Raw genomic sequence first — 72,089 nt, forward strand, 5'->3', positions numbered from 1 at the left:
GGTTGTATAACCCACTCCTGAAAAGTCTTGCATGTAATCAAACTGGTGTCCTCAATGTAAAATTCTTCCTTGAGTGTCTTCTTGAAGGCTACGTAGTAAGCATCCTGCAGGTATAATTTAGTAATCCGTGTTTTCAATTCATGAACAGTAACACGTACAAAATACTGGCTCCATGCAGATTGAGCCACTCCAAAGAATTCCATCTTCTGAGCATAGGTATGTACATATGCAGATACATTCCTGCCATTGAATAACTTCACCTCACGCTCAACTGCTTGCAAAGCATTCATCACAACACTTTCTGTTTGAGCTGAAGCTTGCATCACCTGTTGTTGTTGTTGTACCTGCATAAGCATATTCATATTTTGCACCAACTGTTGCAAAACATCACTGGAGATTGTATTCAAAGGTTCTCCCATATTATCTTTCCTTGTGATGACCTTTCACATCAGGTTCACCAATGTCAGAGGGGTTTTTGTCGAAAGGTCGAATCCACCGGGGATTAGAAGTAGAAGGAAGTAGAGATAGGAGATGGAAGAGAAGATAGAGAATACCCAAGTGGTAAACACTACAAAAACAAATCACAATGAATTGAATCAATATGTATTGAAAGAACCTAGAATCTTCGCACTACTTAGAAGCAATCTCCAGGCATTAATTCTCCTGGAGCTCCTTCGTAGACCAAAAACGTGAATAAGAAAAATTAGCTCTTTCTCTACTGCCCGGAACCCAAATCTGATGGCTCTGTTGGCTCCAAAAGGGGGGTAAAACCCCAAGACACCTGATCACAAATCTCCTAGATTACTCCTTCTTCTCCTTTCAATTCAATCTGCAGTATTCAGCCTGTTTACAACGATCGCGATGCACACGATTTTGTCCATCTGTCTTTTTTATGAAAAATCTCCTAATTGGCTAAAAAAGCAACTAGCTTTTTGCATGCCATCCTAATCTAGAAGCTTTTTCTAACTTTTTCGAATTTTTACAATAAATAATATCAAAAATAGACTAAAATTATCCAAAAATCTAGTATTTTTGGATAATCCATGCAACTCACACTAGTACTAATGGCTCAGATCACATTGACTCTCTAGATCAATAGAGAAGTTGGATGATGATGCATTCCATACTTTTTCACACTGTGTCCTCATAACATCACGACATCATTCGGCTTGTGGTCTGAGCTTTCCTTTAACACGATCGCATTCTCATGCTCCTCCAACCTGTCGATCAGGTTGAACAAGTTGGTCAGATCCCCTTCTCTAGTGCCGCTTGCTTAGTCCTACTTTGTGCTTTGGTTGTCCGTCTATATCTTGGGATCTTCTCTGGCGGGTTCCTTGAGGTATTTATCTAAGTGAGTTCCTTGACTTATTGCATCCAAACCTCAATTTACCTCTACTCAATATGTGTGCATTCTTTCTCGTGTACTTGTGCTCAATCAGACTTTTAGCTGTCCTTAAGTGTACTTCAAGCGCGAAAATTCAGGGTGAGTGCGGAAAACAAGTGTCTAAGCAGCTTACGCACTCTCTCGCTTCGTTTTAGGCCTAATAGGCTTGTTGACCCGCGTCTGACCGTCTTGTTCGTTTTTAGGGTTTCTCATTGTGTTATCTTGCCCGTTTTAGGGTTATTCAGGATCTTTGGCTCAGCTGATTGTCGCTAGGACTTTGGATCTAGCAATAGCCTACTCGAGCTGCTAGGTGGCTGTGTCCTACGAATTTGCCTATTCCCTGCGCCAGAATTGAGTTCCACGCCTCGAGGGTACTTACAAAGGTTTACTCGGCAGGAGAATTTGAAAAAATCTTGACTTGGCCCAACTCATCCAAGTTGCAGGAGCCGAGTGTGTCACTCGGCCGAATGGAATTGTAGGCTGAGTGAATTCACTCAGACGGGCTGAGGGCCGCGAGCTGAGGGCCGAATGGTAACTAGTCCAAATGGGCCGAGGGCTGAGTGGCCGAGTGGTCCAAGTTGAGTGGGCGAAGGGCCAAGTGTTCCAAGTCGAGTGGGTCGAAGGCCAAGTGTTTGGAGTCAAGTGGCCGAAGGCCGAGTGTTCTGAGTCAAGTGGGCCGAGCCTAATGGGCCGAGGGCCGAATGGTGAATTTAGTCGGGCCAAGTGTCAACTTGTCCGAGTGGTGCTCGGCCAAGTCGACGAGGGCCGAATTTTAAGGTTGGTCCGAATGCTTCACTTGGACGGGCTGAGTGAAAGGTGTCCGAGTATAGTTGGCCGAGGACCGAATGGTCAAGTGGGCTGAATGGGCCAAATGGTTCGAGGGCCCATTCTGGGACTTGGCCTAGAATCGTCAACACTCAGACGGGCTAAGCCGTCCGCGACGACAGCCGCGTCGGGAATGATTTCATCGAATCTAACGATCCACATAACCACCGAGCACGCCACCTTCTAAATCACAACACATACATAGTAGGGAGGTTCTAACTTACCTGAATCGTGCGGAGAACTCCTCGATGGAAAGATTGAATCGAATCAATGCTGGAAACACACTCTTGCTCTCTCTCACTCTCTCTCAATGTCAGGGCATGAAACGAGCTCTTCTCTGTCCCCTTGGCTCTTAAATCCCTTCTAGGGTAAGGTTTCGGTGTCCCCAATCACTCACTTGCCGACATTAACATCCCAAGTACTCTTTTTTCCCATTTTTGCATGACTTATGCCCTATTTTACCCTGTTTTATAGCAGCAAACCCTATGCTTTTCCTATCCGGTTTCCTAATCCTAACCTACTCTAAATGCAACAACTGTCGAAGGCAAAAAATTGAAATGATTTCTCCATCTTTTCCAATCATCGAACCAGCAAAATAACCCAAAATACTTACTTGTTTCAAAGATAAAAAACCCAAACTTCCTACCTACCTCAAGCTCTGGTTTGGGGATGAATCCCTTATTTCGATGCTCGATATGAGACACGCAAGGGCTCAAGCTTGAATCCGTTGGTCCTGGAAATGGAACCAAAATGTGGGAGCTTTCACTTAACCACCAAGACCCATGGACCGCTTATTGCTTCAAGCGTTCCAAGCGAGCTCTCATAGCTATCTCTCACCTAGCCGATGCGTCGTCGATCCTCTCAGGGTGTAGTGAGCTTACCTTGATGTTGAAACGAGTTGCCTCCCCCCTCACACAAGTCGGTAGCTCCACGATCCTAGATGCTAGCTCAAGCATCCTCAAGCCTCCTCCATCTCCAAGCTCCATTCTCCATAGCCACGTGCAAGGTAAGAGAAGGGAAGAGAAGAGAGAGGAAGAGAGAATAGGAGATGGTGAAGAGCTTCACCCTCTTGATCCCTCACTCCCACACACTCATTCACTCCCTCACACTCTCACACTCCCTCCCTCAAGAGCACATACACAAGCAAGAAGAAGAGAAGAAGAGAGGACTCATGTTAGCCACACACCAAAGAATGAGCTTTCATTCACTTTTTGAACTTTATATATATAAACCCTAAAACCCCCATGGGAGCCCATCCCTTGTTACATGACCAGCCATTGTGGCAATGTCCCTTTCTCTAATTCCCTCTTCTTGCTTCATGCCCTAAGCCTATACCCATCTATTCTTTTAGAAGTGGCACAGGAGAGAGCTTGGCGCTCTTTTACAAGAGTTTTTAGAGTTTTTGAGGCGCCTTTCCTTTAAAATTTCTCTTTTTGCCTCAATTTAGTTTTCGAGGCCGCCTCTACGCTTTTGCTCTCTTTCTATTCTTTTTGCGCTTTTTTCTTTATTTTTTCGCCATTTCAATTTGAGGTTAATAGCTGAAAATTGAAAAATTATATAGCAAGTCTTGAAATTTTCCTTGATTATAGGAACACTATATTGGTAAGGAGTCAATGATGTTTATCACCAATGTGTCATGTTTGATGAGGTTCCATTATCTTGGAAGTGTGTCATGACTCCGCTTATGGAGGGCACTTTGTTGGATAGTTGACTGCATAGAAAACTTTGAGAGCCAGATATTGATTGCCATCCATTTTCTAGGATACATTTGTGTATGTCAAGGGATGCAATACATGTCATAGAAATGATAATAGGGATAATAGGAAACAACCACTGGCTCCTATCATGGCTTTACTACCATTTGAGAAGTGGAGCATTGATTTCATTGGACCAATACATCCTTAGTCAACTACATGAAAGCATTATATCATTGTGGCAACAGACTATTTCATAAACTGGTCTAAAGCCTGTGCTACGATGAAAGATAATACAAAGGAAATGGCTAGTTTTATTTTGAAGTAAATTATTTTCCATTTTGGTCCATCTAAGGAGTTTGGGTCTCACCATGGGACACATTTTTTAAATAAAGTGATTGAGGCTTTGATGGAAGCGCTGAAGATTAACTATAATAAGACCATGCCTTACAACCCTCAAGCTAATGGGCAAGTAGAGAATACTAGTAAGCAGCTTGTGGGGATTTTATCCAAGAGTATATCCGAAAGTAAGCGTAATTGGAATAAGAAGTTGTTTCTGGCTATGTGGGCTTATAATACAACATTCAAAAGAGCTATAGGCCACACTCCTTTTAGATTAGTATATAGGGAAGAATGTGTCTTAGCTTTGGAGATTGAGTTTCCTACAGTAAGGTTTGCTCTAAACCATTCTTCAGGTGAAAAGGAAGCATTGCAAGAAAGGTTCATTTCCCTTGTACATATTGACGAGATTTGATTGCAAGCTTTGTTACCTCAGGAAATAGGAAAGAAGCAAATGAAAGTGCTTCATGATCTTCAGGATAAGAAGTATAAATTTACTAAGGGTCAATTGGTCTTATATTATGATACTTGTCATCGTGAGCTCTTCTTGGGTAAGTTGGAACCCAAATGGGATGGTCCTTATAAGATTATTTGTATTGGAAAGAATGGATTTACATCCCTTTTAATAGTTTTGCAAAGGGTAGAGTTCAAAACTAAAGTAAATTTCAATAAATCAAATCCCTATTATATATATAGACTAACGTCAAATTTAGTGCCTTTTGCAGGTCCTTCAATATCTAACTTAAACTTGCAAGGGGTACCAAGACTTTTGGATGGGAAAAGTTATTCCTTATCTTGAGCATCCATATTTAGAGCATTGTTACCACTAAGGCAAAGTGATCTACTAGAGTAAGGATTATCGCATTGCTGAGTGGTGAGATGACTCTTTCATGTGGAATACTCGAGTCTATTGCCACCACTATCATAGGATTCTTACTAGCATCCCTATTGAGCTTGGTGAGGAATGAGGGATTGTACATGTCTTACACCCTCTCTCTCAATTAGACTTTTACTATCATAATAAGTACGAGTAGGTTGATTGCTATGGTAGGTTATATCAATGAAGCTGTGGTCTACACATTATATTTTAATAAAGCTTCTTGAGAACCTATTAAGTATGTAAGTGTTGGGATTATCATTAAAGACTCCCATCGTCAAGTGGTTCTAAAAATGGGAGTGTATTTAGGCATTGCTTTTATGAATAACATGGTAGAATACAAGGCCTTGATTATGGGGTTAAATTTAGCCAGATGTGGTGATATTTGCCAATTATTGATAAAAGGTGACTCATAATTAGTGATCAATCAATTGAATGGAACCTATAGTGTGAGAGATCCCATTTTAAGGATGTTCCATCTTATAACCTTGGACGCCCTTGAGATCTTTGAGGTAGTGATGTGCAAGCTGATTCCCGACAATGGAATCACTTTGCAAACTCCATTGCCAATTATGCCTTTGTTGAATATGTCTTTCTTAAGTATGGTCCTAAGGGGCTTTTACAATGGCCTCCTAATGTTAGTCTAGGGCTACTATGGTTGACATGTCTTGTCTTGGCCGTTGATGGTTAGTATGGGTTATGAGCTAAGTAGCAATTGACTATCTTCATATTCTATCATGGACACATCGAATCATTATGGCATATTCGTCAAACACCCCTTGCCATTTATGCAAGGGGGTTAGCTAATAATTTGATGCATTTAGTGTAGGGCCTAAATGACCATCTTGTTGGTTTAGTTTTGTGCTTCAGAAGGGTTTATGTGGAGATTGAGGGTTTGTTTTTAGCAGTCAGTGCTAAAAGGTGTGCTTTATGGTTATATTTCGTAAGGCCATTCCTATTGGTTTTAATGTTTGATTTTGTTAGGCCAAGAGAGCCATTTATTTTGTGGTGAATTGGTTGATTTCATCATGCCAAGAGGGCCATTTTTCTGTTTGGTGCATGTCCAATTAATAGGTTTCTCTTTTAGTGCTACGCTAAATAGATTTGATGGAGTACCTAGAGAGAGCCTCTTGTTATGCAAAGAAGCTTCTTCTAGCCAAGTTCAGGTGATATCTTTCCTTTACAACTTCTTTCCCTTTATGTTGTATGTATATATGCATGTGGGGTATTTTTCTTTAGTTGGGGATTGTCATTCAAGGCATGACGTTCCAAGGTTTGGTTAGATATGTCTAGTGAGTTTTGAGTAGTTCTTCGCCTCCTGTAAAGACATTGTCGAGCACTCTAAGAGCTATTTTTTAGGATATTCTAGTGACCCTATTCAGTTAACCTAGTACGCAACTGTTTTTAGGAATCCCTATTAGTAGGAAACTATAGGGAAGCTTGCCAAATAAAATAGAGAAAAAATATATAAATATGTCTAAAATATACAAGATATGGAGGTGTGTAAAAAGGGATTCTAATCCTAAAATAAGAAAGTAAAGGAATAAAAATTCCAAGAGTAGATTATCATCACCTTGCAAAGGCTTAGTAGGTTCTTGGTGGGGACGTGTTTGACTCAAGGGCTTGAGGCTAATGCCTTCTCTTCTTGGAGGTGACATTCAGCTGAAAAATAAATAAGGATAGTTGGAGCGAGAACAAAAGTGAGTAGAAGAAAAAGGATTTAGTGTCACCTTGTGAGAGCTTGGTAGGTTCTTGGGTACCGAGACAAGACCTAAGGCTGATGCCTTGTTCTCCTTGGGTCACAATATGCTCATCTCCCTTCTTTTTACACTCCTGATATAGCATACTAAACAAAAAAGAATGTAGTAAACTAAAATATATATGATTTTCAATAGACCAAGCTATAGAAGTCCTTGCCCAATAGGAGTTCTTGGTCAAGTTATCTTACGTCAAGTAGGCAAGTCATCAGACCACCACTTAGGATGATTTCTTTGATAGCTCTTTTTAGATGGTCTATGTTGGAGTAATTGGTTAGCAACTAGCTCTAGATCTTTGTTAGGCTATGCTTGGCCTATCTCTTGTAGACTTCATGCTTTGACTTTATCAAGGGGTAGGATGAAAGCTATTTTATGCTCTAATTGTATATTTTATTTGAAGTAAAATGATGCTCTTTATGGTTTACTATGTGCATATCAATTCATGGGTTTGACGGGCTGAGTCGCCCTATCCCATGGTCGCCAATGAGATCTGATTCTAAAGTCAAATTTAAAGTGCAAAAGTGGCCCGACAGTCATAAAATAGATATTTTTAGAGAAAAATGAAACAATCACGGATCAAGAGCTAAATTTTATCTAGATGTATTTCGATGCCAAGAATCCAACGCAAGTGTCCATTCGTCGACTAGAGTCTGTTTGACCCTCATTTAATGACTACAAATTTTAACCTTATGAAGCAACTACTACATCCAAAAGCTAAAAAGTGCGTGTGGCGGAGGCTAAGATAATAGATTTCGATGTCAAGAAGCCGGTGTCTAGTCACATTACGAATTTGAGATTGTTTGCTCCTTCATGCAACCTGAGACCAATTTCGTAGAGTGTGAACATGAGAAAGTTGAATTAGCTTTTTTAAGTTTATGACTAATTGTGGTTTAAAGAAGAATACAAACTAAAAAACATGATGAATGGAGGGGGGTGAATTTTTTTGGCGACTCCTCAATTCCTCAAAAAATGGAGATTTGCAACAATTGGATTTAGCCCTCCTCCTCTTAGAGAGGAGATCCTTCAATTTTGCACTCCATTTCACTTCAAAACACGTGTGATTTGATCAAGGGCATGAAAAGATCCAATTTCAATATTTCTCTCTCCTCTTTATTCCTTGTTTATATGGCAATATATGAGGAGGGGGAAGGGAGGGGGGAGACTGATTCAACAAAGCAGGGGTGAAGGATGGTTTGAAAGCGTAATGGCACATAGATCGGGTGATTTAGATGCGTCAGTGTGGCTACAGAATAACATTAATGGCTCCATTTTCTCAAAATACGAGGCATATGTATGCGAATTTTAGAGCAATCAACCTTTCTTTAATTTTTATAATGAATCTTTTGTGCATATGATGAAAAGATTATTAGAAATGGTTAAAATATGTTTGTTGATGTCTCCAATTTCAAAAATTTATTCATTTTCATTGTGCACATTAAAAATAATAAAACCATAAAATCCAAAATACAAAATTTAATAGAAAATTATGTTGTTCTAGGGTTTTTGGAAACAAATGATATTCACATGGCATAAAAATGAGTATGCTAATGGATCACACTTCACATAAGTTTTACAAATAAAAAAACTTAGAAAAATTAATAGTTTATACTTAAAAATGAGAATTTTCATTTAAAATAATCAAATAAAGAAATTTTAAAAAATATACATTATGTGCTTAAATTTTATAAAAAATTAGAAGAACTTTTGTGATTGTGTAATGAATGCAAAGCATGAGGATTTGCCTCAGTTTACCTCCATTTGTATGTTAAATGATATATTTAGAGCTTATTTCTATGAAAATTTATCACAAAATCTCCCTACATTTGTATGAGCAAGCAAAACGTAAATGGTAGGGGTTGTCGGGCTGAAGTGGAAAGATATCTAATTAAGTTGTTGGTTCCTTTACATATCTTAGCATATAGGCCATGATTTATATAAGTTTTAAGGGGTTCAATAGCATAAGTTAGCCAATGATGTTCTTTAGTAATGGAGTACACTATTAGTAGAAAGAAAATCATGAAAATGTTATTTTTGCACTTCATATTGGCTGGTTTTAGTTAAGTGATTTTAGCACAGAATGTTATACACTTTGCATATACAATTGCAATTATATGTCTAGTTAACAACCGGCCTTGAGAGTGTAAGATCCCCTTTACTATAGGGTAATTTGATAACTTGGAAAACTAATTAAGTTTGGAATATATACAGTCTCTTGGATCATTACAATTATATTATGAGAGGATGAGGAGAGGACTCTATTACACTTGTGTTTTTTGTTGGAGATGGCACGTCCTCCTAGGGGCAATCCTCAGGGTATAGGAGAGCCATAAGAGCTACAACACTCTGCTGGGGGAGCTCTTTGTATGTAAATCGAGGTGTTGATCACTTGAATATGTAGGATACCACTATATTGGAGTTGGGGTAGGCAAAATTGTTGGACTACAAATTAATACAAATGCTTGATTTATTTAGATTAGTGTATAGCCTCCATATGCTCTTGGCCATGAGGCTGCGAGGGTAATTTGATGAGCATAGGAGGCCTAGCTAGAGTCCTAGAACTAGTGTTGCCGTTTTAGGTCTCGACACATGAGTTTCTAATCCTAATAATAACCCATCATCACTAGAGTATAAGACAAGCCTTTATTATGCACACTGAAATGATAAAAAATAAAAACTATAATTTTAAAGTGTGAAACAAACCTTTGACACAACGAAAGTATTTAACAATTCAAAATAGTCTTAAGAATTTAAATAAAAAGTAATATACTAAAATATTAAGCATTTAGGCGAATTAAAATGTTTTTAAAATCACCTCAAATTTGGAAGTTGAAGGTAACTATGAGCTAAGAGTATGAGTGGTAGGAGGAGAGGAGAGATGATACTCAAATAATCAAAATGTTTTTGATTACTCAAAAGATGATCTCAAACTACTATACATTTGTATTTTTTTATCAAAATATTTTCAATCGAAATATTTTCAATCGCAAAGACATCGATAAAAAAGGACATCAATTGAGAAGAGTTTTTCAAATATTCATAGTATTCTTCACGAAAACCTAGAAAAGAAGTGTATTATTTGTGTACATACCATTATTCATACCAAATAATGGTACCTAGTATATATATGTCTGTTTGTGCGTGTTTGTATGTAAAATTTAAATTTTGATAAAATTTTGAGTCTGCTTGGAATAACTCCCAAGATGTGCCTCTTTATCTATGTAGCAAGATAACCAATCCTAACATCAACCAAAAAGTAAGCCAAATTTATTACTCTCAATTATCACAATCACCAGATTATGAAAATAGATATTCATAATAAAAATTCATAGTAATATTTTATCCATATTTTTCATAAAAGTATTTTTTTCTTTTTCAAAAATAGAACTTTCATTTTATGAAGGATATACTCCCATTGGTTTAGAGCACTCTCTCATTGCACCCTAAAAGGCACTTTTGAGACCTCAAAACTCCCCTAATGGTTGTACTCTTGCATTGCTTCTCCACATCAAGTGGAGGATGATGCCTTGAGTGTCCAACTTGAAGTTGAGTGTGTCGAGAGAGGTGGATATGCCTCGAGCCAATTGGTTATGTTGGTGGGTGGCTATACTCTGAGGGGAGGTGTCGATGGTCTCTTGTGGGGAGGGAGAGGGGGATCACTCATAAATATGGAAGTATATCACTTGGACTTAAAGAAGGGATTTTTAAAATACAATTTTTACACTTTTCTAATACAGAGAAGGATACCACATAAAGGGGTTATTCATACATTTTAAATAGGAAAAAGTGTAATTTATTTAGGAAAAATTCGTGAATAAAGGTAGTTTTAAATAGGTCTTGAATGTACATGATCTAGAGGTTTATACATAGTGACCTCTTCGACTAGGTGGTAAAAGCCTCCAACGGTAAGGATAGGTGCCAACTCTTGCCCCCTTTGAGCTAGACATCAGCTAGATGAGGAGTGTAATTGTGGTTATGCCTTGAGTAGGCATGAAAAGGGAGAGTTGATGATTGTCTTAAGTAATGTTTTGAGTGTTGCAGCAACTTATATTTGAGTGGTTGTGTTGAAGAACGTTGTCATCGCGTTAAGAGTTGAAGGTCTACCACCGGGGCTTTTAGTGCAGAAGAAGAGTTTAGGATTCAAGATTAGGGAAGGGAAAATGCATTGGGGTTTAATTAGATCCGGGATTTAGAAATGATTTAGGTACGGAAGAAGAGTACAAGCCTTTTCACTATGTACTTAGCATACATGAACAAAAGGAATAAGACTAACTTGATTACATCAAATGCCTCTGGATACATACATCATATCATAAAGGATATTTTCAGATTCTCAATTCATTTATGAATGTGAAATGCAAGCTCTAATGGCATTTATTTCAAGTACATAGATGGATTTCAACCCTTTGGTTCAAGTATATTGTCAATAGATTCAAATGCATTCAAGATTTGGGCCAAAGATACATGAAATGAATTGAAAAAGTATAATTTTAGCTTTAGCCCTGTTTTAAAACAGAAAATTCCAGCCCATAATCAAGTTCAAAATGAGTGCATAAACTCAAGAGGAAGCACTTCTAATCATTCATGAACAATGTCTTGAAGAAAAGAGATCATTTCCTTCCATTACAACCATAAAAATCCCATTTTTGCTCATAAAAATGGACCATAATAGTGGGCTGCCCTGTTTATCACTGGTTATTTCAGCCCATAACAGCCCATAAGTCTTCAATATCCTCACCCTTTGCTTGCCCCAAAGTCACTCAAGTACTTGGGTACAAGTCAGGCTTCATTGGACCAAGAATAAGGTAAACAAAATGAGAGAAGTCGTGCATAAGAGCAGGCTGAATACTCTTCTCTCAGATTTCCCTCTTTTATACACTGTTTCAGCATGCATTTTCATCAGACCAAAGAGCCAGAGAAGTGGAGCTCTCACCATGTTTACATCTTCAGTAGTTGGGCCTGTTGATCTTCAGTTTGCATGCTCCATTTCATACACCATAGCTCCAGCTCTCTCCAGTTTGCCTCAGACAGTGCAGCCCGCATTTTGCGCCGAAAAACATGGGCTGCTCCCTGCTCAGTCCCTAGTCACTTTTTGACCAGCCTAGGTCACTTGCTGGTCACTTTAGTCTGTTACTCCTGGTCCCATGTGGACCTAGAGGACTTTTGGCAGTTTTTGGCATCTTTCTTGGGTTCTGACCATATTTTTGTACCTGAATTAATGTGATTTATCCTGTAGACTGTCAATTTCTTCTAGATGACCAAGTTGTAGGTTCCCATAGACTTATTTTTTCATAAATATACATGGTATAACTGAAAATTATATGCTAAATACAAAAGAACTTGTGTAACTAAGGTGGTTATTGAATAACAATGTCTGAATTTTGTATGCAAATTTCTCATATAACTTCCAGGGAAGCTCTTCTGTGTTCATAAGAATCCCATGATTTATATTATGAACAGTAAACTCTTTGACAACATGGCTAGGTGGTAAATGCCTCATGCTAGGCAACAATGGTGATGCCTCAAGTCATATCAAGTGAGGATGAACTCTCTCTAGCATGAGTTGGTAGACTCCTCAAACTCTTCTCCAATTGAGGGCCCAAAAGAAGTGACAGTATGCTCCAAACACTTAATTATTATGAGTAGAGGCATTATTGTCTTGAGACAGGGAGATGATTTTTGCATTTAGTCTCTATAGGTAGGGCTATCTCAAGTGGATTACCTGAAGGAGGTAGTCGTCTCAAGTGGAGATGTGGGTGGTGAATGCATCAAAGTGAGGCAACTTGCCCTAAGTGTTGGTAGAGGGGGATTATTTTGCATAAAAAACTTTCTAAGAAAAAGATAGCATTAACTCAAGAGAGCTTTGTAAAGCAAAAGTAAGTTTCCCTAAAGCACCCTTGCTCCAAGCAAAAGGTGACTGTCTCAAGTTGATCATCAAGCACTAGTGGATGAGAGACTCAAGCCACCGATAGGAATCCAATTTCTTTGAGTGTGGCCAAGAGGTTGATTTACCCGAAGTGGTATAAAAGCCAAGAATTATCTTAAGCCAAAGTGAAGTTGGGTCCACTATGAGATTTAGGATCTATACTAACATTTCTATTGATAATTTTAGTCTATGGATAAATTTTTCCCATCATCACTAAAAGGTTTTTATTAGCATAGACATAGAACCATTGCTATTTGCATTGCTATATAGTGATCGACAAACTATCAATAATTGCAAGGCTACCTATAAATAGTACTACCACCCTTTTAGTCACATGAATTGGGAATAATGTTCTACCACATTGCACTTAAAATCTATCATATAATTAAGTTTAAAGGACTATATATCATGATTCAATAGACTCTAAATACATTTCCAAAAGTAAATAATCCATTGATTAAATGTCTAGAAAGTACAATGATAATGTGACTAACATAAAATTAAAGTATGATAGGGTAGAATAGTACTAGGAAAAAGTATCTATATGATTATGAACACACAGTCCCTACCTCAATATCCCCCTCTTTCGTTCTTGCTCTTTCCCTCTATCTTTCTCCCCTCTCCCTCTCTCTTTTTCATTATTTTTTATTTTTTTCTCTGCCTCTCTCTCTCTTCCACTCATGGTCTCTTGCATTCATGAATGCTCTATTCCTTTACCTCTTAGTCTCAGGCATAACTCAAGAAGGCAAGGAGATGAGATTGAGGATCTCCTAATAAGAATGGAATAGCTAAACAAGATTAGCCCAATAAGAAATGAAACGCTTTCTTTAATCTTGTCAAACTTTCATACAAAACAAGCTCTCAGACAAAAAGAGTCATGAGGTAAAGATGAGAAAGGCATAATCTTTGTTTAATCTAGAATAATCCTTTAATGTTTTTTTCTAACTTAATATTAGCTTTCTCTTTTATGACTAGAGAAGACCTAGTTTCCAAAGTCCTCATGGTTCAAAACTCCCTTCATACACGCCCTTAGTATCATTAATGTAATGTCTTTTCTTCTCTCTTAATTTCTCCTAAGTCACTCATCACTCGTGCCTATTAATGCACAATCATTTGAATTACAAGGTCCAAGGAGTAATCTCAGTGCTCAAAACTTTTTTTAAATTCAACAAGTTTTGAGCAATGAATCTACCATTCAATACATTTGTAGATCTTTAGTATTTCCAATGTTTTTAGAGTTCAAAAAGTATGTCTCGGGCTTTCCTCCTTCATTGCATCCGTGCTTCTTAGCCATGAATTTTTTGTTAGTCTTTCTCATGCTTCTAGTTAGCTTTCCTTCTTTAAATTTTTTGTAAGCTCTTGATCACTCTTAGCTTTGCTTGTTGGACATGTGCATCCAAATTTGCATCTAGTTTTTATTGGTATCCCACTCTTAGCATTCATGATATACATTGATGTTAGTGATATAGTCACACATATAAAGACACATAACAACATTAGCTCCAACTTAGTCATGAAACATGATGCTTCTTTTCTATGGTAGAGAATAAGAAACCTTCCTTGTGGCTATGTGTAGTAGTATAATGATAAATTTCAGCAATTTCTCTATCTACAATTGTAGTTGAAAACATTTGCTACCTATACGGAGATCTTTCTTGGAAAACAACTCTATAATTGTCAAATAAAAATGATACTTTAAGGTGTTGAAAATAATTGAATAACTTAATGAATAGAAATAGCATCTTATTCAAGAGGTGGAGATACAGATATTAAACTCACTATCAAACCATTTAGAATACTACTAGACTTTGAGGAATGAGGTGAAGAAAAATAGACATGAAGTATATGCTAATTCTTGATCTATCTTCAAGGAACGAAGAGTGAGTTGGCTTAAATTTTATTTTTGTAATAGTCAAGGTAAAAACAAGGAAACGATCAAGTCTTAACCAAGGAATGACCATCAAGTTAATCAAGCACAATGTAAATTCCCTAACAGTTTTTGAATAAGTACTATATGATTGATTACAAAAACATTCATATATACTCCATGTATTCAATGTATAGCACTACAATAGATTAGGTTAGTAGATAGAAAATTTGACAAATTTTATGAATTATAAAAAATCATGTGACTTTGTTTATACTTGCAATTATATTCACATCAAATGACCCACACCATCATGTGCATTAATATTGAAACTGAAATGCATATGTGTAGTTGTGCTATTGAAGGTGTGTATAAAGACAATTTTTTGTATAAGGAATAGAATAATGGAGTTCCTAAATACGAAATTGTAGCATTCAATGAACTTGGTACAATTCTGAAACTAGCTAGCATCCCCTTGGATCCTTTCCTTTCATTACTCGTATTAAGCACCTCAAACAAAATGCAATAATAAAACATTAAATTTCCAAAATCATATAGGAAAGATTCTTAAGTTGTATATCTGTGAAATTGATGCAAAAAGTGTAATTTAGATCTTTTTCAAAGCTACATTTTTCTTGGCTTACAAAAGAGTTTGTATTCAATAGTTTAAGATACATGTATATTCCAAAGCTAGATTTAGACTAGCATATAGAAAACAGAGGCTACCATAAGCTACAACTAGAGAAGAGATATCCTAAATACCTATGCCTCACTGGTGCATGTCCACCATTCGTACTTCTAATACATGGCCAAACACATTTGCATGTTTGTCACAATAACTCCACCTACTACAAGACAAATGACCATGTTTGTCCATCTATATACAAAACCAATAAGATGATGAGATTAGAAATGAAAAATAGAAACTTTGTTGTCTTGCTTGCAATTTCTTTATGCATGCTTGTTGCTTCCTCTATGGAATGCTCTCTTGAATGGATGAAGAATATAATAGAAATAGAATAAATTGTTGTGTTCTTCACAAGAAGAAGAATATGATGATGATGATGATGATGATGATGATGATGATGATGATGAAGAAGAAGACAACAAGCAAGAGGAGGAAGAAGAACAAAATATATCCTCTCCCCATTTTGTTTTAGACACCTATGGGTTTTCTTCAACTTTGAGTAGAAAAACATTTGTGTAAATGCATTCTTGGACATTATTTAAAAAACATCACGACTACAGCAACCATGCGCTGCACATACCTACTTTAAGGAGGCGAATCCCTAGAGAATTGATACAAGAAACAATAGAAAATAGAGAATGCTATATTAAATCTCAAGCAAAGTAAGATTTGGATTTGAGAAATATTGAAAAATCAAAAAGTCCAATAATGTGAAGACAATGGGGTAAACTTTCCAACTTGGTGCACACACTTTTTGGTCAAATGTAAATGCCTAGATCTTAGCTTAACAATATCATCAACTTCCTTTCCTTTTGCAAACCCTTCTCTCCTCTCAAACTTGAGGGAACAATGTGTCATGATGTCATGACCATGGTTCAAGCTTGCAGGTGAGAAGTTAACCACACATAAGGGCCCCAAAGAAAGATCTTCATCTATTGAGATCATCAACTTGCATTGAGCTCGAGTGCTCAAATTCAAAAATATAAACAAGTCTCTCAAGCTAAGTTAAGGAAAGCTTAAGCATTCTGCATTATGATGCCTACTTTGATGCAAATGGACATATGAGATCTAATTGTGGCCTCTACACCTTGACCAAATCAAAATAACCACAATTGATTTGGTTACTAATGAGTGCATTGCTTTTAATATTGAAGCCAATTTAGGTGGTGATCTCTTCTTATGATTAAATGCTACCGTTGCAACCAAGCCAGTGGTAATATTAAAGGGTACTCGGTTGGATGTTGTTAATGTGAGACTTCTAGTGTGGTTGATGTGGCATTAGATATGATAACCAACCATTTGTAATATGATCATTTCATTAACATGATCTAATGATATCAACATACTGATGATCACTACCCATGCCATTATCAACCTCACCTCCCCTTCTGATGAGCGGTAGACAAGATTATGTGTCAACCGTTCAGAAGGACACACACACACACACACACACAGAGTTACATGATTATATGATTTGTTGAGCGGTACTACAAGTGGATAGGTGCTTGTTTACATGAGACTATGCCGTCCTGATTTCAAAGCAGAAATTAGGCTTCTTCTCTAAAGGATAACTTTTCCAAAGTAGAAACATTAATCGTCTTTCTTTTCTAATGGAAAAAAGGAATTGAGGGTGAGAGAGAGAGAGAGAGAGAGAGAGAGAGAGAGAGAGAGAGAGAGAGAGAGAGAGAGAGAGAGAGAGAGAGAGAGAGAGAGAGAGAGAGAGAGAGAGAGAGAGAGAGAGAGAGAGAGAGAGAGAGAGACTTGAAAATGGGGATTGGTGCAATGCATCCTCAACCTATCCTACCATGCCCTCTAGGCCTTGCATAATATTTACATCCTATTAAATCATTTGCACTTATGCATATACAATATGCTTATGTTAAAAAACACCCAAAAATATAATATTTTCATGTTATGAAGCATTCAACTATAAATGATTCTTATGCATTAAAATCTACATCCTTAAAATATTTATTTGCATAAATTCATCTAAATAATTTGCTCATGATAACAGAAATCACATTAATATCCTTCCATCTATCTACTAGGTATAATGTGACTAATGTCACATGATTTACACGATGCAACAAGTCAAAATCACATGGTGAATAGAAAAATATGCAAAAATGAAAAAAAAAACTTATTTTCATAGTGAATTCTAGTAATTTTCATAACATTTCCTAGGGATCAAAGAGCAATTTCCCTCAATTCATAAATCAAACAAAAGGTCATGGGTGATCAGCTAGGTGCTATTGCTACCTCATGTGGCCTTAGTGCTAAACACGTACTCACATTAAGTTAAATTTATATGGTGGCCAATTGTACTTGGAAGAAACTTTTGCTTTTGTATAAGTGATCATGAAAATGGAGAAAACATACAATTGGTTGTGAGGTCTACTAAAGACATAAAAATGTCAAGGTGCTTCTCTCTCTTCTCCCTCTTTTCCCCTTGAATCTCACATACATACATGTCTACTACTTCCTCATGTTGGAAAATGGAGTGGGATCTACTACAAAAGAAGACATACATATTCTTCTCTTTCGCTACACTACTGCTTGAGTAGCTACCATTGAATGGTCTATATACAAGTACAACAAAATACAAAATCCACTTTTGTGGCAACTTTAATCCTCTATTAAAAAATCCATTTATTATCAATGAGAAATATTAAGAAGAAATAATTTTAGAAAAGTAAGTTCAACACGTTGAAAAAAATAGAAAGGATCAAAACAAGCTAGGAAGTAGTTGAGCCTATCAAGGCTTATCTTTACATTATGCAAAATACCATCTAATATGCCCCCTTAGTCTAAAGAAAGGCAAGATACATAAAAATATTTGAAGGGTAATGGACTAGTTTTCTATTACTACATTCCCCCTTAGGAAAATAGTATGAGTCAATTTGACTGTGAAAGATAGCCTTTCTACAATGTTTCTAAGGATTAATTCCATATGCAAGGGACCATAATGATAGTAATGTGGTAGAAGATTGATATTGTTGGAGTCTGAAGAGAAAATAGTTTGCTTGAGACATGTCCTGGAAGTTCCAATGGAAAAGTAGCTTGATGAGTAGTAAAGAAGAAGCTCCAAAAAGGATTGAGTGTATGAGAGCTTAAGAGAATATACAAAGTGATCTAGGGGTTTTTGAAGTTACATCCACAATAAGAGATACATGTGTGACTCAAATGTGATGAGCTTAGGGATGTGTCATAAGAAGGGAGCCAATGGAAAATTGAGTTGGTTATCAATGGGGCTTTTGTGGAAGAAAGGTGTGGAAAAGTATCAAGCATTGGGTGCAAGCTTGGGTGATGACATATATGTATCTGTATGAAGAACAGATATCTATGGAGTAGAGTGATAATATGATAACTTGTAAATGATAAACATCCAAAACCAAGTATTAAGAGGAGTAATCCAAATATGGTACTTGTAAAGGTAATCATAGAAGTAACTGACCAAGATGATCAAACTCATCATGTTACTCAATGTCAAGCTGGGATATTGGAGCCTCACCACATTCGTTAGGGGAACAAAACCTATCTAGTGAGACATCAATGTCAATTGAGAATATCTCTAAGATGTCCCTTTGATGTAGGAAGTTTGTGGTCATAATCCATGCTAGATCAACTTCCTCAAAGTTTTAGACCTCTTCCTTGAGACATAAACAATCTCATAGGATGACACAAGGTTGATGTCTAAACGTGCCATCCCATGTATAGATGATGTGTTACACTTTTGTATATTACTAAAGGTAGGAATAATGTAGCAACCCATTGTGACTAGGAATTAGTCTATGCTCTAAACCACAAAAGAGAACAATGTGAGTATGAGTGAAATCCAACTCATAGATATCAAAGTTCTGAACTATCATATAAAGGGCCAAGGTGATGGCATTGCCATTAGTGAAGGAGGTGTTTGAGCCATGAAATGTAAGGGCATACGTGTTGGGATAATTTTCCAAGGGCTTTGAGTAGAAGAAATGAACATCATGTAGAGATGAGATCCACATATCATAAACATAAGAGCCATTGAATTTTGAGAAATTTGTAGATAAATTGGATTGCATGTGATTTGCTTTTGTAAGATGTTTGAGAAGGGTAGAAAGCTACATGCAAGGATAAGAGGATATGAAAATGTGACAAGCATATGCATGTTGGCAAGGATAGTGGATGTGAATCATGATAAGATAAGTGAGAAGGCTATTATGTGGGTAAGGCTCAATAAGGATGGTGGGAGTAAATGAGATTAGTGAGAAGCCTTAGACCTAGATGAGAAAGGATAGAAAATGTGTGGCAGGGAGAATAGAACCTTGAGAATAAGGCTTGTTGTTGAGAGATTTGTGGTGATGGGTGCCTCAAGGGTAAGGGGATGTGATTGAGTGAGCTAAAGACCAAAGAAAAAAAGGAGCAAAGCTGGCGGCGACAGCTCATAGATGAAAATCAAGAGCTCGAGAAGATGCAAAAACAATATGACCTGCTAGTCATGCAATAAGAGGATCTAGCAGCGAAGATAGGGCAGATCGAGTAGGGCATGAAGGAGTTTACTGCAGGGGAGGAAGGGAGGAAACAAGAAGAGGAGCACCACCACCAAGAAATGGAATCAATGACTAAAAGGCCGAGCCTCAAAAGAGAAGAATAGGAGCGAATGAGTAGAGAGTTGGAAGATCAGCCCAGCGGAGGCTCACAGCCTTGGTGCAAAGACAGGGAGAAGACATGGAAGAGATGAAGAAACGGGTTGAAGTGTGGGCAGGATAGAACGATCAAAGAGTGAAGACCTTGGCGCATCGCCTGGATCTGGTGGAGAAAAAGAAAATCCTAGGAGAAGGTAGAGCAGAGGCAGCCCAAGTGGCCTTCCAGACTCAGCAACAAATCTTCCTGAACACCTTGATGGATGCCACTCATGAGGAGGAAGGGGAATCCGTGGAGGTAGTAAAAAAGAAACTTAGCATAGCGCGCACAACCCTACAAGTAGGGTTACACATGCCCTCCCAACCCATTACAGTGGGGCTAAGCCCGGGTGAACACTATAGGTATCTAGTATCGGCTGGCCTAAATCCCCATGAAATTGATGCCTTAGGGTTCGTAGAAGGGATGCAATAGCAAGGGCGCCCAGGGAGTGAGACAAAATTGCACATCGACCTAGGCGGATTCAAAGAAGAAGTGGTACCACAACCCCCTTCACCTCATCCTGAAGGGCAAGGGCAACCAACAGACGCATCTGCAGAGAGGAAAACCACCCTAAGGGAGAAGAGGAGGAAACTAGTGGAAGAAGCCAGATAAAGATTAAGAGCTAACCCTATGGCCTAGCTCTCCGTACCCCTCCCCCATGCCCAAATGACATGCCCCCAATTTTCATGTGGAGCTCATACTCTAGGAGAGACAGGAACATGAGAAGCAACCCTTCACCTTCAGCTTCCTCACCCCCAATGCCCTGCGTAGAGTTCCACTAGAATAGTGGACGAGGTGATCAACGTTAGAAGCCGCCTAAGCCAACAGTGGCTACAGGAAAGAGAGAAGAATCCCACCCTCTGGGGCACCGAGGATGCGAAATACTGGCAGAATAAAGTTTTTGAAGTGCCTCGATCCATGCCCGGATATGAGTGCCAACCACTGTGGCTAAGGCACATTTGTGATGACAACATATTCGCATGGATGGCCTTCTGTAACACTCTCCCTTTGAAGAGGAATGACCCTTCCTACATGGCATACCCTCGACGAATAGGAGTAGACTTTGATGCAAATGCCCACAGTCATTACGACTTTCCTGTAATATACAATCCCTATATCACCACTTTAGCCCATGCCCTCACCTTCACCTCCAACAGCTTAGATGCCACTATGACATGCTTTATCGCTAATTTCTTCTCCTACCTGAATCCTGCCTTCATAACCACTTGTAACAATCTTAGGCTCCTAAAAATCCTACTTAGGCAAGACCCCACCCTGGTCGAATGCAGTCTTCCCCCACTCTTTTTTAATCCTAACGCAATTGACAGCTGCACGATGACCCGCCTCATGATGTGAGCCAACCTCCTCCCTTGTTTTTGCATCGCTGTTCTTAAGATATGAGAAATAGCCCGTTCACTCGCTGCAGCCATCCTTTTCTCTCCACCTCTCCCCTCCAGATTCACTTGAACCTTAAGAATTTCCTACAGAGTCGGAGTTTTTTGAGCCATTTCATTAAATATCCTTCACCACCCCCCTTGAGGACGAGGACGAACAATTCCCTACTACTAAACCCAATCCAAAAAAAAAAACGCATCCGCACGCCGGTCACGGCACATTGCTCACAATCCCTCCACCTAGGGGTCCTTAAGTTAGGCACGTTCGATAACCGCGGTCAGCCGGCCCCGCTTCTACAGCCCGCTCCTAACCCCCTAACCCTGTTTTGCCCCCACTTCACGCTTAGGGAACACCAAGGGAAGGACACACCTAGGGAGGTAACACTTGTAGACCTGTCACCCTACGCTACACTCATCGCACCTCCCTAACACACGAATGGGCTCCTCAAGTGTGGGACATCACCCAGGCCTACCTGTGGTTAGACCCAGCTCCCTGTTCCACCAGCACGCGCACAAGGCATCCCACAGTAAAGAAGAAGCTCCCCTTAGGTAAGAGCACTATACTTTCTCCTCGCAGACACTGCAAGATGTGCCAAACCATAAACTTCGGAGGCCCCATCACCCATTTGACAGTATTGTCCACGCTCCCATGGCAGCCCAACCCACCTATGGCCCTACCATCACCGCCTGACCAAAAACTTGCCAATCGCCTACCCTTCCCCAACAAACAGCTCGACGTGCCATCAGACTGGCACCCATCTTGGAGGGGGGTAATGTTAACCTCAAATCGGAATGACGAAAAAATAAAGGAAAAAGAGCAAAAAGAACAGAAAGAGAGCAAAGGCATAAAGGCGGCCTCGAAAACTAAACTGAGGCAAAAAGAGAAATTTTAAAGGAAAAGGCGCCTCAAAAACTCTAAAAAAATCTTGGGACCTTGCCACAATGGCCAGTCATGTAACAAGGGATGGGTGCCCATGGGGGTTTTGAGGGTTTGTATATATAAAGTTCAAAAAGTGAATGAAAGCTCATTCTTTGGTGTGTGGCTAACAAAAGTCCTCTCTTCTTCTCTTCTTCTTGCTTGTGTGTGTGTTCTTGAGGGAGGGAGTGTGAGAGTGTGAGGGAGTGAGTGAGTGTGTGGGAGTGAGGGATCAAGAGGGTGAAGCTCTTCACCATCTCCTCTTCTCTCTTCCTCTCTCTTCTCTTCTCTTCTCTTACCTTACATGTGGCTATGGAGAATGAAGCTTGGAGATGGAGAAGGCTTGAGGATGCTTGAGCTAGCATCTAGGATCGTGGAGCTACCAACTTGTGTGAGGGAGGAGGCAACTCGTTTTGGCATCAAGGTAAGCTCACTACACCCTGAGAGGATCCATGACGCATCGGCTAGGTAAGAGATAGCCATGAGAGCTTACTTGGAACTCTTGAATCAATAACCAGTCCATGGGTCTTGGCGGTTGAGCGAAAGCTCTCACATCAGCCTTTGATAAAGTGGCTCTAGTCTCTCATGTGGATAGATAGTGTATTATAACAGTATACTAGAATGGAAGGGAGGCTGTTTTGATTTTAAATAGACCCTTGAGGTTACTACCTTTAGCCTTCCTTTGGCTCCTTGAAATCCATAAGACATTCAATGATGCCCTGTAACTTTGGTGGCTTACTCCTAATTTCATAATCAAACTCATGCAAAGTGAGTGGCCACTTCGCTAGGTGGTTAGGTAGCTGCAACTTATTCAAACAATGGCCTTAGTCCCTCTGCCTTCGTATTAAATACTACCTTTTGATACATGATATAGTGCCTAAATTTCTTCATTGCAAAGGCTATCCCAAGGCACAATTTCTCCATGTAAGTGTATTTAATTTTGGACACCCCCAATTTATGGTTGGCAAATGCAATGGGATAGTACCACTTCTCCTCCCAAATGTGGGCTAAACAATAGCTGATACTATACATGGTAGCCATTAAAAATATAAAATGTCTCACCTCTTTTAGGTGCTTTCAAGATGGGTGCTTTTGCTAGTTCCTTCTTCACATCCTTGAAGGATACTTCATATAGATCACTCCAAACAAATAGATACTTAAAGGTCAATAGATTTATCAATGGCAATGTCCTATCAACAAGAGCATTAATAACGTGTCAATAATATCCGACTAATGATAGAAAGCTATGCACTTCTTTAGGAGTATGTGGTGAACTCATAGTGATCATAACTTTTATCTTTCCAAGATTGGTCCCAATACCCGGTGAGCTAACCACATGGCCCAACAACAATCCATAGAGCACTCCAAAGACACATTTTCTTGAGTTGAGAGCAATGCAAAACTACCTGTACTACTCAAAAAAATTTCTAAAAATACATAGCTGTCTCTCCCTTGTGGTTGCTCTCCCTAGATCATCAATAAATACTTTTAGCTCCTCTGGGGAAATATCATCAAAAGCTTTATTAGCCATACATTGCCAAGACCCTGGTGCATAGCACAGTCCAAAAGCCATAACATGATATATAAAGGTGCCAAATATAGTAATAAATGTCTTTTCAACTTATCTTCCTTTGCATTAGCCATTTGGTTATAATCAACAAAACAACCCATAAATGAATAGATATCCCTATCCACTAATTGATCTAGAATAATTTGATCAATAAATGGCACTGAATAGTAATCTTTCACCGTCTATTTATTGAGTTTTCTAAAATCTACACAAAGCCAAATTTGATTATTTTTCTTTTTCTCGATAACTACTAGGGAATACCACTCCATGTGTTGTACATGTTGGGGGTAAAGGTGCCTCTGCCTAGCCGCTCGTGTATTACTACACTAACACTATCTGCCACTGCACAGTACAGGTGGTGGGGACGCCCATCACAGTCACTTATTCTTTATTCTTTTAGTGATGATTTGAATAAAGGAAGGCTCGACCACACATTGTGGTTGTTGGAGTTCTCACTTTTGAGTCTCTCTCTCTCTCTCTTGGTGCTTGCTCTCCATCTGCCATAGCTCTCACTGCCAAGCTTCTTCCTCCTGGGTTCCACTTCCCTTTCAACTGGTATCAGAGCAAAGGCATTGCAGCTTGCTCGGCATTCTCTTCAGCCCAGACTTGAAGTGCTTCAACTCGAGTTTCAATGGCAGCCATGGGACCTTCATTTGCAAGTATGTTTTGATCTCCTGCCTCCTCCCCGAGCTTCCAGACCTTCATCTGCTTCTTTCGGGGCTGCATTGGAGCCCCCTTGACATTGCCAAGTACCCTCGAGGGCTGAAGAAGATCCCCCCATCCCCTAGGAATAGCCAGTGCAATTTTTGACTCATTTTTAGGGGGTTGGGCTGATCTGCTCCCCGGCATTTCCTTGCTCCTTCTCGGCTTCCCGGCACTCTTAGCAACCTTCACGAGCATTGCTTGACTCCCTGGCATTGGTGCTTGACTCCTGATGATCTATTCGAGTGCTTCCCCCTTCACTTCTTTGCTATATACATAGTCCCATGATTGTCAAAATAGGACAACACTTGATATTTACTATTTAATGCTTCTTGGCATTGCCCAATTGATGCCTATTGGTGCCCGGATATTATGGGATGCTATGCTTTGATACTGATTTGGAGCAGATTTGAGGACCGTTTGAGCTTCATATAATAGTAAATTGCTTGCTATAATACAGTGGGCTGAAGCTCATTTACTTGGTGTATGCATTAGTTCATGAATATGGGGTGCTTCCTGGAGGTTTGAATGATTATACTGATGTATTTGGAGGTTTTCAAATGCTTCTTCTTGGTTCCAAAATGCTTTTAAGCTTGGATTAAGCTTTGACTTGGTTGTTCTTCACTGGCATTTGGCTTCAGTTGGCATATTTTGGACCAGTTTATGCCTATTGTCACTGCTTGACATTTAGGCTTCTTGCATCTATGCTTTGGTCAGATATGAATGCCACTTGGTTTTCCCATGCTTGATAGTTACTTGGAGATTCCTCTTCAGATGCATTACAGGTCTGAGATAGCTTGGGATTTATGCTCCGGATGTACCCTACTGGGATTCAACATGTCTAATGCTATGTATTTGATGTATCAGAGTGTTTCTTGCTCTCTTTGCATCTGACTTCACTTCTAGTGGGAGCCTCTTGGCATATTCATATGTACACAAAGTCTTATTTACAGATGAGCTTGAGCTTGTGGGACAGTTACATGCGTTTGCTCTCTTGAGAGCTTTATATCTGCAATTTGTCTGTAGTGGGCTAATTTGATACACCTATTGGAGTAGGCACCTATCTTTGTCACAAGTTTGCCAGTTTTGTATGCATCTTGGATGGTTATGTATTGAGCTTCTTGATCTATCAGTTATGCTTGTGCTTGGTCTCTTCTCTTACCTTGAGACCCATTACATACATGACTTCTGGACCTATGAGATGTCTCTTGCCTGACAAGTTATTGTTTTGAGAGTTCTTGGTACCTTCTTGCCCCTCAAAACTCACTGCTGGATGTATCTTGCTACCTGGCAGTTGCAGTGATATATGTATCAGTGATTGCTTCATTTTGGGACAGTTTTACATACTGTTATCATTTATTACAACAAGCTGAAATCTGTAGATTTTGAGTACTTCTATGAAGATAATGCTTACTATTTGATGTTATCTTGGTCATATTTGGTGGACAGGTGCTTCTCTTGGTGAAATCCACCCTTTCAGCCAGTTTTAGCAATGATTTTAGTGCATTTTTTGCTAATTTCAGTAACCTGCAATTTTACTTTTTTGCTTTGATTTGGGACAGTATGGCTGGTCATTTGAAAGATAAAGCTCTCTTTCACATTGTCAAGTTGGATGGTGCCAACTATGGGCATTGGAATTCCCAAATATGGCAGGTTTTGGTGTAGAAGTTGCAGATTAAACCCTTGCATTTCAAGGGTGTCAAACCTGAGGATATGGATGATGATGTTTGGATGGAAGTTGATGAGCTATGCAAGTCTACCATTATTTTGTCACTCTCAAAAGAGGTCCATCATAATGTTGTTGAAGATGAAAATTAGAGTGCATGGGATTTATGGGAGAAGATTCAAGAGCTCTATGCGCAGCAGAGTCCTGCATCACAAATGTATTGGCTGAAGCAGTTAATGGACCTTCACATGAAGGAGGGGACCTCCCTTTCATCTCATTTCAATCAGTTTCATGCTATCATGAACAGTCTGTTGTCACAAGGTATTGAGTTCAAAGACAATTTGCACCCGTTATTTCTTCTTGGCACCTTGCCTGAATCATGGGATGTCTTCCATACTGCCATATGCACCAACATGCTTGGTGGGATGAAAATCAAAGATGTTAAGAGTGCTTTATTGACTGAGGAAATCAATAGGAGAAACAATGATGCTTTCCGCTCTTCGCATGCATTGACCATTAAAGGTGGTAGAATGGCAGGCATGATAATGATCATAAGGGTAGGGACTCTCAGAAGTCCAGGTCCAAGTCACGTGGTTGCAGTAAGTCCCTGTGGATGAAAGTCTGATCTTACCTGTCATTATTGTGGCAAAGCAGGACATATTAGGCCGCAGTGCCATAAAATGCACGATGATAAGCGCAAGGAAAAGGGAAAAGAAAAAGTGCAAGAAAAGTCTTCTGAGTGCAGTATTGTACCTGCAAAGTCCAGTGTGAAGATAGAAGAGGTTAATGTCATGCGGCCACTGATTCAGATGATGATTACATACTTGCAGCTTCTTTGTGTGATGCCCTACAGGCTTCTGAGATACATTCTTTGTATGTGCAATGCTGGCTCTTGGATTCGGGTGCGTCCTTTCATGTGACACCCTATAGAGATTGGTTTTATACCTATCGTACCTTGTCTGGTTTTGTGTGTCTTGGTGATGATAGGTCTCTTGACATTGTGGGCATTGGACATGTTAGACTGTAGTTTCCTTCTGGCATTTCTTTTGTTTTACATGATGTACGCCATGTACTTGCGTTGACTTGCATTTTTTGTCAGTTGGACAGCTTGATGATGCAGGGTATTGCAGCCTTATGTCTTTTGGACAGCTTAATGATGCAGGGTATTTTGTGTCTTTTGGAGACTCTGCATGGAAGATTACTCATGGCAGGATTGTACTTGCAAGAGGTGCCAAGTCTGGCAGCCTCTATCCCTTATTGTATCTGGAGCTACATTGGATCATGTTTTGTCTATGGGTTCTATTCCCCATGTATCCGTTTGGCATGCTTGTTTGGGGCATATGTCTCTTAAAGGAATGAAAATGCTCTATGCTTTGCAGTATCTTCTGCCTTTTGACTCTTCGCATTTTGATTCTTGTGATCATTGTTTGTATGGCAGGCAGACTAGAAATACGCATAAAAAGTCTGGTAAGAAATGCATGGGTGAGCCCTTGGCTCTTATGCACTCAGATGTATGTGGGCCCATGCCTTGTTAGCCACTTGGTGGGGCAAAGTACTTTGTTACTTTCATAGATGATTACTCACACAAGGTTTGGGCTTATCCCATAAAGAGAAAATCCGATATCTTAGACACATTTCAGCGTTGGCTTGCATTGGCAAAGAGCTAGTTTGGAAAAAGGCTAAAATGTCGAAGGTCAGATAATGGGGCTGAGTATGTATCACGTGCTTTTGAGCAGTTTTGTGATGAGCGGGGCATTAAGCGTCAATTGACCACCCCTTACACCCCTCCCAGAATGGTATGGTTGAACACATGAATAGGACCATTCAGGAAAGGGTCCGTAGTATGCTTAGCTAGGCTGGCTTACCGCATCACTTTTGGGCTGAGGCAGTTACTACTGTAGTGCATCTCATTAATAGATCTCCTAGTAGTGGCATTGACTTTCAGGTTGCAGAGGAGATATGGGAAGGCAAGCCCCCTTCTTATGATCATTTGTGTGTCTTTGGATGTGAGGCATTCTTCCATGTGCCCAAGGACAAACGCAATAAGATGGATCCTAAAAGTGTCAAATGCATTTTCATTGACTATGGAGATGCAGGAGAGATGGGTTACCATCTATGGGATCCGTAGGTGCAGAAAGTGATCCGCAGCCATGATGTCATCTTTCATGAGGACAAAATGCATATGCAGCCTGAGAAAGTGATTGAGGTACACAAAGTTATCTTTTAGGAGGAGCCACCTGCTCCCATTCATCCCGCTCCACAGCCAGCTAGACAGTGTGCAGCATCACTTGATGCTCATGGTCCAGATGTTAGATATGCTGATGTTAGACAGGATGTCAGTCAGGTAGCAAAGCCTAGATTGAGGCGTTGTGCTAGAGATAGACGACCTCCTGACCATTTTGCACCCTCTATGGATTATGTACTGGTTACAGATGCAGGAGAGCCTCTCACTTATGATGAGGATATACGCAGGGGTGATTGTCACTCTTGGGAGAGGGCTATGTAGTCTGAGCTTGACTCATTGCATAAGAATCAGACTTGGGATTTGGTTTCCTTGCCTCAGGGTAAGAAGGCCTTGCCATGCAAGTGGGTGTACAAGTTGAAAAGTACCCTTGAACACCCCAAGCCGGCATACAAGGCTCGATTGGTTGCTAAGGATTTTAAGCAGGAGCATGGTGTTGACTTTGATGAAATATTTTCTCCTATGGTCAAGATGACCACCCCACACTTAGTCTTGGCCTTGGTTATACAGCTTGACCTGGACTTGTACCAGATGGATGTCAAGACGGCTTTTTTACATGGGGACTTGCATGATGAGATTTACATGGAGCAGCCTAATGGCTTTGTAGACCCTGGCATGGAACACCTAGTGTGCAAGCTAAAGAAGAGCCTATATGGCTTGAAGCAGGCACCTAGGGATGCATTCATGCAGTCACAAGGCTACAACCATAGTGCTATGGATCCATGCTTGTACACGAAGAAAGCACGTGATAGTTCTTTACTGATTTTGGTATTCTATGTGGATGGCATGCTTTTAGCAGGGATAGCTCATGAAGAGCTAGATGCTCTTAAGGCTCAGCTCAAGAAGAGCTTTGAGATGAAAGATCTGGGACATGCCTCTCATATACTTGGTATGCACATTACACACGATCGATCTCAGGGACTACTCTATCTATCATAGAGGGAGTACATTCATAAAGTCCTTGAGCACTTCCGCATGCAGGATGTTAAGCCTATTGGATATCCATTACCTTCTCATGTGAAGGTTTCACAAGCCTATTGTCCACAGACAGATGAGCAAAGGGCTGAGATGGCCAAGATTCTGTATGCATCAGTCCTGGGTAGTCTTATGTATGCCATGATAGCCACCCATGTAGTTATAGCTTTTGCAGTTGGGGTTGTGGCACGTTATATGGCTATACCTGGCAAGAAACATTGGGATGCCATGAAGGGTATCATGAGATACATGAAGGGCACAACAGATATGTGTCTTTGCTATAGCAGCCAAGATGCAGGAGTTGTGGGGTACACTGACTCTGATTATGCAGGACATGCAGATAGTAGGAAATCCACTTCTGGCTATGTGTTCACCTATGCTTGAGGGGCTATCTCTTGGATGCTATAAGTGTCATTCAGTTGGCCAAGAATTCGGTCTTCCATCATGCGAAGATGAAATATATTAAGGTGAGGTATCACTTCATTCGCGAGGTCATTGAGGACAAGCCTGTTGACCTTGTCAAGATTCCGACTAAGCAGAATCCTGCAGACTTGCTCACAAAAAGCCTCACTACCAAGCGCTTTGCCTTCCTCAGGAGATTGATGGGCATTGCATGAGATGACGTCTTTTTCCTCATCCTGTTGTACATGTGTACATGTTGTACTGTCTTTTGTTTTTTCTCTCTCACTGGGGCAGATTCGCCTTTAAGTGGGAGATTGTTGGGGGTAAAGGCACCTCCGCCTAGTTGCCCATGTATTACTACACTGACAGTACCTGCCACTACACACTACAGCTGGCGGGCGCCCATCACAGTCACTTATTCTTTATTCTTTTAATGAAAGTTTCAATAAAGGAAGGCCTGGCCGCACACTATGGTTGTTGGAGTTCCCACTTTTGAGTCTCTCTCTCTCTTGGCTCTTGCTCTCCATCTGCCATAGCTCTCACTGCCAAGCTTCTTCGTCCTGGGTTCCACTTCCCTTTCAGTACAAAAAATATTAGACCAGCCTTACACAATTTTTCTATCTCCTCAAATAGTATGTCCCTTAGCTTAAAAGGCATATGCCTCACTTTTTGTCAAATAAGACGACTACCCTCCTTCAAGGGAATAGTATGCACAGCTAGACTAGGAGGAATACCCCTCAGTTCATCATAGCTCTAGGAAAAAATATCAGGGAATTCTTAGATCAAGGATATGTAGTCCTTCCTCTCTTCTAGACTAATCATATATCCTAATTAAATTAGTCATGGCTCATTCAACGTACTAAGATCTAGCTCAATCACATATGCATCTCTGATTCTATCGTGAGCTTCTATTGACTCATTCAGATTCACCTCGTAGACATCTTCTGTAGTGGACTCCTCTCTTGATTCATTGCTTGAAGAAGTCTTACTACCACAAGGAACCTCGAATGCATCTAATTTTGTCGAAGATAAAGATACTCTCTCGCTTTGAGGAGGTTCAAGGTATGCATATGCTATTACGCATCTAGCACCTCTGTGAGAAATCAGACGACCAACATGTATATCAACTTGACTGTTGGATTGCAAGATCCATGGCCTTCCTAATAATACTTGATAGCTTGGTCACCTTGTGAACCTAGTAACCCAAAGTCCAAAATGCATTCAACATCAGCAACAATCACATGAACTTTGGTAATGCAACCTTCTAGTTGTCTTAAATTTTCATTAGCCATTTGGAAAATTGTAGAAGCATGCTTTTGGATTTTCAATCCCAACCTTTCCATCAATTTCTGAATTCATAATCCTAACAAAGGATCCCTTATCCACAATGGCATGATCCACTAATATACCATCAACATATGCTACCACCCTTGGGCAATGCTTTTTAGCATATTCAAACTATTCATCCCCCACACGGGCTATTCCCAAGGGTTCGATTGTATACCCACTGCAAAGGATATTCTTAAACTCTTTATGTACTCTTGGAGATAACTTGATTAGCTGTAGGAGATTCACATCAAGCTTTACCTCACGAAGAGAATTGTCTAAATCAAATTCATGATAATTAGCAATGTTTCTCTTCTCCTACTGACCATTCTTTCCCTTGATCACAGTAAACAGGCTTAAGCACCTTTTTCTTGGCTTTTACCTTCTTCTTTGGTAGCTTCTTATTGGAGTTAACTTTGCCATCAATAGCTTTTAAAGGAGTGGCTTCCATATCAAGGTTAAGGACTTGTGTCCCCTTATCATTTTATTTAGGGTTTGTCTCAATAGGTTTTACATTACCCCTATCGCCTTCTTTAACCTTCTGTCCTCTTGTAATGTCTCGTAACTTGGAAGTCCCAACGGTGTTGACATGCGCAACTTCAATAAGGCTGACACCACTATCGTTAGGGCAACTCTTCTATTATGATAGCTTTTCCTCTCTATAATATTTATTTTGGTCCCTCATCCTATTTTGAAGGTTATTCCCTTAAGTTCAATGATTAATCAAACCTAGCTACTTACTCCCTTGTTGAAGAGAGATAATATTACTCCAACAAGTACTAGCTAGATGACTGAACTTCCACATATGTCACATTTGACATTAGGGCAGTTTCTCGGAAAGTGTTGATCACCACACTACTTACAACTAAATCTTGATGGTCCACCCTCTTCAAGATATCTACCCCGTATTAAGTTTTGTTGCTTCTTTAGGAAATTAACATCTATGGCTATTTGTCTATACCATTCCATTATCATATCAGTATAATGCTTCATTACGTGCTTGAATTTGCCAAGAACATTTGATGTGCTAAACTCATAATCATGATCATCTGCTTGCTGTTCAGTCGGCCTAACCATTTGATTAGGTATCCATCATTGATTAATTGGCATGACATTAGGATTCATCATTTGGCTTCCATTATTTAATGGAACCATTTGGCTAGCAATTGGCATAGCAACATTAGGAAGAGTTGACACCATGGGCACATTCTACATTATGCTTCCCCTTCCATTTGAATTGATCATAGGTGTACTACTTGTACCTTAACTTTCATTGATTAATGTCAAATTATTTTCAAGACCTAAACTTGAATTTAGTTCACCCTAGATACATAAGCCACTTGTAAGCATGACTCTATCTCCTATGCTCGTGTAATAGTAGTGTCTGTATCAACAAGAGAAACATTACTCAACTGCACTTAGATATTGAAGTCTAATCCATGTGAAAAGTACCACATTTGGACAATAGGTGAAATAGAAATAGAGGTTTGTAATTTTGAAAAACCTCTTCTAGTTGGACAGTTAGGTGAAATTCAAATAGAGGTTTGTAATTTGCAAAACACATATTTCAGTTTCTTGGTGTACACTCAAGCATTCTCATGAGGCTCTTGACGTATCACATTCAAAATACACTATCAATATTGACCACCTCTCTTAGGGGCAAACTCTCTTCAAAAGGCTATAAAGAATAAATCGATCGTAGTTCAGTCCCAACTTCCAAGCGATGATACCACATTGTAGCTCTTCATTTCAAAGTCATATTAAAAAACATCATGAGATGTCCTTCATTGTGAATTAAAATATTGAATATTAATTTCTAAAAATCTCTTATGTGAAGCTCTGCATCTTCCTATGCTAACCCATTAAAAATGGGTAGAGGAAAACCTAGGGTCGGAAAATTTGACATTCTTGTAGGTATTGCAATCAATTGTGCCATAAAAATGATCGGGTTTGCTCTAGGGTTTTGTATCAGAGGGGTTACACTCCCACTCAAAGTATATTGACTATTTTGGGGAAGGGGAATGTTGGAACTTCCTGCTCCCCATGAAAAATTGACTAGGATATTGATTAATTCAACAAGATCTCTCTTTCTCAAGGATATCAGACTACTAGGTTTAGGAGACTATCTCCTAATGATCTCAGCTCGCCATCTACCCCTTTCATCTCTTTCTTTCCATTGAATCTTGGCTTGATGGTGTCTATCAAGAAATAACAAATCTATTTCAATGTGCTTTGGCATACACTAAACAACCGGTCCCTAATTAACCAAGGTTCAAAAATAGCCACTTATCAATGGCTCTCGACAAATGCACCACTTATCAACATGACCTAAAATGGGCCCAACACTAGCTTTAGGGCTCTAGCTAGGCCTCTTATGCTCACTAGACCACCCTTATGGCCTTGCGGGCCAGGAGTATTTGGAGGCTACATACTAGTCTAAATAAATCAGGTACTTGTATTGATTTATAGTCCAACAATTTTACCCATCCCAACTCCAACAGAGGGAGTATCCACACATTCAAGTGGTCAACATCTGGATTCATATACACAAAGAGCTCTCTGCAGTAGAGTGCAGTGGCTCCTACAGCTCTCCTACACCTCACGGATTAGCCCCAAGATACGTTGTCTTCAACATAAAACACAAGCATAAAAGAGTTCTCTCATAATATAATCATAGAAATCTAGAAGATTGCATATATTCCTCAATCACTTTTCCAAGGTATCATATTATCTTACAACAAAGGAGATCTTACACTCTCAATGTTGCTTGTCATCTACATAAAACTTTAATGCAACTAGGAATTTATCTTCTAGTAGCATATTTAGATTGTACATGCAAAGTGTATGACATTCTATGCTCAAATAACATAACTAGAAACTAGCCAATTCGAAGTGCAAAAACATCCTTTTCATACTAGGGCCATACTATGCATTGCTAAGGAACAACACCGGGCTAACCCTACTACTATTGAAACCAATAAAACTTATAAAAACCATCCCCTATATGTTAAGATATGTAAAGAAATTAGAAACTTAATCAAATATCTTTTCATTTCATCCCCACAACTCCTACCATTTATGTTTTGCTTACTTGCACAAACGTAGGAAGATTTCATGAATTTTTTTTAAAAATAAGTTTTCAATACACAATTTAACATAAAAAGGGAGGTAAACTAAGGCAAACTCTCATTTTTTACCTTCATTACACAATTACAAATATTTTTATAATTTTTTATAATTTTTAACGCACAAAATCCAAATTCTCTTAGTTTTTTATTTGAATATTTTTCATAAATTTTTTCATTTATTTCAACATAAGTGATTGATTTTTCTAAGTTTTTTTATTCGTATAATTACTGTGAAGTGTGAACCATCATTTTCATGCCATGTAAACATCGTTTTTTTTTTCAAAACCCAAGAACAACATCATTTTCAATTAAATCTTGTGTTTTGAGTTTTACGATTTTATTATTTTTAATATGCATAATGAAAAATGAATGAAATTTTGAAATTTTAGACATCAACAACATATTTCAACAATTTTCAATCATCTTTTCATTATACACATGAAAGATTCATCATTAAAATAAACTAAAAGTCCCTTACTCTAAAATCTACATATGCATGCCCTGTATTTCGAGAAAGTAGAGCCAGTGACACTATTCTCAAGCTTTTGATACATCCAAATCACCCAATCTACATGCCATTACGCTTCTGAAACATCGTTCATCCCCGCTTTATCGAATCAACTCCCTCTCTCTCTCATATGTAGCCATATAAACAAGGAAGAAAGAGGAGAGAGAAATATTAGAGAGAAAGATTGAAATTGGATCTTTTCATTTCCTTCTTCAAATTGCGCGTGGTTTGGAGCAAAATGGAGTGAAAATTTGTAGGTTCTCATCCCAAGAGGAGGAGAGCTCATGTCAAGAGTAACAAATCTCCATTTTTTGAGGAATTGAGGGGTCACCAAAAAATGGCGCTCCCCACCTCCCCCCCATTCATCATGTTTATAGTTTTTGTGCTTCTTTCAACCATAGTTTGTCATAAAGTTAGAAAAACTAATTCAATTCTCTCATGTTCGCACTATACGGAAGTGGTTTCAAGCTAAACAGAGGGGCAGATGACCTCATATTCCCAATCCGACTGGATGGGTGGCTTCTTGGCATCAAAATCTATTACTTAGCCTCTGTTATGTGCTTTTCAACTTCCGGATAGTAGTTGCTTCATAAGGACAAACCATGTGGCTATTAAACAAAAGGTTGAATCGACTTTGATTGACAAACAAACACTTGCTTGGATTCCTGGCATAGAAATGCATTTAAGAAAACTCTAGCTCCTTGATCCTTGATCGTTTACTTTTCTACGAAAAACGTCTCTTTTACGGCTCTCAAGCCCTTTTGTGTTTTAAATTCAACTTTAAAATTAGCTCTCTCTCATCATGTTATGTTGTATTAGAGACTTGCACTCACACTCACAACACAACTTTTGAACAAATAATTTGTTTGAGTTTGTTGTTGCTAGTATTCAAGACTAGCAATCTTTCTATAATAGTAAGTTTAACCAATAGATTTTAGGTTTTTATGCCTCAAATACTAGGAAATAATAAAAACTTGCTTGTACTTGTGCTATACTAGAGGCTCACAATCACACTCATAATACAAATAGTATGATTAATTATTGATGTTGGTAGCACTTATATTTACACTCATGCTTTAATAGTAGAGTAATAATTTAACTAGGCAATAAAAATTATTGCACTGAGTATTGAGGCTTAGCTCACATAGGCTATGGACAAAAATCAAACTATCTTGCTTATGCTCATGTTGTCTTAGGTGCTAGTACTCATGCTCACAAAATGATCATAAAATTTTCCTTAAGTTTTACTAGTGAATCCCTTTGTGGCTCCATCCTTGTATATGTTAAGGTTTGAGAGTAATCTAATTACAATTTATTTAAGTATAAAATTTTTATAACCTATTTTTGTTTTTAAATTAATTAAAAATTTAATTATATTTCATTTATTTACTTACTTAAACTAATTTAGATACTTTAACTAATTTAATTTATTCAGTTATTTAAAATAATTTATTTATTCATTTAAATTAAAATATTTAACTTTTTAATGAAACATAATCTCTAATAATAAAAAACCAAGCCAAAAATACATTTTGAATTTTTAAAATCTCAATGAGCCTTGTAAGATTTCTACAACTTCAACCTAAATGCTTGACTACAAGTGCTTGCAAATCTTGTGAGAACACAAGAGGATCCCCAAGATATATAAACATAGTTTTTCATTTGAAAAGCTTTTAGACTAATATCAGAAGGAAATACACACCGAGCCACAAATGCATAGAGCATACTGGGAGAAGATGGAAGAAGGAAGATAATTGTTGACAAGAAAGATACCATATTAATGTTGTACTTTCTAAAGATTAACTCTTGAGTGGTAGAATGGTTACAAGTCCCTAAAGCCAAGGAGAAAACCTAAAATTCACACTTAAACACTACAAGGATAACCATACATAATATTCTATCTCAAGGTAGATTCACAAGATTTCCTAACACAAATTAATTTAACTTGGCTCATTTTAATTATGGCCATTACATGGAATAAGAAGTATAGACATGATTCACATTCATGAGAGTCATGTATACATGCAGACAATGTTATAAGAAAGTGGATATGGCTACTCGTCCCATACTCTCAATGTCCTTTTTGGACTCTTTGAGATAATCTTCAAACCATTTTTGATCCACTAAAGATCAAGTACTGCATTATGATACCTTTTTAACACCATATAATTGTCACATTCACCATGCACATGCTAAATGAAAATATCCTTATCATGTGACCTAAAGGCAATATGTTCTCCTTTGGTGAAACTTCATCGTGTGGACAACACCTTGATGACTAGTTAGAAGCATTTAGACTATGAGTGGAATACTTCAAAGCAGAAAAGTTAAACTCTTCACAATGTTACACCTCGAGCTCAACTTTCCCAAAGCATTTCCCCAATAGAAAAATATCACTAGCATGCAAATCCTAGTGATGCTTCTCTTGTTTCTGAACCTTTGAAATTAGAGATGCTCTTTAATCATGCTTCTACTATGCGGGTGGACACAAGGCCAAAAATAGGGTAGCTATTAGCACATCGATGTTGACATGCAAGTGGCATTTTTCTTGACTTCATCATGACCCTAGAGATTAACCTTGGTTGCACTATAGTAGCAGTATTAGTAGATGAATACTTTGACCATAAAGATCATAGTTTGATGGTAATAAAGACGACCATGAGAGCTTAGTTTCTCATGTCGCAATCATTCCATCACATGTGCCTTCCTTCTCAATTACAATCATGTTCTTCTATTGATCTTTTATACTACATGTTTAGCTCTAGGAGGGCCTTTCCCTTCCTTTTGACTAATTTCTCTGCCTCTTCATGCAAAAGTTAGTCAAAACAAAAGCTAAACATTGGCTATGCCTCTTTCCCTCTCATAGACTACTATCCTCCTCCTTTTTTTTTCTCCTCTCTTTTTTTTGTGTTTCTCCTGTGTCCCCTTCTCCATAATTACCTTCCCTTTTGCTAAGAATCTTCACTCTTTTCTCCTCTTTCCCCACCACATAGAAACTCACCCTTCTCCTTGCCTTTATTCCTCTGGAAACTTCATGGCAATTAAATAAAACTAAGCATTTATCCATCACATTATTTGTAAATCTTCATAGAGGTCTTGCTTCAGACATCATTGACTAGCATCCTACTTTGGAAAATGGAATAACACTTTTTTACTCTTCATTAGTGCATAAGTTCAGAGAATCTCCTAACTCATAAGGAAGTAGATAATTAAGTATCCTCCTTAGAAAACATTGGGCCCACTAAATGTGAGCCTTTATTCCCGTAGCTTATATCATTTGAATCATCAATCTCACTAAAAAAACCAAAGTATGTGAGTAATGATATAGATTTTACACACACACACACACACACACACACACACACACACACACACACACACACACACACACACACACACACACACACACACACACACACACACACACACACACACACACACACACACACACACACACACACACACACACACACACACACACACACACACACACACACACACACACACACACACAGAACTTGGACTTAATGAATTGGTGAAGAACCAAGGAATTTTCAAGGGACATATCATGACCTTACTTCAATCCTCTCTATGGCTTTGGTATGAGGTCATAACCAAAAGAAAACTTACAAAATCCTCCAAATAATTTCTATGTTTTCCTCGTCTAAGATGATGGACAATCCCTACCTCCAATTGTGTCCTCGGTGTCTCACGCTATTGCCACCATCACCTTAAAGAGTCTGCAGCCTTCTCCTTAAGTCTCCAGCAATCTTGTGCATCCAACCACTCAGGCTTTCGACCACTACTCTGGAATACATTGTGTGCATCTGACTATCTATGTGATATATATGCATGCATACAATCTATCAATCATCTAGTGGAGAATCGATCAACCATTGTAGGTACCGAGAACTCCTCATGCAAAGATGTAACTACATACTCCTTGACTCTCTTTGCTATGGTTTTCAAGTGTTCTAGAATATTGTGCCTAAATATTTGTTGGCACAACTTCCTCATGCATACCATCACTCTGCTCCCCTCAACATTCATGATTACGATAGTGATTTTCTTATCCACTAAGTACCCATATCCTGTGGGTGGGCCTAAGATGTGCCTCTCCCATCTATGACCATGCTTTTGGGCATAACCATGAGACCCCTATCCATCTGACGTATGTGCAAGGGTGGTATCTCTCAGAGTAGCACCTACAACAATGCCACCTATGGATGGCTAAGCAAATATTGGAGTCACGAGAGTAGATGTCCTTACAGGTGCATCAAATCCTAGACATGATAAATGTCCACTCAACCTATAGTATCGAGACACTACATTGGTGTCTCCATATCATGTACTTGAGCCACTCTCTCTAGAACCGATGTAGGAGCGAGGAGTAGCAACTACTCATGGGGTCACAACATCTATATCTCCTATAGTATCGAGACACTACATTGGTGTCTCCATATCATGTACTTGAGCCACTCTCTCTAGAACCGATGTAGGAGCGAGGAGTAGCAACTGCTCATGGGGTCACAACATCTATATCTCCACAACACCCCCCCCTCCCACCACCACAAAACCACCCCTAGAACAAGGGGAGGAGAGAATCTTTATGTCTCTCTTAGGTACCCACCACAACCAATCACCACAACTAATCACCACTGGTTGAGTGAGGCATCCCTAAGCCTTCCTCTGTGTGGCTGGCCTAGAGCATCGATTCTTCTTGATGGAGATTAATACATTGAAGCATGTAAATGTAGAATGCATTGAACACCTAGACAACAATCGAGACAAATCCTAGTCTACCATACATCTGAAGTGCTCCATTTGATCGGCATACATACGTGTTAAGATCTCTTGCACTCACCTATCATCCTACCACTCATGTTGCTCTATGGATCATCTATAGTGACTTGCATATCCAAATTAAAGATGTTAGCACAATCAATATAAGAGTAAAGATGAAGCATAATAGTACATATTTGAAAAGAAGGATGTTAGATTTAAAATATGTGATAAAATAACAATAAAAGAAAATAGTCAACAATTTTTTCAAGCGAACATAAATACAACTAGCTCTATGGCTCCATGACAAGCTCTTGGCATAGATCTGCGTATTAGTGGAAGGTTAGACATAGGTCCCCATAGAAAGAGGATTCTTGAAGTATTCTTGTACTCTAGAATCTTTTCCTAGATTTTCAGTTATTGTCTCATGCGCATGTTGCAAGCCGACCTCATCCTTTACCCCTTGCAATAGTGACTCCTCTACCTGCACATTGGGATAAAGGGCATTGCCCATGTCCGCCCATAAGGGCTAGGTTGTACATAGTACATATACCTATCTAAAAATTTATTGAGGTACACTCTTCAGTACCACAAATTGTGTGTCTCTATCTCTTCTCTCTCTCAACCTACATCTCTACACAGAAGCTCCATTGCAACTAACTCAAAAAATTGGTATTAGAGCTTGGTTCAAGAAATCAGGAGCTTGTCATTTCTTCAAGTGCAGGAGATTGAAGTTGAAGAAGAGTTCACTGTGAAGAGTTTGTAGGTAGGGTAGCAAGGTTTGAAGCTTCTTCCTGAAGCTTGAAGCTTCCCTATTCATTTGAGCTTGTGGCAGCCATCGTTGGCCACTTGGGGACCCTCCCCATGATCTCCAACACTTGGGCTAGCATTCCAATTTCTTCAGGGCTGAAGGTGCCATTAGCATGGGTATGTAGATCTGGTTTTCATCATGCTCAGAACCTATAGTAGCTGCTCCTCTTCATTTGGCATCTTGGTTGTGCTCCAAACTTTGCATCTAATGCTTAGCATTGAGCATTGAAGTGTAGTATTACACTTGGGACTGATATACATTCAGCTTTAGGTATGAAATACACAGTATTTAAATCTGAAATAAACAGGACAGCTCTCTGTCCTTTAATGACAATGGTCCTTGGACATGCATGTTAATGCATATACATGCTCAAGTGATATCAAGACACTAAGGAATGATATGCCTATGTATTGAAGTGCATTTGGGCTGATTTTGACTGAGATTTCACTTATTTTTTATAGAGATTTTGGCTACTGTAACAATAAAGCTGAATGACATTTTGACTGCTTATGCATTATGTTTTGCTTCTAGACTTGGTCTCAGGCATTTTATACCATGTATTCATGCTCATGGTTGATGTTACATGCTTGGATTTGATTTGAGAATTCATTTGAGTAGTGATTAGAGCTCATTTTTTGGATTAGCATTACTTAAAGGTCTACTGCTGTACATTTAGGATAGTTTCCTGCATATCCAAGACATCATACCTCACTAGTAGAAAATTTGATATGTTTCTACGCAATAACATTATGGTGATGTTTTGAGTAGCTTTGCATGGTCTTTGGAGCTCAATATCAATTAGTTTGAGAGGTTATTTTAGTTCTGAGTTTTAAGGATAGATTTTTCCCAAATGTCTAGAGGACTGCACTCTTGAATTGTAAGGTAGCCACTTGTATTGTCAGGAATTTCAGGATTGCACTCTGTTTTTGTCAAGAAATTGGCATGTTTATTGTCATTGAATACTTTTGAGGCATTTTGGGCAATGAACTAATGTATGTTCTTTTCGTACATACTTGGGGATATTCCTAACATATTACTGAGTGGATTTTGGAGCTTTGATTACTTGGCATTAGCTATCATTTACTATCATACAATTATTTGGTTGTGAATCATGGCTAGCAGCAGTGACAATCATCTTATGCATATCAAGAAGCTTGAAGGAGCACACAACTTTGCAGTTTGGCAAAATGAGTGCTATAACAACTTGTTGCAGAAGAAGCAAGCAAAGCCGATTAAAGTAAAGGGAACAAAACCAGCTGATGTGGAGTAGGACGACTAGGATGAGTTGAATGAGCTTGCATGCTTGACCATTGAGCTATCAAATTTTGATGCCTTGTTGTTTAACATTGAAGGGTTGGATTCTACTTATGACATTTGGAAGTGATTGGAAGAGTTGTATGCCAAGAAGAGTGCTACAAGAAAAGTCTACTGGCTGAAGAAACTCACGGATTTGCATATGAAAGAGGGTACTACAATGTCTACTCACCTTAGTGAGTTTAACTCCATTTTCAGCCAGCTTGCTGCTTTGAAGTTCAATATTGATGATGAGTTCAAAGCTACGTTCTTGCTTTGCACTTTGCTAGAGAGCTAGGATACCTTCAAAGACTGCTATGAGAAATTCTAATGCTATGCTTTTATATGCGGATGTAGAGAGTGCTCTACTCATGGAAGAAATGAATCAATAGAACTATGCATCTAGTAAGTCTTCTAGTGCTTTGCATACTAGAGGCAGATCACAACAAAAAGGCAAATCTGATAGCAAGGGATGCAGTAAATCACGTGGTAAGGATATTGAATGCCATCACTATGGCAAGAAGGGTCACTTCAAACGTGACTGCTATAAATGGAAGAAAGAGAAAGAGAAGGGCACGAAGACGAATGACAGCAAGGAAGAGAAGAAAGAGAGTTAGTTTGCTACGAAGAGTAGTGTAAAGATTGAAGAGGTGAATGTAGTTAGCCATGAGAGCAATAGTGGAAATGATGTACTCTTTGTCTCTTCATGTTTTTGTGTCCATGCTTTGATAGCCGATATGGACAATGACATGCACACTTGGATTTTGGATTCAGTTGCCTCTTTTCATGTCACCCCTCACCGTGAGTGGTTTACAGACTATACAGGAGGTCAACATGGTGTTGTCCATCTTGGGGAAAATTATGCATGTAACATTGCAGGCATTGGCAGTGTGCAATTGTAGTTTCAGTATGGATCTATCTTTACTCTTCAGAATGTAAGGCATGTACCTCAGCTCAAGAAGAGCTTGATTAGTACTGGTCAGCTAGATGATGATGGTTTTCATACCACCTTTGGTGATGGAAAATGGAAGATCTCTAAGGGATCTAGGGTTATTTCCAAAGGCTTAAAGAGTGATACTTTGTATCCTCTCCATGTATCTAGTATGCGTGACCATGTTGTTGCTGTGATCGAGCAGCCAAGTGTTTCCTTGTGGCATGGCCGGTTGGGACACATGAGTCAAACAAGAATGAAAGCACTTTCTCGTTTGGGTTACTTGCCTTGTCTTCGTTATGCTGATTTTTTAGCACTATGATAATTTTGTTTATGATAAGCATGCGTAGATATTTCATAAAAAGTCTCTTTCACTGAAATCTTTGCCTCTAGAGGTAGTACATTATGATGTATGTCAGATGCCAGGGTTATCTCTAGGAGGAAATAAATACTTTGTCACATTTTTCGATGATGTTACTAAGAAGGTATGGGTTTACGCTATTCATAGCAACAAGGACGAAGTGCTTGAAAAGTTTCAAAAATTCTTGGCATTGGTTGAGAACCAGACTGATAAGACACTTAAGTGTCTTTGCTTAGACAACAGTGGGGAGTATGTGTCCAAATCCTTTCAGGCATTTTGTGATACCAAGGGGATAAAGAGGGGAGCTCATTGCCCCTCATAATCCACCCCAAAATGGAGTTGCAGAGCGCATGAATCAGACCATATAGGATAAGGTTCGTATGATGCTGTCTCATGCTACATTACCCCATGGCTTTTGGGCAGAGGCTGTTATGACAACCATTCATTTGATTAACAAGTCACCGAATAGGTCTTTGGGGGGGAGAGTCCCTCAGGAAGAGTGGTCAGGCAAGCCACCTTCTTATGCTCATTTGCGAGTGTTTGACTGCGAAGCTTTTGTGCATATACAAAAATAAGAACGTGGCAGCAAATTGGAACCAAAGTCCTATAAATCCATATTCCTATGATATGGTGACCAGGGTGAGATGGGGTATAGACTTTAGGATCTCGAGAAAAGAAAGATAGGGTGCAACAACCAATGATGTCATCTTCCGTGAAGATTGCATGCATAAGCAACCCGAGAAGACTGAGGAAGTTAAGAGGGTTGTTTTCAGAGAGGATGTAACTTGTAGACAGTCATTTGTGCCTAGTGAACAGTAGCATATACCTACTATAAATGCTCCTGAAAATGTAGGAAATGGTGTTGGAGATGACCAGCAAGGTATTGCCCATGATACACCACAATTTCATCTTAAAAACATGCAATTATTAGGATAGCCTGAATTGTCAGGAAAACATACTGGAATTTCAAGATAACAACATGTACATGTAGAATTACAGGCCCCTATTTTAGGACAACAACCTATAAATGCAGAATTATAGGCTTCTATTTCAGGACATCAATTTGTCATTGGCTTTACGGATATAGACTATGCTGGAAATGCAGATTGTAGGAAGTCTACTACAAGGTATGTGTTTAACTTCACATGGGGATTTGTCTCTTGGATATCTAGGCTGTAGAAGTGTGTTGCACTATCTACTACAGAGATAGAGTATGTGGCTGCCATGAGGCATGTAAAGAGGCCTTATGGTTGTCACGTTTGGTTATGCTGAGCTTGGGATTACTAAGGTTCTTGTTCTTCACTGTGGTAGTTAGAGCGCTATCATGTTAGCACGGAACCCTATCTTTCGTGCAAAGATAAAACACATACAGGTGAAGTATCATTTCATTAGAGAGGTACTTGACAGTAAGAGCATTAAGTTGGTCAAGATGCACACTGATGATAACCTTGCAGACCTTCTCACAAAGGGTCTTCCAACAGAGAGGTTTGCCCATTGTCCGGTAGATGATGGGTATTGGATAGGTACAGTCTCTTTAGCTTTGTACATACTTAGACTTAGCTAATTCTTTTCCTCTACCTTTCGATACATTGCCTTTAGGGGGGAGGTTGTTGGGATGAAGGGAAGTGCTCGTGTCCACTTGTAAGGGCCAAGCTGTATATAGTATATATACCTATCTAAAACATTATTGAGGTATAATATTCTTTGTAGTACCACAAATCGTGTGTCTGTGTCTCTTCTCCCTCTCAACCTGCATCTCTACATAGAAGCTCAATTGCAGCCAATTCAACACTGCATACTCTTCTTGTGTATACTAGGTATATTCCTTTCATCATACACTTGAGATCTCAGAGGTGTTGATAGTTAAGGCATCATGAAACCATCTCGTAGGGATGAATTGCAGCATCTCCTTTATGCCCTCAAGATAGGAAACTAGCCAGTGGTATATACTATGCCAATATTCTGATTGCATTCCCTCAACTTCTCTTATGGCCTGCTTGAACCTAATGAGCCACTTCTCCATGGATGCATGGTGCAACATATAAAAACCACTCATGTTGTCCTCCATCACACCATCAATCCTCTTCTCTATTCCATTTTCAACCACAACATTTCTCGTTAGGCAATCCTTATCCTTCGGCTTCCACAAAATCTTGTTATCTGTATCCACCACCATCACTAGCCATTCTAAAATATACATCAATTCCTTTGAAAATAGCCAAGCTACCCTTTAGATGAGCCCATTATCACACAAAGACTTTTAAGGTTTTCATGAAGCACTCCAAGAAGAATATCCATCTGGTATGGACCAATCCTGCAATCTCTACTTTGTCCATGAGATATACTAAGAGGTGAGTTTGTATCATGAGCATACTTGTGGGTAAGTGCTTCTCAAAGAGATAGACTGTCTCCATTGCTCATTACCTTATAGACTCAATGGATGATGTCTTGATCTCCTTTTATGTGATCCAATGTACTAAATTCTATAACTTATAAATCACCAAAGGTATCTTTGGAGTGAGACACCTTGCAATTGCATTTGGTAGTATGAATTGCTAGAAATTCAATTTGTTAAAAAACTATGGATCGATTTAGGGTAATGAAGTATTGTATGGTCTTACTACCAAGGCCAAGACAAACCTAGGATATCTTTTGCAATCATGGGATTTTAGGCCTATTAGTTGGTCATCTTTAAAAAATGCAGACTTGATGGAACACATCATATCCATCAGCATGTGGGTAGATTTTATAAATTGCTTCACCATGTGCTCCTATTTATTGGATAGGACCCAAGGAGCACTAGGTAGCTGCACATGACCATCATAGATTGCTTGTGGGGCCAAAGTGCCTCCATCTTCCCTGTCTTCTACAAATCCATTACCCTTAGAGTATCTCTCTTTCCTGTAATATGGTCCCATAGCAAGCTCCTAGAATTCTTGAAAATGCATATGGGATTCAAAAAATGGTTGATCTATAAATGGATTTAGCATGGAAACTCATAGAAAACTAAAAATTGTCACATTCTGCTTGGGAGTGACTCTCCGTGGACCATCTTCTACTCATACCAACTTTGGTCATTTATTCGTATGGGAGGTTGTCCAAGGAATCCAGCTCTCAAATAATGGCTCTCCAACAAGAATATGGCATGCCCTTGATAGATCATCTTCTTTGACATGGTCTGTGACATTCGGGAGTCCAACTTTGGTACACACAATGGACATGCATGGCAATCGGATATGACTAGGCCTATCACTATATCTATATCTAATCAATCAATACAAACATAAATGGGGCATGTAAGATACTACCAATGAGAATGAAAGCAAGCCTACTTGAGCACTCATTGAATTTTGAAAAGTCATGCATGGTCCACATAAGAATGGCTCATATGTTAAGTGGCCACCTCCTAATATGCTTGCTCATGTCATCCACAATAATCCCCTCCTCCCACAAAATCTTAAGCTCATCAACTAATGGATGGAGATAAACATCCATATTCTTGACTTTGTAGCACCCAAGAACGAGCAAGCTAAGGATTAGTTGTCCCTTCTTGATAGAAAGCCATGGTGGAATATTGTAGTTCACAAGGACTACTGGCCATGAGCAAAGTTGAATGGATTCACACCATTGTTGGGGGTAAAGACACCTCTGCCTAGCCGCCCGTGTATTACTACACTGACAGTCACCGCCACTGCACACTGCAGGTGGTGGGTGCCCGTCACCGTCACTTTATTCTTTATTCTTTTAGTGACAGTTTGAATAAAGGAAGGCCCATCACACATTGTGACTGTTGGAGTTCCCATTTCTTGTCTCTCTCTTTCTTGCTCTTTCTCTCCCGCCATAGCTCTCATTGCAAGCTTCGATCCTTCTCACCTTTCAACAGGTATCAGAGCATGGTTTCCCAACTCTTGAGCTTGGCTCGTGGCATTCTCAGCTTCCCATCGACTCCCCACTCGCATTGGGTCTCATTCCCGGCAACCATAGCTCATTCTCTTGAGCTCCCGTCACTGCTCGACTTCCCGAGCTTCTTCCCGACCTATTGAGGTACCATCAAGGCATTGAAATTGAGGTATTGCTTCATTATTTAAGAGAATTATTTCAGTCCACATGTCTAGGTAAATAGGACAGCCACCATTGAAGCTTCCAACCTTCATATCTCCTTGCCACTGGTTGTGGGCTACTAGAGGCTTGTTCCAAGGCCTCTTTGGCTCATGTTTGAGCCCTCCAACCTCTCCAGATCTGCCATGTGGACCAGCAGGAGTAGAAACATCATCACACAAATCTACGCATGATCCTAGATAGCCACCATTCAGCCACTTCAGCTCCAGCTCCAGCTTGGCATTAAGCACTTGTTCGGGCTCCATTTCTGGCTTCTTGCACATGTGTGGATACTTGGCATTGATCCTTTGAGATTAGGCATTGGTTTGGTGGCTGAAAACAGTGTTTTAGGACTATTATAAACAGTCCACAGACATTTGATGCTAGTGCTACATTCACAGTTTATGCCTATGCTTGTTTGGGCATGACTACATAACCGGTTTGATGCCTATTGCATCTCGATTGATTGGGGGATTGAAGCTACATGTCATGCTAGATTTTGGCCTAATTGTAGGGCTGGAAATACTCAGTTTATAACATAAATGCATGCTGAATACTCTTGGGCTGAAGCTATCTTTCATGCCTTGACATATGCCTAGTGATTCCGGGTGTATGTCTTAGGTTATGCTATGATGTATTGATCATTGAGGGATGACTTCAAGCTTGTCATTGGATCCGGATGCTTTTGGAAGCTTGAGCTTATTTCAGCACGCACTTATTGACATCGGTCTATGCTTGACAGTGGTTAGTGCTTTGATAGTTATATGCTCTTTGGGTACATGCTTACCCGATGCCTATGGCTTGATGCATTTGTCTTGGCACAGTGTACCATGTACTTGTTGAGCTTTAGTGCTCTCTGAAGACTTAGCTTGGATTCTCATTTTCTATTCCAAATTTTTGTATTGGATGTCATTTTGGTGGTCAGAGATCTTTATTGGGATGTATGTCTTGCTCATGGATGCTACCTACAGTGGCTTTGTAGCTGTCATGCTCTTAGGATGCTATTGAGGCATTGTCTTGGTTACCTGCCTTTGGTACTTTGACTTGGTTTGATTGAGCTGTTGAGCTCGTTTATCCACCTATTGTGCCAGTGGGAGCATCTTGTATGCTTGATCGACATTGAGTAGGAGGTTTATGCTATTTGAGCATTTTACAGATACTTGAGACTTTGGGATCTCTTACACTTAAATGTTGCATGGTTCATGCACTAATATCTTGGAGTTGCTTTTGACCTGAGCTTGGGCTTTGCACTTTTGTGAGCATACACCTACTGGTGTCAGGTCTTGCCAGTGTTGTGTATACTTTGCCCTACTGTCCAGAGGGTATGCCTACTCACTAACGGATGCTTTGGTGACATGTTTGGGTGTTTGCTCAGGGTCTTGATGACTGTTTGGTGCTGATTTATGCCCGTTTATGGCTGGTCATGTCTTAACTGTCATTTATTGACTTGGTGCAGTGATTTGGTCAGCAATTGACTCTCACAGTACCATGCTGTCATTTATTACAACAAGCATATAACTCCGGATTGACATGGATTTTTCATGCTAAAATATTCTAAAATGATATACTTTCACTAGTACTTGGTGGCCAGCAGCTTTGGTTACACTTTTCTCGACATTTTCTCTCGATTTTGGTGATTTTTTGGTCATTTTCTGCAGTAAACAACAAGCAATTTTGAACTGTCTGCAGTCTTCCAGCCTGCATTATGGCAAGTTCATCCACTGATCATGCTATTTTCAACATCACTAAGATTGATGGTACGCATTACTCTTATTGGAAGAGCTAGATTTGGCAGGTGTTGGTGCCAAAATCGTAGATCAAACCATTGAGGTTGAGCGGGGATCTGCCTGCAACTATGCCAGATGAGGAATGGCTTGAGCTTGATGAGTTATGCAAGTCCACTATTGTATTATCTCTCACAGAACAGGTTCATTACAATGTATTTGAGGAAGAATAGAGTGCATGGCAGTTGTGGGATAAAATCAAGAATCTCTATGACAAGAAAAGTCCAGCGAGTTAGATGTATTGGCTGAAGCAGCTTATGGATCTGCGCATGAAGGAGAATGTGACTATGTCTGCTCACTTGAGCCAGTTCCATGCTATACTCAAGAACTTAACTTCGCAGGACATCACTTTTGCAGAGGATGTCACTCCTTTTTTCTTGCTTGGTACTCTTAATGTCATGGGATATATTCCGCACTGCATAATGTGCCTCTATTGCTACCTTGAAATTATCTGATGTTGATAGTGCTCTTCTGCAAGAAGAGGTTAACCGTAAGAATTTGGATGCCTCTCGTGTGTCGCATGCTATGACAGTTAGATGCACGAATGATTGATATGGAAAGCATGGCAGTGCCAGTGGCCGTGGACAGGATTCTCAGAAATCTCGGTCCAAGTCTCGTGGGAAGTCACGTAGCAAATCCCGTGGCAGGAATGCAGATGTTACTTGTCACCATTGTGGGAAAAAGGGCCATATTATGCCACAATGTCATGAACTGTGCAATGAAAGGCACAAAGATAAGGGGAAAGACAAAGTGCAGGATAAGTCTTCTGATCGCAGCATAGTGCTTGCAAAGTCTAGTGTTAAAATTGAAGAGATCAATGTTATGCAGCCTGAGGATGTTAATGATGATTATATCCTTGCAGCTTCTTCTAGTGCTTCACAGATGATAGAGATACACTCTATGCATGCAGAGTGTTGGCTCTTGGACTCAGGTGTGTCCTTTCATGTGACACCTTGTCGAGAGTGGTTTCATTCATACCATACTGTTTCGGGTTCTATGCGCTTGGGTGATGACAGCTCTCTTGATATTGTGGGTGTTGGTGATGTTAGGCTGCAGTTTCCTTTTGGCAGCAGTTTCGTTATGCAAGATGTACGTCATGTACCTACTTTGACATGCAATCTCATGTCAGGCTGGACAGCTTGATGACGTAGGTTATCATGTATCTTTTGGAGACTCTACATGGAAGATCACTCGTGGCAGACTTATGATTGCGAGAGGTGCCAAGGCTGGCAGCCTCTATCCCTTGATTGTATCCGCTTCTTCCCTTGATCATGTCTGGTCTGTGGGTTCTATCCCACATGTATCTCTTTGGCATGCCCGTTTGGGCCATATGTCTTTGAAGGGAATGAAAATGCTTTCTGGTTTGTAGTAATTACCACCCCTTGATTATGCATGTTTTGATTCATGTGAGCATTGTCTTTATGGCAGGCAGACTAAGTCTACGCATAAGAAGTCTGGTAGGCCACACATGAGTGAGCCCTTGGCATTGGTACATTCGGATGTTTGTGGGCCCATGCCTTGTCAGTCTATGGGCGGTGCAAAGTATTTTGTTACTTTCATAGATGATTTTTTACGGAAAATTTGGGCTTATCCCATTAAGTTGAAACTCGATGTCTTGGTTGTGTTTCAGAGATGGCTTGCATTGGTTGAGAACCAGTCTGGGTACATGCTAAAATGCCTAAGGATAGATAATGAGGGTGAGTATGTCTCACATGCTTTTGAGCACTTATGTGATGAGAGGGGTATTAAGTGTTAGTTGACCGCCCCCTACACCCCCCCAGAATGGTTTGGCTGAGCAGATGAATAGAACCATCCAGGAGCGTGTATGTAGTATGCTTAGCCATGCAGGCCTACCACAGAGGTTTTGGGCTGAGGCAGTTAGTGCAGTTGTGCATATCATAAATAGATCACCTTCTAGTGGTTTGGATTTCCAGGTTGCAGAGAAGGTATAGACTCAAAAACCTCCCTCTTATGCGCATCTCCGTGTCTTTGGATATGAGGCATTTTGCCATGTGCCCAGGGACAAGAGAACTAAGCTGGATCCTAAGAGTGTCAAATGCATTTTCCTTGGTTATGGGGATGCAGGCGAGATGGGTTACCGTCTCTAGGATCCATAGGCGCGGAAAGTCAATCGCAGTCATGATGTAGTCTTCCATGACGACAAGATGCATAGGCAGCCTGAGAGAGTTGTTGAGATCCGCAGGGTCATATTTCAGGGGGAGCTCAGAGCTCCCGCACAGCCAGTTGGACAGCCTACAGCTACAGCAGATGCTCATGGTCAGGGTGTTGGACAGACAGCTGGGCAGGCAACAGAGCCTGCCATGAGACGGTCTACTGGAGACAGACATCCACCTGATAGATTTCAGCCCTCGATGCATTATGTCTTGATTATAGATGCATGAGAGCCTTTCACTTATGATGAGGCTATGCGCAGGGGTGACAGTCACTCCTGGGAGAGGGCTATGCAGTCTAAGATAGACTCCTTGCATAAGAATGAGACTTGGGATTTGGTTTCCTTGCCTAAGGGCAAGAAGGCTTTGCCATGCAACTGGGTGTACAAGCTGAAAAATACCCCTGGACACCCCATGTATGCTAGACTGGTAGCAAAGGGTTTTAAGCAGGAGCATGGTGTGGAATTTGATGAGGCATTTTCTCCTGTGGTTAAGATGACCACCCTGCGCTTAGTCTTGGCTTTGATTGCTTAGCTTGACTTGGATTTATACCAGATGGATGTCAAGACGGCTTTCTTACATGGGGACTTGCATGATGAGATTTATATGGAGCAGCCTAAGGGATTTGCAGAACCTGGCAGGGAGCACCTAGTGTGCAAATTGAAGAAAAGTCTTTATGTCTTGAAGCAGGCACCTAGGGAGTGGTATCATAAGTTTGATGCCTTTATGCAGTCACAAGGCTACAGCAGGAGTGCTATGGATCCGTGTCTTTACAGAAGAAAGCCCGTGATGGTTCTTTATTGATTTTGGTACTCTATGTGGATGATATGCTGATAGCAGGGAAAGCTCATGATGAGCTAGACGCTCTTAAGGCTCAGCTCAAGAAGAGCTTTGAGATGAAAGATCTGGGACAGGCCTCTCACATACTTGGTATGCGCATTTGACGCGACAGGCATTAGGGACTTCTCTACTTGTCACAGAGGGAGTACATTCACAAAATCCTTGAGTGCTTCCGCATGCAAGACGTAAAGCCTATTGGATGTCCATTGCCTTCTTATGTGAAGGTATCATAGGATGATTGTTCGCAGACAGATGAGCAGAGGGCTGAGATGGCCAAGATTCCCTATGCATCCATAGTGGGTAGTCTTATGTATGCCATGATAGCCACTCGTCCAGATATTGCCTTTGCAATTGGTGTTGTGGCACGCTATATGGCTACACCTGGCAAGAAGCATTGGGATGCCATGAAGGGTATCATGAGGTACCTAAAGGGCACTGCAGATATATACATATGCTATGGCAGCCAGGATAGACGAGTCATGGGGTACACTGACTCTGATTATGCAGGAAATGCAGATAGTAGGAACTCCACTTCCGGCTATATATTCACCTATGCTGGAGGTGCTGTTTCTTGGATGTCCAGGGTGCAGAAATGCACGGCCCTTTCTACTGCAAAGGCCGAGTATGTTGCAACCAATGAGACTTGCAAGGAGGCCATTTGGTTGGGTCGTTTGGTTGCTAACCTTGGTATTGATGTTATCCCTACACTGCATTCGGATTCTATGAGTGCTATTCAGTTAGCCAAGAATTCGGTCTTCCATGCGAAGACGAAACACATTGAGGTGAGGTATCACTTCATACGTGGGGTCATTGAGGACAAGTATGTTGACCTTGTCAAGATCTCGACTAACTAGAATCCTGTATATCTGCTCACAAAAAGCCTCTCTACAGAGCACTTTGCCTTCCTCAGGAGGTTGATGGGCGTGGGATGAGATGACATCTTTCCTCATCCTGTTGTAAATGTGTACATGTTGTACTATCTTTTTCCTTTTTTCTTTTCACTCCTCACTAGGGCAGATTCACCTTTAAGTGGGAGGTTGTTGGGGGTAAAGGCGCCTCCGCCTAGCCACCCGTGTATTACTACACTGACAGTCACCACCACTGCACACTGCAGGTGGCGGCGCCTGTCACCGTCACTTTATTCTTGTTGAGTGTTGAAATGACTTGTTTTTTGGCTGATTTTTGTTGTTTTTGAGAGCCGAATGGTTGATTTTATGAGATGATTGATTGGTTTAGAAGTGGTTTGAGAGTGTTTTGGATGATATTGATTGTGTTTTGGAAGTTCATGATATTTATCAGTGGAGATATGTGGTTATGTGATGTTCTGATAGGTTCTGATTGGTTCTGTATAGCTTCTGTATAGCTTCTGTTTTGTTCTGTTTTGTTCTGATTGTCTTCTGTAAGGAGGGATGGAGTATTGATTGATGAAGATTGAGATCTTGTGAAAGCTTATTGAATGGTTTGTGAGAGTTTGGAATGGTTTGAGGATGAGTTATGTGGTTTTGATGACCTTCTGTAACCTTCTGTAGGTCTTCTGTAGAGCCTCTGTCTCTGTTCTGTTCTGTACTGTAGCTATTCTGGTACTGTTCTGTGACTGTTCTGTATGCTTCCGTATGTGTTCTGATGGATGAGAGTGTAGCTTGGGAAAGTTTTCTAGCCTTGGAAAGAGGTGAATACAAGTGCAAAAGAGCTGAAATAAGTGGAAGAAGTAGCTGCTGAAGACTCAAGTGAAGACTAGAGTGAAGTGACAGTAGTGAGGTATGAAAAGACACTGTAGTGGCTCTGGTGACTCTTCATATCAGACATACCTCTTGGGAGGGGTATCCACGACCTAAGAAGGATTATTGAGAGTGATTTTTGAGAGATTGTAGTGAGGATATGATGTATTATTGATGGAGAGAGAGAGAGAGAGTCAGAGATAGCCAATTCTACTCAAACAGAGTGATTGTATATGAGAGATTGAGAGAGAAGACTATGAAGATATTGAAGATGAATACTATGTGATGTATTTCCATTCAAAGATGGTGTATTCCTTTGCTTTCTTTGTTCTATTAATGGATTTTATGAAGATATTGAAGAATATGGTTGATTCTATCAAATCCGTGGGAGATCTACATGATGCTGTATGAAGATTTGTTGTGCGCTTGGTGTTCTTTTCTTCATTGTGATCATATGAAACATGATAAACAAGCTTGTTGATGTTACAAGATAGATTTTCTTGCAAGAGAGTTCCCTTTTCCTTGGTGTTCCTCTTGGGGCTCCATGTTTTTGGTGCGCAGCCGGGGAAACTTGCCATCAACAAGCACCAGAAGAGGCTGAAAATGAAGGAAATGGCATTGCCAAGAAGAGAAGAATTCAATGGATGTTTGTAAAGTTCTTTCTTCCACTGAAGAGTTGGAATTTCTCATAATCAAAGCCACTTTCCACAAGAAGTTCATCCCACAATGGCGGAAACACATCACCATCATGATGCATGCTCTATGTAGTGGACAGTTTCCTCTTCCTGTTGAAGCAGTAGAAACTTGCATCTTGGTGGCAAACTGTTTGGGGATAAACTGAATAGAAGAAACAGAGAGAATGACCATCCATGGAAGATTTGGCATTCATTGAGAAGTTTCCAGACATCATTAAGTGGGAGATTGTGAAGAAGCTTCAGGAGTCGTGGTCTGTAGAGGTTCACAAAGACAAGAAGGAAAAGAGTTAGAATTTGTTCGTGGATGCTCAACAGCAAGATACATGGGATGCTTGGTGCACTGATAATCTTCTGTTTGTTCAATTGGCAACCCATTGGAAGTTGGTAGACCGAGTGTTTTTCACAACATACACTGTTGAAACCATCAGAAGCTGGCATTACTATGATGATGGCACCACCACAATACTTAGACGTATGTATTTTGACACCTTCAGAACCGAATATCTTCTTCTGTGCAGTGGCATAAAAGTAGAATTCAGAGACGTTGAAAAGGAAGAAGTAGAAGAAATGTTGGCAAGACAGTCCTCCAGAGACTGAAGCCTTCTGTTAACCCTCTGTGGAGCACTAACAACATAGTGGAGCCAACCCCTTGATGAATGACGCAATAAAGAGGCAAGCGTTAGAACGAGTCCAGAGGTACGTGAGAAGAGAGAAAGCAAAAATCAGAGCTGAGAACAAGCTCGCAGCAGAAGCCGCCTTTGACGCCCTTGCGGAACTATTTACAGAAGTCCCAATGGCACATCAAGCCCTTCCTCCTCCTGCTGGAGGTCCACTTCCAAGCCAGATCCCTCCTAGAAATATTGATGACAGGCCAGCGAATGTAGTTCCATTGCCAGTTTTTAAGGGAGAGTGCAATGAAGACCCCGATCTTCATGTAGCAGAGTTTATGGTAGCATGTGTGGCTAACAATGCCAGAACCCCTGAGCATTGGTTAGCAATATTCCCCGCCACTTTCAAGGGCGCGGCGTTTCAGTGGTATGAGAGACAAGCAGCAGGAACTTTTGGCACATGGGACGACCTAAAGTTGGCCTTCCTCACTAAATTCAGGCGTGAAGGTTTTGAAGAGCGGATGCGAGAGGAATTTATGAATTTAAGTCAGTCCTCTGGAGAAAGAGTGGAAGCTTATGTCTCACGAATGGAATCCATCCTGAAGAGATGGACTAACCATAATCTAGATGATGGCATTCAGAAGGGGGTGTTTCTCAGAGGATTACAACCAGAAGTCCGTAAGTTTGTGGAGCTGCAAAGACCAGCCACACTGCAAGCTGCAACAGAAGGTGCAAGACTGTACGATGAAGTGGAAGCTAGATTGGCGATGAGTCCAGGAAGAGGAGTCCTACCTCCTCTGATGCCAGGAATGATGTATCCACCAAATGCAGTCCCAGGGACTGTTCCCTACCCCTACCAACAGATGCCCCCAGTATCAAAGTACAATGCACCAAATCCACAGTGGCCACAATCCATGTCTCAAATGATAGTTCAACCACAACAACAATGGTCCCAACCAATTTCCTCAATGCCAAATCAACAGCAACAGTGAAATCCTACCAACTGGAGCCAACAACTAACAGTTCAAACAGGAGCTCTGAATCAGAACCAGAACAGAGATTCCTCTGCATCAGCCCAACCTGTTTATGCAGTGATTACAGAGACTCCTCAAAACCCTCCGGCTAGTACCTCTGGAGGAGAAAGCTTGAAGGACTACTTATCCAACTCAGTTGTCAACATCAAAAAGGAGTTGATGGATGTGATTACAGAGCAGCTACAGACGCTGAAAGTAAATACCGCTAGCATATCCAACGTCGCAGGAGCAGGAAGAGATGTGATGTGGTCAAATACTTGGTGTGGTAAGTGTCATCAAGCAGGCCATTTAGCCACTGAATGTACACGAAAACCAACCATTCCTGGAGCCTTTTGTTCCTATTGTTTGCGGAAGAACCATACAGAGGACATTTGCTCTCTGAAGGAGATGCATGATAGGAGAAGGAAGGAAGAAGACACAAGATTTAACTTGCTGGAATCCAAAATGACAACACAGGATATTGGACCCAAGCCTAGAGAGTTTGGTCCTAATTTCGGATCCAGAAGATTTCCTTCCCAAAGTTACAGAGGAAGACAGTCTGTCGGTGGTCAAAAATCAGAAGTGGAGTGTTATAGATGTGGAGAAAAGAGACACATCTCACCAAATTGTCCAAATCCTAGAAGGTCAGTGGATTACAAGCCCTTATGCAGTCGATGCAAAGGAGAAGGCCACACTGCAAAAGACTGTCCAAGCCCAGTCCCAGTGAAAAACAGTGCTACTGATAGTCCGGCCAAGGCCCAAGAGCCTACCTCCAATTTAGTGGAATTGGAAGTTGCTGCCATCACTCGTGCAAAGCAGAAGGAACCACCTATCCAGAAAGAAAACAATCCTCCTGCCAGAACAGTGAAGTTCAATCTTCCACCAGAAGAACAGAACAGAACAGAGCCTGACAGTGCCGTACAGAGCACTACAGTGCCACAGAGAGTTACAGAGACAGTTCCAGAGACAAGACCAGAGGTCCAGGAGACAGAAGAGGAGGAAGTGCCACAAGTGGCAAAAGAAGTTCCCATGATTCCCCTGTTGGAAGAAAGAGGGAAAATGAAAATGGGTGTTGCCCCATTCCCTAATTGGTTAGAGAAGCCAGTGGATCCTATTAAGGAATACGATCTGGTTAGAGATCTAGATACCTTTAAACCAAACCTCACATTCCGACAATTATTGATGTTGTCTCCCAGTTGCCGAAAAAGGTTCAAAAGTATACTAACAAGAAGACGTGGCTTAAGGATTGCTCCCTCAATAGCAACAAAGTCCAATAAAGCTCTAGAGCCTGTCAAAGAAGTGGATGTGGCTAACGCCTTCCTAGATCCGGGTACTCCAGAGACTGGCGCGTGGATAGAAGGCTGCATTATTGCAAATGCACTGATTGATGGTGGTTCATCAGTGAACATTATGACGGATGTGACAATGAAGGATCTAGGTCTACAAGGTGTGCAACCCACCCAATGGCTCATCAGACTGGCGGATCAGAGCAGAATCAAGCCTTTGGGCATTCTCCCATATGTGAAGACTACAGTGGCTGGAAAAGATTATTGGCTAACCTATCTGGTGGTGAAGCCAAACTCTTATGGTACATCCTATCCTCTGTTACTGGGCAGACCATGGCTTTTTGAAGCCCGAGCAAGGACAGATTGGTTCAAAGGAACCTTGACCTTGGGTAGAGGGCCCAACAAAGTGGTGCTGAAACTGTATGGTTCTCAAAAAGGACATGGATCCACCTCCTTGGAATTATCTTCTGACTCGCCTATTAAGGCTACAGATGGAACATCAGCAGACGAAGATGCTGTCAAACAGATTCTTCCCAAGAAAACAGTGGCACGTTCCTTAACAGTGGATACTGTAAGCCGACTTCCAAAAGATGCAAAGCCATTATCAATGGGTGAATACTTCTTGCCTAAACCAGGAACGATTTCCGAAATCACTTTTGACAGTGAGATAGAAGCATGGATGTACTGCTCTCCCTGTTACATGGCCATAGCAGAAGCAGAGACAGAAGCAGAAGCAGAATCAGAGACAGAGACATAAGAGGATGAATATGATATGGACGAAGAAGGTTATGAAAGTGAGCCAGAAGAATCTATCCCACCTACAGAGGATACATTTGGAGAAGAAGTTTCAGAAGCATCAGAAGCAGACGAGCTCATGCTATGGGACAGAATGCTGATGGTACCATTTGGTCTGGTAAATGGATCTTCTCATATGCAAAATCTTTATAAGAAATGGATTAAGAAGAATAAGCCGTCTTTCAGCAGTGGCTCATGTCGCCCTCACCCATCCTTGCCAAAGAAAGATGATGATGATGCACTGTGCCAACAAGTACCAGTCCCACAAATCCAACAGAAATCAGAGGGTCCCTGTTATGTGACGTTCCTGGATGTGTCATCAGAAGATGAGTCTTCCAACCAAGAGGTAATTAATTTTGAAACCAAACCCGAAACAACTCTAATCCCATTTCAACATCTCAAGGAGCACCTTGAGTCTCCACCAAAAAAAGAAGTTGGTTCTAGTTGGACATCAGAAGAGGATACCACTCCTTTGAAGGAGTCGGATCTGTACCCAGAAGCAGTCCGTGGGACCTTCATCCGTGAAGTAGAAGGTGAAAGGCAGTTAACCTTTGTGGATGCAGAAGGCACTGAACGCCACTTGAAGGTGGGTAGTAGCCTCCTAGAAGAGGAGTTGTCAACCTTGTACAACTTGTTGAAAGAAAATTTGGACGTGTTTGCATGGTCCTACAAAGACCTAAAGGGGATTGATCCCACAATATGTCAACATCATATTGACTTGGACCCTGATGCCAAGCCGGTACGGTAATGACAGAGGCGAATAAACCCGAATTATTCCACATTGGTGAAAGCGGAGCTGCTGAAGCTTCTGGAAGCCGAGTTCATCTATCCAGTGGCAAATAGTGAATGGGTTTCACCCATCGTGGTTGTACCCAAGAAGAATGGCAAATTGCGAATCTGTGTGGACTTGCGCAAGCTCAATTCCAAGACGAAGAAGGATCACTTTCCTATCCCTTTCACAGACCAACTATTGGACACAGTGGCAGGACATGAGCTTTATTCCCTTCTAGATGGATTCAGTGGATACAACCAAGTCCAAATCGCAGAAGAAGACCAGTCCAAAACAACCTTCACCACAGAATGGGGGACCTACGCTTATCGAGTGATGCCGTTTGGGCTCTGCAATGCCCTTGCTACTTTCCAATGAGTCATGATGGCCACATTCCAAAATCATTTGCACGACTTTATTGAGGTATATTTGGATGACTTCTGTGTCTATAGTTTGATCCGTGAACACTGGGGACACCTGGAACAATGCTTTCCGGGAGTATGGGATTTCCCTCAACCCCGACAAATGCATCTTTGGGGTCTCTTCTGGAGTTCTGTTGGGCCACATTGTCTCTGCACAAGGGATATCAACAAACCCTGCAAAGATCGAAAAGATTGCAGCTCTGACAGCACCCACCAACCTCAAACAGTTGAGGGGATTCCTAGGCCATGTGGGTTACTACAGAAGATTCATAGCCCATTTTGCAACAAAGGCAACCTCCTTGCACAAGCTTTTGAGGAAAGATGCAAAGTTTACTTGGACGGAAGAATGTGACAAAGCCTTCCACACTCTGAAGCAGTGTCTGATTGAGGCACCCATTCTGCAACCTCCTGATTGGACGAAAGAGTTCCATGTACACACTGATGCATCTATTGAAGGCTTAGGTGCTGTCCTCTGCCAAAAGGGTTCCTCGAAGCTGGATCAACCGATCTATTATGCAAGCCGAAAAGTCACTGATAGGGAACGAAACTATACAGTGACAGAGGTGGAGTGCTTGGCAATGGTGTTTGCCCTAGAAAAGTTCCGCCACTACCTCCTCTCTAACCACTTTAAATTTTATGTGGATCATGAGGCCCTGTCCTTCCTGATGAACAAAGCAGATGTGAAAGGACGAATGATGAGATGGCTCCTTCTATTCCAGGAGTTCGACTTTGAGGTGATTACTAAGCCTGGTCGTTCCCATGTTCTGGCTGATCATCTATCGCCTATCCCACAAACTGCAGACGAGGAGCAGGATGATCCAGACCTCCCTGATGCTTCCCTATTCTTGGTAGAAACTGTAACTCCCTGGTACGCGGACATTGCCAATCTGCTGGCAACCCAACAATACCCTCCTGGCATTTCTAGTCGAGAGAGAAAGAAGCTCATGTTAGAATCAGCCCCCTACACCCTGCTAGGCGGTGCACTGTACAAGAAAGGCAAAGATGAAGTGCTCAGAAGATGTGTTGCAGGAGATGAGATTGGGATTGTTCTGAAGCAGACGACATGTCCTATCTAACACAACGTTCGATTTGATGGCTACCTCCCTGGGTACGCCTCTTCAACAACTGACGACGCGATCTTCATCGACACACAATCGAGTGATGTGAGCTTTCATCTTAACCGGATGGGGACGTGAGTATGGGTTGCCCTCTGTAACTTTCAACAATGAATGGGACAGAGGGTGGGCCGAGAGACCAGTCTTTTCTCTTCAAATCAAATGAGAGGTGAGAAGTGTGAATGAAGTGTTGCACGCACAGGATGGGCCTCTCAATGCACAAAGCACAATTTGTTTCTGTGCACTGCACCATAAGGCTCCCTGGCCTTCCTTCTCGCACCGTATGCTGACACAGGGCGGGATGCACAGTTGCACCATCAAATGTGCACAAGGCATACAACCTTTGCACAAGTGACTATGAGGATTACATCAATGGGTTTCAGGAAAAGGCTGCCCTCCTGTATCTATCAACAGAGCGTGAGACAGAGGGTGGGCTGAGTGTGATTGGAATTTCTTCAATCAATTATCGAGAGGTGAGATTGAGGGACGTTACGACATTTGGAGTCAGGTATGTTCCTGTTTCCCTATGCACCCATGGGATGGGTCTCTGCCGTCATCACAAGACACATCACCCTGTTCTGTACACTGTACTGTAAGGCTCCCTTGCCTTCCTCCTTGCACTTATGCCAGACGGGTTGGACGCACTAATGCACCATCAACTATGCACCTTGGCATACTCCTTCTGCACTATTCCCCTATTGATTCCTCAATCGGGTATGTGATATGGGTTTTAATAATTTTTCCTCGAGTGATCTGAGTCATGGGGTGAGTGACTGTTCTTTCATTCCATATGAGTGACTGTGAGTGGAGTGCAACATCCCTCATCATCGACAAATTTCCTGTGATTCCTTCAACCAGCTACCTTCCTGGGTGCTGCCGCGTGGTCCCTGCCATGAAGGACGTGTGCTGTAAAGATGCCTTGGTACCTCCAGCAGCCGACAACGACACCGGATGTGCCATCGACAATCAACTGTGATCCTCAACAACATGGGCCAAGTTTTCTAACCCTACAACTTTTGTTTCTCAGTGACGTTCATGTTTTAAGTGTGGGGACGTTAGTGGATGGTCTGTGGCGTGGTCCTAGGTTCCTGTTGCTCGGTTAACCCTCTCTATTGAGGTCTTAACTGTGGGGACGCGTCCCTGCACATCTACATTGCATACCCTTCTGCATATGCCTCAACTTGCTCATGCATGTATGCCATGCCTTGCTGTTACCCTAATGGGGTCCCTTCCCACCCGGTCGTTCATTCTTCACCCACCCTTGGGACTGTTCCCTTGTAGTTTTCCTTCATTCCCTGCTTCTGAGGTCCTGCCATGTGAATGCATCCTATGTTCACCGAAGTCCAAATCCAACCTTATAGCCATGTTCCTCCCTTTGAATTGACCATTTTTTCTTTTTACCTACCCCTGTTTCGGTGCACGGTTTTTGAGTTATTAATTTTTGACGCATTTTGTGTAAATTAGCCGATTTTCCATATGAACGCGCTTTTCTTGCTTCGGAACCGTGATCTGACGTCATAGCCCTGACAACCACTTTCTCCCTGACATTTTTCCTTTTTACTCCGAGTCATTCCGATGTACGGTTTGTCCAATATTAATTTTCCGATTTTCTAAGACTTTTTTGTGCGTCTTTTTGACCTCATTCGGATTGTACGGATCTTTCGATATTAATTTTTAATTGCGTTTTTTGATCCGTTTTTTGTGTTTTTTGCACGTGACCGCCCTTTACCCCTCTTGGAACCTCCATTGCATATTTTTCCTCTCTTCCCCCTGTCCTCTTGCCCACTTTTTATTTTTACGTCATTTCGTTTTGACGTCCGGATTGGGAGTTATTAAATTTTCTTTATTTTTATGAGTTTTTACGTGCTCCATCCCGCGCGTGAACGCGCTGTTTTTCAATTTTACGCGTTTTAACGCGCCCCGGTCGTGTCCGCGTGCTCCGTCCCGCATCCAGGAGCCCTTTCACTCCTATCAGGGCAAATTTTTTTTACCCCCGCCCCGCGCACACGTGCGGGACCGGGGGGGTCCGCCTCTCCTTTATGGGACCCCCCGCCCATTTTCCCCCTTTGGGCCCCTGCCCATCTTCCTCCCCTACCCCCCTTCCCAACCCTTGGGCACCCCGCCATGGACCCCACCCATCCCCCCAACGGCTCCCCCCCCCCCCCCCCCCCCCCTGAATCTCAACCACCCTCCCCCTCTCTCTCTCTTCTTCTTCATCTCCCCTCTTTTTCTCTCCCCGACCCTCCCCCAATCTTCCCCACCTGCTGTTCCTCCTTCCTCCTACCTCCACCTTCTTCCTCCCTCTTCTCTTTCCTGCTCCCTCTCTTCTTCTTCCCCGCCCTCTCCCGCCTCCATCCCCTCCTTCTTTACCCTCCTCTCTCCTTCCCCTCTTCCTCCCTCCACCTCCACGCTCCGCCTCCTTCCTCCAGCGCCTCCTCCCTCCCCGCTCGGCATCTCTCCTCCTTCCGCCTCGCGCCTCCCAGCCTCCACGCCACGTTCGCAGAAGCCTCCACGCCACGTCCGCAGCAGCCTCCACGCCAGTCGCCCTCTCGCCCCTGCCTTCGCTAGTCGCCCTCTGCCTGCCATTCGACCGCCACCTGGTTCCACAGATGCCGCCGTCGCCAGAAGTCATCATCGCCAGAAACGTCACCATCGCCGCTGCCGAATTCTCCAGCCCCCGGCCGCCACATTCGTAGCAGTCGCCACCGCCAGTCTTCCTCGCCGCCGCCATTTCCGCCGTCGCCACCGCCATTTCCTCCTCCTTCCTCCTTCCCCCCCCTCTCCCTCCTCCTCCTAACTAACCCTCAGGTTAGTTAAACTAACTTGACTTAAGTTAATTAACCTAATTAGTCAAACTAACCTTAATTAAGTTAGCCTAACCCTAACTTAGTTAACTAACCCTATCCCTTAGTCAACTAACCCTAACCTACCCAACTAACCCTAGTTAGGTTAGACTAACCTTAACCTACCCAACTAACCCTAGTTAGGTTAGACTAACCCTAACCTACCCAACTAACCCTAGTTAGGTTAGACTACCCCTAACCTAGTCCTCTACCCCTAGCTTAGTTACACTTACCCCATTTAGGTTAGTCTCCACTAACTTGCTTTAATTTACTTAGCTGACTTAACAGAGACTAACCTAGTTCCATTTGATTAACTTGACTTGATTTAATCTGACTTACATGATTTACACAGACTACCAAGACTTAGCTGACTTAATTTGACCTCACTTACCAAACTAAGCTGATTTTCCTGATTTAACTGATTTAATTAATTTATAAATTAATTTCCACCTCATAAAATTTCAAAAAAATTTCTAGCAATTCCCTTCGCTTTTTGCAAATTTTTGGAAATTTGTCAGCTGGAAATTTCCAACCCCAAAATTTCTGAAATTTCCATATTTCCCAATTTATCCCATAATTACCAACAAATATAAAAAATTCATTTAAAATTAGTAAAAAATACCCAAAAACATTCTAAAAAATTCTAAAAAATTCCACTCACCCCCCTTAACCTTTTTCCCTTCATTTTTCACTTCAAAATATTTTCATACATGGAACCCCTATTTAAAGAAGAAAAAAACAAAAAAAAGAGACAAAAAAAAAACACACAAAAGAAAAACACAATACCATGAAAAAAAACGAGACGACCAACACACACCACTTCACCCTAAACATCTCCATCTTATTTTCATACCCTAAAATGTGGATATTTCCTAACTGGCTGAAATTTTGTTTTTCCTTCATCCCATATCCATTTTTAATTCTTCTTCCTTTTGAAAATAAACAATAAAATAAGTACACCACCACATACAATTTATTAAAAAACACATCCAGCCAACCACACATAACTCCAACCACCACACATATTACCCCTCAAATATCACACTAACCACTTGAAAAAAGACAAACAAAAAAAACTAGAACTAATTTTTTTTTTAAAAAAACAAAAACAAAACACAACAAAACAAAATTTAAAAAAAAAACACAAACACAAAGCATACTAATAACCCGTCATACAATACTAAAAAATAATAACAATCAACAAACCCACTAAGGTGTTGTCTTTGTTGTTTCGTCAGTGGTCTTTACTTTTCTTTTACTGGATTCACTTCTTTTGGGGGACTCTTCCGTGCGCATTTAGGCATTACATAAACACCCCTTCCAGGTATTTATTTTATGTGCTTTATTTATTTTCATTTCCCCCTTCATCACAAATTAATTGTTAAAATGCCCTTTTTATTCACCCACAGTTTCCACACACATTTGCGCTCAACACACCATATTTTTTTTAATTAAAATAAACCCGCCGTTCACTTAGCATGCGCTAAGTGCGCTACAGAGGCACTTTAATTTTTAATTAAAATGAACCAGCCGTCACAAGAGCACGCGCTGGCAAAAAAGCGCTCCACATCACCTTAATTTGTAATTAATGAACTTGCATTTAGAGACCCAGTCTAGGTATCGAAGTCAGGGATTCGACTTAAAGCACCGTTTTCACCTAATAATTGGTAATTAAATTTATAAGAAGGAACCGCTGTTTTCTTGCTAAGGTTTATCACTTAATAAAAATTCACCCATTTCTTAATAATTTATTAAAATAAACCCTTCATTAAATTAATCCCCCCTCACTGCACTTAAATCCCCTTTTTAACGAACCCGTTTCGTGGGATAGGTATGCGCAGTCATTAACGTTATTTCCATGGTCAAATACTGGTTTATCAACGATGTAGTCTTGATATGTGTCGGATGTGGTGATGTTTTGGTTTCCTGTCTTTATTACGGTTAAGGGTACGGTGTGTAGTTTTTTCTTTTATTGCCTGATACGGGGTTTTGGGTGTTTGTCTGATGCATAGCATGAAGCTTTCGGTCGCATATGTCTCAAGGTCATGTCGAATTTTTTCTAGGTTGTGGTTTGCTTGGGGTTAGTTGGTCGAGTCACATTTTATTGTTTTGGTTGTTCTCTTATCCTTAGTTTTTTGTCTGTTGCTTTGCAGGAATTCTCCTTGATTGTCTGTGTTTGTGGTGTGTGTGTAACCATCTGAATGGCGCCTTCTTACGCTCCTCCCCCTATCCAGTACGTCCCATTAGTTAGTAGGGATTACTCTTCCCTACTCACTTTTGAGCCTCTCACGAAGGCCGGACTCGCTGCTTTTGTGGCTACTTCCTTTCCATTGCTTCCAGAGGATCCGTCGTTATGTGATGAGTTTCTGGCCTCCTACAGCAAGAAGACAGGACTAGTCCAGGGAATTTCTATGACTTTGACACCTCGAGGCTTAGGGAAGGCTCTGTCTCTTCCCTCCAAAGGTGAACCTTTTGTGACCACTTGTCAGCTTTTCTCTAATGAAGAGATTCTGAAGCTGTTGCAAAAGCAAACAAGGGAAATGCTAGATGTTAAGAAGGTGATCAACTCTTTAGGTGTTTCCTTTTCCATGATCACCGATCCCGTATGGAAGATGGTCTGTCAGTTTCTCTAGGACAGGTTTATGCCTGCCAAAACGCCATCCCAGTACTTGTCCAAAGAGCTTTTCACAGCTTCCAGGATGGTGTTGAAAGGAGTTGCTATTGATTGGAGCACTTACCTCCTCACTAAAATGGATCAACATTTCGTCAAAGTCACCAGGGGTAATGTTACCAATGTCACATATGGATCATATTTGTGTGCCTTCTTAACCTATTCAGGTTTACAGAAGACTGTGCCTCCACCTCCTCCATCAAATCCAGTACCTCCTCCTCCACCTTCAGAAGAGTCAGAACCTATTGACATAGAGGATGATGATTCTCCGCCTCCCCTGGTCATCCAGCGCAAACGCTTGAAGCGGGTCGCGGATAAAGCTCCTTCAGTGCCCATTCCTGCTACCTCTGGCAGTGAACTCCCTGGGTATCTCAATTGTAATAACCTGTTCAGAGCACATCGAGAAGGATCATTGGACATATCAGTTCCCTCACTGAACAGTCTCGTCTCAGGAGATGCAATTCCTTTCCTCTGTAAAGACATTCAGAGTTCCATTGAATTGTCAGTGACAACCTGTGTTCAATAGCTCTACGCGTCTTTTTATGAAGAGCTCATGCAGTCTAAGGACCAGTTGCATAAGGCAACATCCGAGTTAGCTTCTGCTAAGGATACCCTAGCAGATTTGTTTAAGCAAATGGAACAACAAACCCAACTGGTTGCCACCCAAAGAGATGAGATCTCTTCTTCGAAGATCCAGTTACTAGAGGCTCAATCAGAGGTTACTAGCCTTTCAAAGGAGAAGGAAAGGATGTCCAGAGAAGCGCAGGAGTTCCAAGCTCTCTTAGATGACAAACTTTCAGCTTTACAGACTGCTAATGACACAGTGGCATCCCAAGCCTCCCAAATCAAGCAGTTGCAAGATCAACTGGCAAAGTCACGGTCTGTTTCTCCAAGCCCTAATGTTCCCGTGATCCCTTCTCTTTCACAGCAGGACTTGGCTTCTCTTCAGAGATAGGCTACCTTGTGTCCTCTATTCCAAGATAAAGTGGAAAGATTGCAGTCCAGAATGGACTTGTTATGGTCTACATTTGAGCAGTTTCAGGAATATGTTCCACCAGACCATTCTTTCTTTATCCACTACCACTTACAGAAGTTGGTCTTCTACATGAAGCTTTCCACGATGGATTTACCTCTTCCAGAGGATGGATGGAGTGGGGCTTGGTCTGCTGAGTTGCTGTCAGAGGTAGTAAGGATGGTGTTTGAAGATTCTGTCACGCCAGATACCATGTTGATGTCATACATGTATCTACGAGGAGACTTGTTAATTCCAGATGAGGTGGATATGGCATGGTATGTGGGGGATGTGGTTCTACAAGCTGTTTTGTATGTCAACCATTTGGAGTTGCGCATAGCTGACATGTTCCAGAGTTACTCCTCCAAAGTGACTGATTGTCCTGATAATTCGTGGCATCCCATGATTGATTCTTTGGTTCTGAATCAATGACAAAACACAGCTCCTACCTTTGTCCAGAGTACTAATCAACTGAGGATGGATCTCTTAGCTTATCTTTCAAAACATAATCCGTTTGATGCTACCTTCTTTGATGCCTATCATAGACGATCTCTCTTAGGACCTTCTGTTCCTACCCTTCTCTATTACCAACAAATGGCTCACCGCTATGATCTATATCTTTCCCTTTGTCAATCTAATTCCACCACTATTTTACCCCTTCTTTTCCAACCTTCATCTTTCCCTCAAATTTTCATTTTTACATACTGTTCCTTTATTGAGGATAGGGTATTTTTCCCTTCTCCACCCTGTCCTTCTCCATCCATTCATGTATCCTCTACATTTCCTATTTATCAGTTAACACCCTTCCTTAGTGATTCCCTCCAAATTTCTGCCACTTCTTCTTTAAACTTTTCTTCCTTTTATGATTTTGCCTATCCCTCACTTCATCCACTTTTCCTTATTCCACTACCCTCTCCTCACACTTCTATATCTCAACCACCTCAGTTGGTTAGTGACTGTGACGGGTTTGATAATCAGATTTCCAGAAGAAGGGGATGGAGTTCGGATGATTCCCTTACAGGACCTCAGATCAATTGGCCAGTAATTCCAGGGGAATGGACAGCTGCCAGTCAAGCTTATCAGAACTATGTTCATTTTGCTCAGCAGTATTCACAATCTGCAGATCCTTCAGTGAGATTAACTGCTCACTTTGCTTGGTACCTGGCGTATATGCATAGGCACTCTCATAATGATTCCAAGCCTATTCCAAAGTTGTGCATGAATGTCAATGTGAGCATTGATTCCCAGCAACTAGATATATTGTATTTTCATGCCCTTTGTTTGCCAAGCAGATACCTGGTCCTGTTGGAAAGGATGTGATGTCTTCAGTTTTTTCAAAATCCTCCCAAAACCTTTGTAGATGAATCCCTGTCTATGGATCATTTCCGACAACATCAATCTTTCAAGAGGGATCATCTTCATTGATACCTTTCCAATGTATGGTGGATGATTTTTAATGAAAATCTCTCTTTTTGGAGGAGTCATTCAGATGGTTGTGTTGTGTGTAGTGTTTGTGTTGTGAGTTCATTTATGTACTACGAGCGTGGTGGTTTCCTATTGGATTTCATGTGCAAACTACATTTTGGTGAATTGTGGTGATGGGGTCATGGTTGGAGAGTTGAAGCTGATGCTGACGAAGAAGAAGAAAACTCTTATATCCTTTACAAATTTGTTGTGATTTTCTAGTTTGATAAGCGGTGATAATGTATAAAGGGTTTTTCTTTCTTTGTATTTTTATATCAGAAACAGGTTATAAGTTGGGGTCGTGGTGGCTGGATTCTTTTTGAAAAGATATTGAAGATCAAAGTTGAGCTTTTACATGAACTTGTATTCCCTTTTTCCGAGGTCGCGAGGACGCTTCCTTATTAAGTGTGGGGATATGTTGAGTGTTGAAATGACTTGTTTTTTGGCTGATTTTTGTTGTTTTTGAGAGCCGAATGGTTGATTTTATGAGATGATTGATTGGTTTAGAAGTGGTTTGAGAGTGTTTTGGATGATATTGATTGTGTTTTGGAAGTTCATGATGTTTATCAGTGGAGATATGTGGTTATGTGATGTTCTGATAGGTTCTGATTGGTTCTGTATACCTTTTGTATAGCTTCTGTTTTGTTCTGTTTTGTTCTGATTGTCTTCTGTAAGGAGGGATGGAGTATTGATTGATGAAGATTGTGAAAGCTTATTGAATGGTTTGTGAGAGTTTGGAATGGTTTGAGGATGAGTTATGTGGTTTTGATGACCTTCTGTAACCTTCTGTAGGTCTTCTATAGAGCCTCTGTCTCTGTTTTGTTCTGTTCTGTTCTGTACTGTAGCTGTTCTGGTACTGTTCTGTGACTGTTTTGTATGCTTCTGTATGTGTTCTGATGGATGAGAGTGTAGCTTGGGAAAGTTTTCTAGCCTTGGAAAGAGGTGAATACAAGTGCAAAAGAGCTGAAAGAAGTGGAAGAAGTAGCTGCTGAAGACTCAAGTGAAGACTAGAGTGAAGTGATAGTAGTGAGCTATAAAAAGACACTGTAGTGGCTCTGATGACTGTTCATATCAGACATACCTCTTGGGAGGGGTATCCATGACCTAAGAAGGATTATTGAGAGTGATTTTTGAGAGATTGTAGTGAGGATATGATGTATTATTGATGGAGAGAGAGAGAGAGAGTCAGAGATAGCCAATTCTACTCAAACAGAGTGATTGTATATGAGAGATTGAGAGAGAAGACTATGAAGATATTGAAGATGAATACTATGTGATGTATTTCCATTCAAAGATGGTGTATTCCTTTGCTTTCTTTGTTCTATTGATGGATTTTATGAAGATATTGAAGAATATGGTTGATTCTATCAAATCCGTGGGAGATCTACATGATGCTGTATGAAGATTTGTTGTGCGCTTGGTGTTCTTTTCTTCATTGTGATCATATAAAACATGATAAACAAGCTTGTTGATGTTACAAGATAGATTTTCTTGCAAGAGAGTTCCCTTTTCCTTGGTGTTCCTCTTGGGGCTCCAATTCTTTATTATTTTAGTGACAGTTTGAATAAAGGAAGGCCCGGTCACACATTGTGACTGTTGGAGTTCCCGTTTCTTGTCTCTCTCTTTCTTGCTCTTGCTCTCCTGGCATAGCTCTCAGTGCAAGCTTCGATCCTTCTCACCTTTCAACCATCCATAGCAAAACCAAGCCAAAGATTTCTTGGTTCTCATGTTGTGGAGTCAATCTGACCTCATGCTCATGAGTCTACTAGTATTTGCTAGATTTCATTTGTGGACCTATTTTGTGCATGTAGATTGTTAAAATCCACCATGCCTACTATGCGAAACATGTGACAGATGCATGGTATAAGTGAAAAGTATTTGAGAACCTTCTCAGGGATGGTTTGCCCTTGTAGGTCTTTTCAATCCTATGAGCACCACACTTTCCAAATGTTTCCATGGACTCATATTCTCCTCGAAAGATCACACAAACATTGACAAATACATGAATGTGGTTATTATCCATGCCAAGCTTTCACAACCCTTATTGCACATCATAATGAGACTTGAGCATCGTGTTTTCAAATGACATTATATGATATTTTAGCAATCTAAAAAAAAATCAAATACCTTTGAAGAAATAAAAAATGATTCTTATTCATACATCAAGACAAAGGAGTATAAACTATACTTGAACAACTTGATCACACTTATATTTCTCCATTCATACTTTGTATGTATACTTAGGAGCATAAGGAGTATTCTTAAGTGAGTTAACTGGCACCCATCATATGATGGTATGGATGTCTCCTTTCTTAATGGATCAGATGACCCCATATCCATGGGTAGTATTACATGGATCATAGCTTTCATCTCAGACTTCAACATTTAAGGACGGTCTGGACAACCCCCAATGTGTTCTAGTATCGAGAGTGCAGTTGGCAAAGTGCCCTTTAATGGGTTTATCGGCTCATGTGCTCCTTCCACTGTATAGCTACAAACTCTTCTTATGAGTAGTAATCAATGAATTTCTTGAGATGGATCAACACCTCCTTGTGGACATTTGTAGGATATATTTAATATTATAAAAGTTTATTTCAACTAGATTTTGATTAAAAGCATGAACAAAACACACTTTGCTCATGGTTTACTCAAAGTCCAAGATCGGTTGGTCAATGATATCAGATTGAAACTCATCAAAGCATCATAAGTGGTCTATAGGCAAGAAACATTTTTATTAAATTGTAAGCTTGCATTGAGTACATAGGGATGGGTCAGACTAATTGAGATATGCCTCTTGATCTTGAATGTTGTGGCCCTCATCATTGTCCATTTTCTCTATGTCATGGCTATTCCTCTTGAAAGATCACTATGCATACCTCAACTACCTGCTTAGGTAGCTTAGATATCTTTTTATCATGGAAAATGACATCATGGGGCTGTGAATAATCTTGTCCCATAAGCAATAGCCCATCTCACATGCGTCCCCATAACCAAGAAATATGCATTTCATGGACTTAGGATCCAGCTTATTGAGCTTGTCCTTGGGAACATGGCAGAATGCCTCATAATAACCAAAGACACGTAAATGAGTATATGATGGAGGTTTTCCACTCTATACCTCCTCTACAACTTGGAAATCAATAGTAGTGCATGGGGACCAGTTAATAAAATGTGTGGCAATATAACAATGCTAGGTTCTATTAATTTAAGTTCCTCCATAGAGCAAGATAGTATATTAAAGAACTCATACAGAAGATTGACAAGGTTAATCTTATCCTTCATTTTTTGGTCTTTGGCAATGTACATAGGTTGTGACTTCTCCTCTTTACTAACCAAATTGACTTCCTTAAGTTAGAAAACCTTACAATGGATTCACTACTTTGTCCATGTCTTTTAGCTCTTAGCAATAATATGATTAGGTCAACTTTTGTGAGCTTTGTAAACCATTTGGGAAGATTTTAGAGTTTCCTTTATCATTCCTCCCCCTCTCAATCCTTAGATTATTTATTCTTAGCCTCCCTTTTTTTGTATCACAAGTGGACTAGGAGGTCTGCCTTGGTGCATAAAGTCTTGGGTGGTTAAGGAATTTTTGGTTTGCTACTATTAGAGCTGACCTCAAATTTAAAGTTGAATTCACATGCCTCATCAGAGAAGGATGTCTCACTAGGGATTCATAGCTCTACTTCAACCTATGCTTTGAACAAAACTGGCAACTTAACTAGGTTCAACTCTACCTTTTAATATTCTAGGACCTCAAGA

Source organism: Lygodium microphyllum, chromosome 16 (assembly GCF_053477565.2).
Source record: "Lygodium microphyllum isolate KBCC chromosome 16, Lygodium_microphyllum_v1.1.10, whole genome shotgun sequence".
Lineage (NCBI taxonomy): Eukaryota > Viridiplantae > Streptophyta > Polypodiopsida > Schizaeales > Lygodiaceae > Lygodium > Lygodium microphyllum.